General features: G+C 36.9%; 3 protein-coding genes and 1 pseudogene across 12 annotated transcripts; 2 read left to right on the top strand and 2 right to left on the bottom strand.

The window, feature by feature from the left end:
• Positions 1 to 18,550: 18,550 nt before the first annotated feature.
• LOC103448004 (uncharacterized) lies at positions 18,551 to 22,405 on the bottom strand. Of its 5 annotated transcripts, XM_070808220.1 has the most exons (4): positions 22,241 to 22,377; positions 20,965 to 21,394; positions 20,738 to 20,795; positions 18,551 to 20,639 (listed from the first exon to the last, which is right to left on the bottom strand). In XM_070808220.1, the coding sequence occupies exon 4, from the start codon at positions 20,603 to 20,605 to the stop codon at positions 18,701 to 18,703; it is 1,905 nt and encodes a 634-aa protein (XP_070664321.1). In that variant the 5' UTR covers positions 20,606 to 20,639; positions 20,738 to 20,795; positions 20,965 to 21,394; positions 22,241 to 22,377; the 3' UTR covers positions 18,551 to 18,700. The 5 variants fall into 5 exon arrangements, with proteins under 5 accessions (XP_070664321.1, XP_028944453.1, XP_028944455.1 ...); XM_029088620.2 differs by lacking the exon at positions 20,738 to 20,795 and having other exon boundaries at positions 20,962 to 21,394; positions 22,241 to 22,405; XM_029088622.2 differs by lacking the exon at positions 20,738 to 20,795 and having other exon boundaries at positions 18,551 to 20,628; positions 22,241 to 22,395.
• A 12,723-nt stretch (positions 22,406 to 35,128) lies between these two features.
• Positions 35,129 to 54,917, top strand: LOC103448005 (uncharacterized). 5 transcript variants are annotated; one of them, XM_070808886.1, is made up of 7 exons: positions 35,129 to 35,462; positions 37,381 to 37,611; positions 37,915 to 38,040; positions 48,557 to 48,623; positions 48,766 to 48,878; positions 54,407 to 54,473; positions 54,616 to 54,917. In XM_070808886.1, exons 1-7 carry the CDS (start codon positions 35,144 to 35,146, stop codon positions 54,749 to 54,751), a joined length of 1,059 nt encoding a protein of 352 aa, XP_070664987.1. In that variant the 5' UTR covers positions 35,129 to 35,143; the 3' UTR covers positions 54,752 to 54,917. The 5 variants fall into 5 exon arrangements, with proteins under 5 accessions (XP_070664987.1, XP_070664989.1, XP_070664988.1 ...); XM_070808888.1 differs by lacking the exon at positions 37,915 to 38,040; XM_070808887.1 differs by lacking the exons at positions 37,915 to 38,040; positions 48,766 to 48,878 and adding an exon at positions 47,815 to 47,876 and having other exon boundaries at positions 48,557 to 48,625.
• A 212-nt stretch (positions 54,918 to 55,129) lies between these two features.
• LOC103448081 (GABA transporter 1-like) lies at positions 55,130 to 56,600 on the top strand (annotated as a pseudogene).
• LOC103413087 (AT-hook motif nuclear-localized protein 13-like) lies at positions 56,498 to 63,477 on the bottom strand. 2 transcript variants are annotated; one of them, XM_070808889.1, is made up of 7 exons: positions 63,410 to 63,477; positions 58,973 to 59,269; positions 58,264 to 58,325; positions 58,051 to 58,176; positions 57,473 to 57,634; positions 56,963 to 57,219; positions 56,498 to 56,852 (listed from the first exon to the last, which is right to left on the bottom strand). In XM_070808889.1, the coding sequence occupies exons 2-6, from the start codon at positions 59,253 to 59,255 to the stop codon at positions 57,004 to 57,006; spliced, it is 849 nt and encodes a 282-aa protein (XP_070664990.1). In that variant the 5' UTR covers positions 59,256 to 59,269; positions 63,410 to 63,477; the 3' UTR covers positions 56,498 to 56,852; positions 56,963 to 57,003. The 2 variants fall into 2 exon arrangements, with proteins under 2 accessions (XP_070664990.1, XP_008349800.1); XM_008351578.4 differs by having other exon boundaries at positions 63,304 to 63,446.
• Between the last annotated feature and the right edge of the window lie 8,612 nt (positions 63,478 to 72,089).

Here is a 72,089-nt window from a genome sequence, read left to right as displayed (position 1 = left end):
TTATGTTGTTCCAAGACCTCTCCGGTTTTGTACATCAACATTTGGCACCGTCTGTGGGAAACGACATGAAAAGCTATGTCGTTTCTCTTTCATTTTTTTCATCTCACCACCGTGAATCTGCACAACCTAAGAACCCATAACATCCCTCCTTGGGCTTTTCCGAAAAACGTCCATACCCAGTCCAATGGCTTTTTGCTCCTCTTACCTGACATACCACCAAATATCCGTACCTTCTCAACAAAACCCAGGAATGCCGCCAATCCCATTCTCTCTCTCTCTCTAAACCTCAATCTTCATCTCCAATTGTTTTAGCAACAATTGAACCATGAAGAAGCTTCACCGAAAGGGCACGGATCACCACCTCACCCGCCAAATCACTCAGCACACCCACCAGATCCAATTCTGATGGACATCAAGTTCATTGCAGCAGAGAGGCGGAGGTGAGCTCAGAGCTTTAACAATGGCGGAGAAAGACCATGGCAATGGGAGAAATGAGTAGGTCGTTACCAGAGAATACACCATCAACCTCACTAAATGCGTTGCAAATGAGAGAGAGAGAGAGAGAGAGTTTAGGCGAAAAAGATGGGTCGCAACTCCACATTACACAAATGGGTCTTACCGACGTTGCTTTTCTCTCTCTCTCTGCATCTCGCTTTCAGATCTCCATTTCTGAGCTTCCAAACATTGGACGCTGCCTTCACTTTCACGCCCTCTCTCCGCCTTCCGAAGCTTCAGAGGCCGTCAGTGAGCTCGGTCGTGAAACCTAGATTCGATCCGATATGTGTTTCGGTCTCCTCGAAGCCGAGCAGTTTCAATGATGCGGTCTTCGCTTCTCTGCCACGCGGATCCTGGTCTCTCTCTCAGTTTTCCTCTGATTTCAAGCTCAGGTCATGGACTTCTGTGCTGTTAGTTGGTTCCGATGAAGGAACTCCAGCGACCCTGGCAAAAATGGGTACAATGATTACCTCATCGAGGAGGAAGAAGGCAGTAATGATCACCACAATGGTCAAAGTTGAAGAGACTAATTTACTGATGATTTGAAGGTGGATAGTATGGACGGTATGGATGTGTTTGCTATAAAGCAAGCATGCAAATCTGCAAAGGAGCATGCTCTGAAAAATGGACCCATTATTCTTGAAATGCACACTTACAGGTACCATGGTCACTTTATATCTGATCCTAGTTACACCAACTGCACACGTGATGAGATTTCTGCCATAAGGCAGCCACCCACGGTTTCATGTATGCAAGTGGAGTTACAACCAGCAATGCAGCAGAAAAAGAAAAAGGGAGGAAAAGAAAATAAAAAGAAAACGATAAGTAAGTACGTCATTGATCGAAGATCTTGGTAGGAACGTTTTGTTCTCAGCTTGATTAGCTATGGCCCATATGGATTTCCTTTTTGCTTGCTATCCTAATTTCAAATAAATATATCACAAGTAGGTGCAGTGAGCACCAACAACATGCAGACCACCAACGTGGAAAAAGATAAACACTTTATCTTTGGGCTGATTTGTTTAAAATTATCATTGTTTATTTAATATTTTATTATTTTTGTCATGATGACTAATTATAAAATAATAATTTTATTATTTTTATGTCATGATGACTTATGGTTAAATAATATAATTATTATTTCTGATATCACAAGATTACTACCACATTATTGATTTATACAACATGTGATTTACCACACAACTGAATAAATCATTTATTCATAGAAAGCACACATTACAATATTTTACCTTGACAAACTTTGTCAATTTGATTTATTCATTATACAGTCATATTTATGCTGCCATTTATTGTCAGGAATTATTAAGCAACTAGATCCACTAATCAACATTGTTGCTGATTAAAGAAGTCTATCAACTTATAGACTGATGAGCCACATGCTCATGGTGATCTCTTGTCTGACCGGACACCCACTCGCTCGGACATTCGCTTATTGGGACACCTATGTGACTGGACCTAACTCGATGACCCTATAGATAGCCCCAACTCGATGACCATACGTATGGCCCCGACTCAAAGACCTGACTTCGAAATTATTCAGCAGCCTGTTGTTATTATCACCAACCAGGTGATCAAAAGTATAACCGGTCCTCTAAAAATTCATACATGAGCATCACTCATGACAATCACTATCATACATGAGCATCACTCATGTCAATCATACATAAACATTTATGAGCACCACTCAACACATTCATGAGCATCACTTATGTCAACATCCATGAGCATCACTCATGTCAATCAGCTTCGAAAGCTTCATTTACAGAGCTCTAGCTTCGAACAGAGCTCCAGCTTCTAAAGCTTCATTTACAGAGCTCCAGCTTTGAAAGCTTCATTTACGAAAGCTCCAGCTTCGAAAGCTTCATTTACAAAGCTTCGACTTCAAAGCTTCATTTACAAAAGCTCCAGCTTTAAAGCTTCACTTTCAAAGCCTCACCTGTAAAACTTCACTTTCAAAGCCTCACGTACAAAGCTTCAATGCATGTTATACAAAGACCGCATCCGAACAATCGCCACTTCGGCCCATACATGGATCGAATTTGAAGTCTCCAGCCAATAAACTATATTGATTGAAGACTTGGGGGACTACACTATGTACCATATATTGGGCTTCCGCAACTGAGCGTCAAGAAAAATACTTGGTGGACTTAGCCCATTATTTATGTACTGAGGAGTGAACCCTTATTCTATAAAAGTGACTCCTTCACTTTCATTAGAGAGCACCCATTATTCATGTATTGAGGAGTGAATCCTTATTCTATAAAAGGGACTCCCTCACTTTCATTAGAGAGAGACTCTTAGCCTATCACTTATGTATTGAGGAGCGAACCCTTATTCTATAAAAGGGACTCCCTCACCTTCATTAGAGAGCATTGCCGCCAGCTGAGCAACCGCCTAGCCGCGAGCATCACTCCTAACTCATCACTTATGTATTGAAGAACGAGCCCTTATTCTATAAACATGACTCCCTCACCATCATTAGAGAGCATCACCGCCTATTGAGCAACCGCTTCGCTGCAAGCATCAACTCTAGTTGAGCATCAACTCTAGCCCATCATTTATGTATTGAGGAACAAGCCCTTATTCTATAAAAGGGACTCCCTCACCTTCAACGCCACAAGCCGAGCCAACCAAGGCAACATAAGCCACAAGCCGAGCAGCCTCGCAACATGTGCTACTTCTAGTTGAGCATCATTTCACATTGAGCACCACCTCATATCGAGTATCAGTTCTAGACGACATCTAGTTACTTCGGCCCACACATGGACTGAATTTCAAGTCTCCAGCCAAAAGACTCTCTTGACTGAAGACTTGGGGGACTACTGTTTGTACCATATTTAGGGCCTCCTTATTTAGACCTCGTATAAATACTCGGGGGACTCAAATGTAATTATGTAATAAATGAAGGGGCAAATATGTAATAAGTGAGGATCCCTTATTCTATAAAAGGACTCATCACTCTCCTCATTAGAGGAGGTCAAGGTTTAGGCCATGGGAAGAGAGAAAACATCTCAGAGAGGGCAAACACAGAAAATAGGCTAGAGAGCACACTACTTCTAGCCTTCTTGTATATTCACCATTCAAAGTGAAACAATATCAACATCAGTGTGGACGTAGCCCAAACATTGGGATGAACAACGATACATCTTGTGTTCTTTACTTTCTTGCAGATTCACGGTCGGATTTACGTTGTTCCAAGACCTTCCGGTTTTGTGCATCAACACAATGTCTACTGGTTGATGAACTGGTGAGAAAACCATTTTTTTCAATGTAATGTAGCTAAAACAGAGAGAGAGAGAGAGAGAGAGAGAGAGAGAGATGAGAGCGAAATCGCGCTGGCTCAATTGCGTACATGTAATTAGAAATCATCTGGCTTAACTATAAACACTGATTTAAACTTAATCACTATATCACTTGAATGGAAAACTAAACCTAATCGCTTTACTGTTGGGGTGATGATAATTATGTTGGTAAGATGACTACAATGATGACAAATCCTAATGATGCAAGCACCTGAAGTCATAGTTTATTATATGCTGACTTTGAGGTGATACGACACAAAAACTATGGTATAGTCTGTACAACCTCTTCATAAGCATACTTAATTATTTGGCGTGATGATAATTATGTTGGCAAGATGACTACAATGATGACAAATACTAATGATGAAAGCAGATGAAGTTGTGGTGCATGATTTGGGATTTATCACTTCCTAATTAGGATAGGAGCTACTTAGCTTTTGTGCTTAAAAGAAGGCTGGAGAGTAAAGAAAGGGATGTGTGTTTCCAATAGAGAACTATGTCCTATATAAGCATTACATAATATGGATTTGAGCCACATGCTAAGTTGGATAGAAGTAATTCATCAATAAATGATTGAGAGTTTTTGTGTTGTATTTGTGTGTTTGATGAATGATTGAGGAGTTGGAAATGGTTTATTGCTTATATTTTAGGGAACTTTAACGAAAAGCTTCCGGTACTGTTCATTTTAATGAAAAACCACATTTTTACACTAAAAAGTCAATCCTGGTACTATTCACTTTACCCTTTATTTTGTCTTTATCATTAAAACTCAAAGTTTTCAAGCCCTTTTCATTAGTTTTCCTTATATTTTACTTAGATGTGTACTAAATTGGATGTTGGTTTGATTATTTTCAAGCTTTCCACATGACTATGAAGAACCCAACTGTGGCTGTAAATGAAATCTGGCATAGTTAAATTATCAAAAAAGTTAAATATGGCATAGTGAATTTACCACAAAGTTGTCTTCATCTTTAGATAGGTATCATATGTCATTCAATTCATTAATGGAGTTATGGATTTGGATATCTTTAGTGGAACAAATATTCTTTATTTTTTGAACCTGTACAATTTTAGAAATAAAAGACTTCCGGGGATAGAACCATAGCTTTTGAAAAACAATCCGTGAGGATAGTGTACCAACATCCTCAATTTTTATCAAGTAATATATGAATGTAAATTGCACTCCCCTGTCTATGGCATACAAACATCCCCAATTTTGCCAGCTTCCTTTCCTTCCACATGATTGTAAGGATTACATGAGCACATGAATGTAATATATGTATATAACCACTACTCTTTGGCACATATATTTTCAAAACTTTCTACACCTTCAACAATTAATATTTTAAATCCCACAACAATGCACGAGTACACTTGCATGTGGTATTCTAAGCTTCAACATTTCGTGCACTAGCGACAATGGGAAAGTCATTAGCATCTATGTTGTGGGCAAAACTAATCTTTAGTAGATTTCATGTGATGACTCGGTCTGGGCATCAAATCCCACATCACTTAGGAGATATGCTTTATATGTGCATATCTCATATTTCCTAGCAAGACATGCTTTGGGTATGAAAACTCAAGAACAAAACATTGCGAGATGGACCTAAGGCGGACAATATCTTAGGCCATCTTAACTAAAAAGGTTAAATATACCTCCGTCTAAAATTATAGCCTTGCAAAAAAATATCTTTAAATGAACAGTGTCAGACCATACTCATATATCATCTCCAATCGAAGGCCCTTCAATAACTATTAGTTTTAAGTTTATACTTTAAATTTATTAGTTAATTTAATTAAACTACCTTTAGATGTTTTCATCTAACCGTTAGATTTGAATCAATTGCAACTGAGGAGCTAGGCCTTAAAAAAAGGGGTAAGAGGAGGGGGGGGGGGGCTACATTTGGCCAGCCTAATGCCCCCTTGAGCCAAATAATGGTTTGGTGGGCTTCATAAAATTATAGCTCAGCCATCGGTTTGAGATGAGTTTTTTGGCAAATCAGACCATTTTTTACTTTTGGACCTTTAGCACTCTCCATTTGAAATGACCTTACTAGAAGTGAGTTGTAGCATTTTATGTAGCGGGTTTTCACTTAAATGGATATATATTTTTTCTTAATGAACGAACGGATAATAATCTATTTTCATATGGATACATATTTCTAATAAAAGAGTCATAATCTAACCATTTGTGTATACATCAATTAATGGACAGCAATCTATCTTCTAATTTTCGTGTGTGTGTGTGTATATAATACTTTGCTTCCAAAATCCACATTTGCATCCATGTTATTTGGGAAATTTGAAAAAATAACTAAAATTTTGACTATGAATTGAATTTTAACCAACCTTTATTATTTTTATAATTCTAACCAAAATTTGACACGAAAGTACATCAATACCCTTCTTAAACTAAATTAAAAACAAAAATATATCATCTCCACCAATTCATGGTCCAAATTTTGACTATGTATCAAAACTCCCTTCTGTATTTTTTTTTTTTTTTTTCACAGGATTTATGAGGAGGAATATGTCAAAGCCATCAAGGAGGAAATTAACAAGGTTGTTAAACTTGAGGAAGAGCTCAACATTAATGTCCTTATTATATTACCTGTCAATTAAAAATTATGTTCTCCTTTTAAGTTGAGGGAGTCTCTTATGCAGAAAGAATACATTTTCCATTTAATTGAGTGTCGAAATATAAATGGGTTTTTGGAAATAATATGCCTACCTTAATCAGCTTCTGCTGAGATTGGAAAGAGAATAATTATCCAGTCCGTTAGGATTACAAGCGTTAATTCTATCAGACGAACGATATGGTTGAGTACTTTGGAGAGCAATTGTCTGGCTTTTCCTTTACTGCCAATGGGTAGGTGCAATCGCATGGATCTCAATGAGTAAAACCTCTAATCGTCTACGATGATGTGAGCCGCCCCAAGCCTATAACTGTGTTTTGGTCATCTGTTGCTCAGAGCATGACTGCTTGCCCTATGACTGTTCTGGACTAAAGCCAAGTATAGATAGAAAAGATATAGGTTTGCAAATATTTTAGTTAAGAAAGGGTATTGTAGTATTTTCATAATAATTTGTAATAGTTAGCTAGAATTCTATTTCTGATCTAATTTTTGGCTATTTTTCCAAATTTCCCACGTTATTTCCATATTATGCATCAAACAAATCCAATTTCTATTATTCTACACAAAAACATAACACATTAGTGTGGTAGTTTTGTAAGCAATGCACTAGTTTGTAATTTTTCCTAATGGGAATATAATGGATGACAAGAAATTAAGAATCAAACTTCGTTTTTTCGTGAATGTGTGTGATAAATGTTGTTACTACTAAAGTTATATGTGCATTTGTATTTAGCTAATGTATTACCAAGTTGACAAGTCATATTTCATGGTGGCTGGTAGCTTTAATTATACTATTGTTTTTCCATTTATAGAGGATTGTGCTTTCTAAATAATTTTTTCTTTGAGACTATTTTAATTCTCGTGTTTGTTATGTCCGTTGACATTTCGTGGCCCTCTCAAGTTGCAAACCCCCAGAAGAAATTTAATTAAAAAAAAAAGACTTGTCATATCTGTGTGTGTGTGTATGTATTCTACCGATGAAGCGTAGCCAAACATGATTAGTACTAGTTAACCGTAGTGTGTATGTATATAAATATATATATATATATATATATATATATATGTGTGTGTGTGTGTGTGTGTGTGTGTATTCTACAGATGATATGAAGTGTAACCAAACATGATTAGTACTAGTTAACCGACATGTAGACTTCAAATAATATTCTCCTAACTGGATGTTAGTTAGATAGAGATTGTATGTATATGCATGTATTTGTGTATATTGTGGTGGCCCATACTTTCTGTGAGAGTTACAAAATACAGACTTAAGCAAGTGGTCTTTTACCACAATAGTGGAAATGTGTTGAGCTCTTACATGATGGTGTGGGTTCGAATCCCGTCTGTGACTAATCTAATATCTAATTTAACAAAATATATTATCTGAAAAAAAAAATACGGACTAAGAACAATTCAATTGTTTTCTTTTTAATACCACAATGATTTTTTTTTTGTTAAAATTATATAACAATGATTTAGATTAATTAATTAATTAATTTTCTAGTGGATGCATGATCCACTCTCAAGGCCTGCAGTTGGTTGGCTTTCCATTGCAAGTGTCATTAGTTTTTTTTTTTTCGCTTGGCTTTCCCTTGCTTGTATCCATTTGTGTGCTCAGAACGATAATATATATGTGTATATGCACACATAATTAAATATATATTGTTAAACTATTTGCAAGGCAGAGTAAGAAATTTAAATGCGATAGTGCACCTTAAAGATTCAAGCCTTTATTATCTGAGAATTGATAAATCAAGCTAACTTGTTCAACTTGTTATAAAAACCCTATTTAATTTGTGACTTTTCTCTAATATTTTCTTAGTTGTTGTATTAACAATCTAACACTCATTCATACCAACAAAAAAAATGTAAGTTAACAGGATCTATACCATAAAGTGAGTGAAAGAAAACAAAATTGAGAGAAGTGATACTTAAGAAGTTTTGTAAATACAATTATTAATTAATGACGTAGACCATCAACCTAAATTACACATATTCAAATAATTAAATAAGACTCTAAAAATTAAATTGTCAATATAACGTGATTGAAAAGCCTCTGTGAATCTTTCCGGTTCCAAAATGGTGGACTGTCGTAACAAAACTACCAGTTGTTCCCTTTTTCAAAAGAAAAAAAAAGGAGAAAAATATAACGTGGCTAAAGTAACACTATGTTAATTACATCATACAATTCTACATCAAGTATATGCTAGGGTTGTATAATTAATTACGAAACTGTGTTATATATGGTAGAATTAATCTGCAATTTGCAAATGTTTTCTAGTTGTGAAAATCCAAGTTCTCATCAATGGAGACAAAGCATGGTAAAATAACTGATCGAGATCAGAACCCTTGATTCCCTAACCCCTAAACTTTCGAGGAATTATCACGGGGCAGGGACAACACACAGTACTTCTCAGAACAGAACAAATTTAGGCATTAGGATCTTTGAGGTGTTTGTGAATACTGTCGATACATACATCATCATCCCCCTCATCGTTATTATAATTAATATGACTGTGTTCTGTTTAAACATCACTTCGTTGTATCACACAGAATAATAATTAAGAGTATCACATCATATTTTGGAATTAAGTTTTTATTCTTTTGCTTTAGGTTTTTTTTTTATAATTATTATTTTTTATTTGTCGAAAGTGTTTATTCGTTTGTTGGTCCGATTAAAAAAAAAGGGGATATTTTGGATGCGGTCTCTAATCCTTAACATTCTTTGATTAAAACCTTAATAGTATTCAAAGTTTGATCAAGGTCCCTTGACTTTGTACACCTCATTATATTACTATTAATATTAATATTTTTATAGTTTTAACATTAATTGTTTAATATTTTATGAGATTTATAATCCTATAAATTTAAAATCCGTGGGAATTAATCCCTCATTATAATACTATTAGAAACGGTTACAATAAAAAAATTCAAACATTTTGATTGAATAAATGGATAAAAACTATGTAAAAATAATAAATAATAAATGGCAAAAGAATGTATCCATAGTGTTAAAAAAATTGGTACATTTCAAATATAACAAAGTGGTACATTAATAAATAAGAATGGGTACATTAAAAATAAATTAGGGTACAGATAAAAGATTAAAAATTATGAATACAAATGAATTTTTAAAAATATAGGTGCTAAAAGAAATTAATACATGGGTACAAAATAAAACTAAAAAAGAAAATACTAAAAAATTAAAAAAAAAATGTTGCAAATTAAAGGTGGGTACAAACTAAAAATATAAATATATGATACAAAGTTTAGGCATAAAACATAAATATACCATATGTAATTTTTCTATCATTGATTAAATATAAAATGTCACTTGACGGTATACACATGGGTACAAACACAAATAAAACTTTAAAAAATATGGGCACAAAAAGAAACTAATATATGGGTACAAATTAAAAATGAAAAGAAAATTGGTACACATTAAAAAATATTTGCAAATTAAAAATAGGTACAAACTAAAAATAAAAATATATGATAAAAAATTTAGCCATAAATATAAATATACTAATTGTAACATTTTTAACATTAAAGGAATATATTTTAAAAAAATTATTATTCAAATAATTAATGATGTTATTAATACCCAAGGACCTTAATCAAAAATTGAAAATGAATATAATTTTAATTAATGGAGTAACAAAAAGAAAGATGTGAACCTAATTTTTCCAAAAAAAAAAAAGAGTGATTATTGAACATGACACTTCAGTACTACAACAAGAGAGAGAATTAAACTAATTAATGAAAGATCGAGAACCTGCAATTTGTCGTATTGTAAACCATATATATATAGATATTATTAATTTATTTATTTTCTTGATGGTGAATATATGGGCGATGATTTTCTAATTATTTCGTGTAGGTGATACTTCAAGCAAAGCTCTAAATTAAAGAAGTTAGAAGCACCTCCAAGCTCTTTAAAGATTCCAATTATAGTTTCTTAATTTGTACTAAATGCTTAATTATTTTATGATTAACCTTGATAAACTTCAAACAGAAAAATCTTGATAAACTTAAAATGCATGGGTTGGGTGATGATCATTCCCTGCTGGGACCCATTATCGATGATATTCGAGTTTTTGTTCGTCGTTATGACTACGTCTCAATGAACTTAATCCGTCGTGAGGGGAATGCCGTTGCTCATCGATTGGCACTGGCTGGATTGCGTGGCACAGTTGTGAACGCATGGGTGGATCACCCTCCAGACTCGATTATTGATCTTTTGCTTGAGGAGGCTCCTCATCTCAATATTTGATATTGTTGCTATTTGATGTAATCTAAATTCTATTGGAGGATAGGAAACTTTTGTTAAGTTCTTTGTGCGGGACACTCTTTTTTCCTCGTCTGGTTGAAATCCCGATAAGATTTTTATTGAGGTCCTTTGATGCACACTATATGTAGTATCCCACATCGGTGGGTTGGGGGTCGGTCCCTGGTCTTATATGTACATACCCCTCTTTTCCTAGTATGACGCATTTTGGGTAGTAAGGTTCTCTTGCCCAGGAACAAATCCGTGAGGGTGTGGCCCAAAGTGGACAATATCGTGCTACGGCGAAGTCGGGATGTGACAATTTGGTATCAGAGCCAGACTCACCGTCCGTTCGGATGTGCCGACGAGGACATCAGTCTCCCTAAGGTGGATGGATTGTAGTATCCCACATCGGCGGGGTGGGGGTTGATCCCTGGCCTTATATGTACATGCCCCTCTCTTCCTAGCATGACGCGTTTTGGGTGTTCTCTTGCCCAAGAACAAATCCGTGAGGGCGTGGCTCAAAGCAGATAATATCGTGCTACGACGGAGTTAGGATATGACACTATCCTATTGTCTTGTACGTGTGTTCTATTCTTTAATAAATATCGTACTTTCTTTCAAAAACAAAAAGACTTACACCATTCAAATGTGAATCAATTTTCAGAACTCAAGGAGTTTTAATTTCTCATATTGCACCATTAGGTTTTAAATTTATACCAACTTATGTCTTTGAGCTATTAACCATCTAATTCTTCATTAAATTACCTTTGTGGCTGCTACTCCGTTTATGGGTTAACGGGTCATGCACACTTGCACTACATGCACGCACAGTAAAATCATCATTCAGCTTATACGTCAACCCATATCAAGTCTCCTATATAATACCACATCATTAGACATTTATAAAACAAACAAAAAATATAAATTGATACAATTTCAAAACTTCGTAGTACATTTAAAAAAATTAAAACGTAGCATCGTTATATAGAAACCGAATATCTTTCTTTCATTCAATACAATCAGATAATTACACAAAGTTTGATATATATATTGTGGGCATTCTAACAGATTACACTTATGCCCTTAACCAAACTAACAATTTACAAAACAACTAAAACAAACTATAAGCAATTCTTATCAACACTTTGATGACTCTTTACACCCCCTCAAGCTGAACTTGGAAGCATCAAAAGAACCAAGAGAAAGCTTGGATTGAAGATAGAGGAATCTTTGCCGAGACAGAGACTTAGTATGAATGTCGGCCAATTGGTCTTGACTACAAACATATTGGACCTTGATAAGATGAGCAAGAACCAGCTCACGGATGTAATGATAGTCAATTTCAACGTGTTTAGTCCGGGCATGAAAAACAGGATTAGAAGCTAAAGATATTGCAGAGATATTATCACACCAGAGATGAGGAATCTGAGGTAGTTGAAAACCAATATCTCAGAAAACTTTACAGATCCATGTTATTTCAGCCGAAGTGTGAGCCAAAGACCTGTACTCAGCTTCAGTAGAGGATCGGGCAACCGTTGGCTGTTTCTTGGCACTCCAACTAATCAAATTAGAACCAAGGAAGATGCAATAGCCACTGGTGGACCTTCTGTCAAAGGTGCACCCTGCCCAATCAGCATCAGAGTATGCTGTAAGGTGCAGATTTCCGGGTTTGAACCATAAGCCATGGGTGAGAGTACCTTTTAAAAATCTGAGAATTCTTTTAGCAGCTTGAAGATGGGAATCCCTCGGAGCATGCATGAATTGACATACTTGATTCACAGCAAAAGATATATCTGGCCGAGTCCAGGTAAGATATTGCAAGGCACCAACTAAGGATCGATACTCTGTGGGATTAGACAAGAGAGAACCGGTATGATCAAGTTTGGCCGTGCCTAAGGGAGTGGAACATGGTTTAGCTCCATCCATTTTAGTCTTCTGAAGAAGGTCAAGTAAATATTTGCCTTGGTGTAAGAATATGCCTTCAGAAGACTTGTGCACCTCAAGTCCCAAAAAATAATGCAATGAGCCTAGATCTTTGACAGGAAAAACAGTGCTCAGTTTGTTGATAAAATGCTGACAGAGTGTAGCATTAGGACCAGTTACCAAAATGTCATCAACATATACAAGGATGATCACCAAGGTTGGAGCTCGTAAGACAAACAAAGAGGCATCAGAAGAAGACTGCTGAAAACCAAAAGATCTCAACACCTGAAATAATTTGTCAAACCAAGCCCTTGGAGCCTGTTTAAGACCATAAAGGGACTTTTTAAGCTTGCAGACATGATGTGGAAAAAAGGGATCAGTAAAGCCAGGAGGCTGCTGCATAAAAACATCTTCTTGTAAATCCCCATGCAAGAGGGCATTACTAATGTCTAACTGATTTAAAAACCAGTGAAACTGAGCAGCAAAAGACAACAGGATACGAATGGTAACAGGCTTGGCTACAGGACTGAAAGTTTCTTTATAATCGATGCCTGCTTGTTGGTGAAAGCCTTTGGCAACAAGGCGAGCCTTGTAGCGATCAATAGAACCATCAGGATGTTTCTTAATCCGAAAGACCCATTTACAACCAACAACATTGTGAAGAGGAGAAGAGGGTACAAGAACCCATGTCCCTGTAGATTGCAATGCATTAAACTCCTCTTGCATAGCAGTTCTCCAGTGAGCATGCTTGGAAGCTTGCAAATAAGTAGATGGGACAAAATCAAGAGAAGATGGAAGAGGATGCTTGGTTGCCGAGAAGGCCTTGGGTTTGAATATCCCTGTTTTTGACCGAGTAAGCATAGGATGAGTATTGTGCACAGTAGAAGAGACAGAAGGAACCGAGATGGGAAGACCAATGGAATCAACAGTAGGATCATGTGAGTCAATAGGGGCAGCAAGTAGATCATGTGAAGTAACAGAATCAGCATGTGAAGCAACAGAATCAGCATGTGAAGCAACAGGAGCAGCATGTGAGTCAATAGGGGCAGTATGAGCAGTGGGGGCAGTAGGAGCATGTGAGGCAATAGAGGCAGTATGTGGGACAGTAAGGCAGGCACTAGTAGTGCAGGATCGGGAAGAATGAGGGACAGTGAACTGCAAGTCAACTGAAGACACAACTGGAGATGCAGTATTAAATCGGGAAGCACTCAGGGACAATGGGTGAGAGTGATGAAATGGGAATGTAGATTCATCAAAAATAACATGACGAGATATATAGACCCTCTGTGTCAATGGATCCAAGCACCGATATCCCTTATGTTGAAGACTGTACCCCAAGAACACGCAATACTTACTTTTGCTGTCCAGTTTGGAAGTTGTATAAGGCTTAAGCCATGGAAAACAGCTGCAACCAAAGACCTTCAGCCGACAATAATCAGGGAAAGTATGAAATAATAATTCCCATGGAGACTGCATCATGCCAGAAATTGGAAGTCGATTAATCAAGTATATAGCAGTGGAAAAGGCCTCTACCCAGAAACCATGAGGCACATTAGAAGCAACCAAAAGTGTGCGAGCAGTCTCGACCAGATGACGATGTTTTCTTTCTGCACAACCATTCTGTTCAGGTGTATGCGGACAACTGAATTGATGTATAATACCATGAGTTTTGAAAAAATTCTGTAGTGCAGTGCTAGTAAATTCACCCCCTGAATCTGAACGAAACACTTTGATTTTATTGCCAAGAAGGTTTTCTACATAACTCTTGAACTGAACCAATACAGAATACACTGCAGATTTGGATTGTAAAGGAAAGAACCAACTATATTTACTATAGTCATCTACAATCAACAGATAGTATCTAGATCCACTCACTGACATAACAGGAGCTGGACCCCAGAGATCACAATGTAAAAGTTCTAAACAAGAAGAAGAAGTAGAACTAACAGAACTGAACGGCTGCTTGTGACTTTTTGCAAGAGCACAGTGAGAACAAAAGAAATCCACTGAAGCCTTTCCTGTGAGAGCAAGCTTATTTGTTGAGAGAACACGCCTGAATATTGATGAAGACGGATGACCAAGTCGACTGTGCCAAACTGAAATCGGTGCTTTGACACTTAATTAAGGCAGTAGGTGAAGTAGCAGAACGATGAGATGATTGAGATGACTGAGATGTACATTGCAGGGGATAAAAACCATCTTTAACCGGTCCCCGCAAAAGCGTCTTCCCCGTAGAACGATCCTTTACAAAGGATCCATCAGAATTAAGAGTCAAAGAACAGTAATTATCTTTGAGAAACTGATATGCAGATAGTAAATTGTGCTGCATTTGTGGTACATGAAGAACATGTTGCAGTTTAAATGTAGCAGAAGGAGTATGTAAAAACGAAGAACCAACGTTGGTAATTGTCAAACCTTTACCATCACCAATGTAGACCTTGTCTTCACCACGGTAAGGAGTAGGAGATGAAATGTTAGAGATGTCATTGGTTATGTGAGAAGTTGCACCCGAATCAATAAGCCAAGAAGGAGTGGGCTTTGATGAAAAGTGTGCACACATAGCAGCAAGTTTAGCAGGAGGAACTTTGCCAAATATATCAGGGTTCATTCGATCAAAACAGTCAATAGCCTCATGACTGTTTGATCCACATATTTGACACTGGATACCACGAGAGCCTTGAGAGTTGCCACGAAAGCCTTGATAATTGCCACGAAAATTGGTACCTTTATAATTGCCACGATGTCCACGAGCATTGCCTCTATAGTTTCCACGATGACTGCCACAGTAATTGCCGCGAGAAGACTGAGGTTGAACAGCAAAAGCTTGGTGCGGTGGCGGTGTAGGCAAAAGAGGAGGCAGCGAGTGAGCAGTAAAGGCATGGAAAGGCTCTGTGGTGTTAGAGGAAGCAGCTTTCTTCCGTCTAGTCATTGATAATTCCTTGGTGAGCAGTAAGCCATGCAATTCATCCAGAGTTGTATGGGAAAGACGAAGAAGAAGGGAATCAGTAAAAGATTCAAACTCATCAGGTAAGCCAGCCAGTGTAGCCGCAATTAGGTCACGATCTGTGACAGGAGCACCAGCCGCCATCAAGGCATCAGAGATTTCCTTGATTTGTTGAAGATAATCAGAAATTGACTGTGAACCTTTCTGAATGGATTGGAGACGAGATCGTAACTGATGAATGTGAGCATCATAGACTCCTCCAAAGCGCTGCTCAAGCTTGATCCATAGATCCCGAGACGACGAGACACCAACAGTGAAAGGAATCACTTCTTCAGACAGAGTAGAATTCAACCAGATAAGAAGGTTCTGATCTTTCTCATTCCAAATGTCAAAGTCGGGATTGATAGAGCGATCAGAAAGAAGAGGTGATGGACAGACCTCAGTACCATCAATGATGCCAAGGAGCTTATACCTGCGCAGAATTGGAGCAAATAAAGCACGCCAGGGGAGATAATTGGAGCGTTTGAGTTTAATTGGCACCATACTTCCAATGTTTTGGATCGTCAGAGAAGCATATGAAGACGAAGACATGGCAGAATTTGACGAATTAGGGTTTGGAGCTTGCACCGACTCAAGAGGAGAAGACGAATTTGACGGAGTCGCCATGGCTGATTGCAGCGAGAAAGACACCAAACAACAAGATCAAAGCGACAATCGAAGAAGAACAATGAAGAATCACAGCAAAATTCAGAGAGAAAGATCAGAAATTGGGAGCGAAAGCGAAGAGGATCGAGAGAGAGAAGGCCATGAGGCGAGACGGTCGTGATACCATATAGAAACTGAATATCTTTCTTTCATTCAATACAATCAGATAATTACACAAAGTTTGATATATATATTGTGGGCATTCTAACAGATTACACTTATGCCCTTAACCAAACTAACAATTTACAAAACAACTAAAACAAACTATAAGCAATTCTTATCAACACTTTGATGACTCTTTACGTTATGCACCAGGGGAAGGGTTTAGGGTTTTTGGTTTCTGGACCTCTTTAGATAATTCTTTCCTGAGTTTTCTATGATGTGGAGATGGAGGCTAGAGGAAAAGGTAAACCAGAGATAATTCCATGACCTTTTCTATCTCTTCTTTTTTCTTTATTCCCCATCAACCATAAATGTAAGAATTAATAGTAGTGCTTTTTCTTTTACTTGATAAAGTTGTGGCAGGTTAGGTTTAAAATCTCCCACAAATTGTTCTGATATGGTGGCCACTAGGTAAACAAACAATACACCAGATTTTTTTGAGTCGTGTTTGACTGCCTTTGTCCCACTTATTAAATCTAATCCCACTTTTTCAAACTTTTAACTGCAAATTTGTCCGCTTACAACATAACCAGCCGGTTTTGCTTTTGTTTAATTTCCACGTAAAGAAGATACTTGAGCCCTTAATTTTGGCTATTGTGTATGTGCAATGATTTGTGCCATGATTTATGCTACACCTAGGTGCCTTGGTCTAATTAACCTTGGTCAGATGTACTTGACTTGAACCCAGAAAACAATGACAAATTGATATTTGATATGGACATATTTCCCAGGCTCCTTCATTTCATATATACTTCAATTCATGTGCTTATTTTACCAGTAATCCAAAAACGTTATTTTGCATTTTTTTTGGAATACCAATAACTGTTTCATATAGGTTTCTTATTACTTCAATACATGAACGTATACGAAAAACTCAGATCAAAAGTTTAGGGCTCAATTTCGTATGTGCTTCAATTCATGTGTTTATTGCTCATTTGCATAATTATTTTGTTATGTATTTTTTTTGTTTTTCCGTTTTGTGCTATATATAGAGAAAAAAGTATGTGGAATAAGGGAGGAATAAAGATGGATGGAGGATGATGGAACTCGAAGCAATGTCAAATGTACATGGCATGACACACAAATTGAAAATTAAAGTCGAAAAGTGAGACAACTTCACCTTTAACTTTTTGTTTTTATACGATCTCATTCATTTGTCCCCACTCCCTCCAAGACCCTCTCATCCTTCTTCATCCTCATTTCCCTCACATATATTTTTCTCCATCTCTACCATAAAAAATAAAAACTGAAACTTAAAAAAGAAATTGTGTCTCTTATTACTACAGTCTACTGCTATTCCCCTTGACTTGTAAGTGAGAAGTTTTAGGTTCAATTCTCGCAAAAGGCAAATTTGAACCACATTATTACTAGCCCATTGTACCAACTGAAGGCATACTTGATACACTAGCTCAATCAGTTCCTATTGTACCAACTGAAGGCATACTTTGAAAGCAGATGAGAATATAAAAGAGAACAATAGGAAATTGTCCGGATTTAAGGATTCTGGGAAATTGGACTTAACGGCCCACTAGCCAATCAAGAAATCATGGGCCCACTAGCCAATCAAGAAATCATGGCCCCACTAGAAATTGGTCCAGGCCTACATCAATACATTTCTTTTTGAGTTCTATAGCCAGAAATAAACAGAAAACAACTATTTTTGGTTTAATTAAATTAATTTCGCTTACCCTTTTTGCTTTCTGCACATTCATGTTTATTTTACCTTTAATTATTTTTTGATTTGTTCAAGAATAAGATATAGGTGTGCAAAGAGAGGACTTATATGGCACAAGTACACCGTCAATATAGCATCATGTGCCAATAATACAAGCGGACATGTGAAGAGATACTAACAAATGTCTTTTTATTATTGGCACCGAACATTCCCGGTGCACCCATTCCATACAAATTCTCCTCGTGCAAAGGGAGAAAGTGTGGAAATCTATTTCCTTTAAATAAATAAAAAACAAAGTGCATCCCAGATCAAAGAAAAGTTTAGTTTAGCTAAGCTTGTCACCGATATCAATACATTTGTTATATATAACACTTTTAGTTACTAAATAAAATAATTAAAAAAAAAACATATTAGGTCTTTGAGCAATTTCAAATATTGCATTATAACAGCTGAAGAACTCTTTGCAAAATGTCACCCTAATCACAAATTGCCCACAAAAGAAAAAACTCCGACCATAACTTTATGCAGTCCTTAGTTACAATATTTTGAGCATAAAAGTAACAAAGACTAACAGATTTCGTCATGAATACTTACAGTCACCTTTGTTTGATCAAGATGAGCACCATCCCATGTCTTCGCTCCAGACGACGCGCATAAACTTACATGTTTCTGGCCAGATAACGAGTTTGAGATATTTCTTTGGCTATCAAGTCTAAGATTGTTTCTCACAAAAACAAGATCCTCCACTCTATCCACTCCCCATCGGTTGGATATTTCGTGACCAGGAAACTCATATTCTTGCCATATCTTTTGACACATTGCAATGCTTGAAACCTGACTCAAAATTTTTACAGCTAGTGTCTGTAAGTTCGGTGTCTCAAATCCAAAGTTCTCCCACCATGCAACTGGGTCCATTTTATCCCTACAATCCACAGCATCTTCATCTCCGAAGGAGCCCTTCAGTCGCCAGTAAGAGCTGAGCTGCTCTCTTAGCACCAGCCTGTTTGCACTTTCCAGTTCATATCTTTCTAGGGTGGCTTTCCAACCTCTCATGACAATTTTATCTTTGGTTGGACCTTTCCCAAAATGTCTAGGGTTCAGTATGTAACCAGCAGCATGAAGTGGAGAAAATAATGCATCCCATCTGTTCTCTATCAGCTCTTCCAACTGATTCTGTATGCCATAATCAATATCCTTACATTTGACGGCTTCAACAGCCTGAAACCGCCAGTCACAAACATCACCCATGACAAGTTTATCAATATCCAGTGTAGGAAGCAATCTTACAAATGGCTCGTATACTTGCAACAACAGATGTGCGCTGCTCCAGAAGTCATCCCCTAAAATGGCAGCTTCAATACTTAAAATGTCATCTGATGCACTAATCTTCCATTGCTTCCAACCTTCGCTGACAACCAATTCTTGAAGTTGTTGCTTTAGCTCAAAAATCCTCTGAACAATGCAGAAAGAAGGTGCAAACTTCACAGAAAGTGGATCAACACTTCCCTTCAAATTTTGACTGAACCTACATGGAGAAAAGTGCTGATATGTGGTAATGCATTGCTCAATTTCCTTAGCACAGTAGACAACGGGTTTTAGGGAGTCCATTTCAGCTATTTCTCCCATCAACATGCATATAGAGTGTGAAGTACACGGAGACAAAAAAATCTGAGGAAACTTTGACAACACATCTGAATCAGATAATTTGCTAGCATTGCCTAGATGAGAGATTATCTGAAACACATTTCCGGGCCCGAATTCCATAACAGTATCATCAAGAACACCTGCAAATACATTCTCTGCCCCATCAACATCATCTATATCTACTGCTTTTAAAAACATAAGACCTCTTGGATTGGAGATGAATATATTAATGCGGAAGCAGCCAAGCATACTTTCTAAGCAACCAAAACACAATATTGAGGATCCAATGTGAGGCCAGGACTCCCTAACTAGAGCCAAAGATCTTTCTATCCTTCCCTTTTCTCTAGTTAGGAAAGAATCAGAAAGCTCATCAACTGACAGGGGTTTGTATCCAGGGCCAAAAGTAGAAATTGCTTTAGCCATGTCATGAAAGTAAGGAGAGTTGACAGCATTGAGATTCAATCCATGAACATAAAAGAATCTGGCTACTATTTCATCTATATCTTCTTTAGTGGCACAGGTAAGACTTGGCCGTGATGTCTGAATGCGCTTGCTAGGCTTTGTACATCCAGAAGATTTTTTCTTCTTGTGAGCTATGCGCTCTTCCTCTAAAGTCTGAAAGGATTCTCTTAAATACCTGTCTATTGCTGGGCAGCTTTTGACCCCAACACCGGAGAACCCAAGTAGGTGGGCTCTAACACGAGAATAAGATCCATTATAACGTATGTTACAGTGGTTGCATTTCCACCTTTTGGTACCACTTCCTTTGTCAAACCTGCCAAACACAGTAACATGCTTCCATCCCCACTTATCAGATTCTGATGGCATATTTCAAGCCTCATTAGTGATTACTGCATACAACCTGTGAGGGGAAACAAATGATTTAGTAAATAACCATGGAGAATATTATACATGAAGCCAAGACAAACAGAACAAGAACTCAAAGATTTTCTCAAGTACCCATTATTTATGAACGACGCCAAATTCCATAATGATAAAGGTCATGCCATTATCAAGGCTACAAGAAGAAATGAAAAGATAGAAAAAAAGTATTTAACACCCACATAAATATGTTAGCATGCGGTGAATCTCATTTTTATTCTTAAAAAACATTGTTGTATAAAAGTACAATTCCAGTACAAGTCGGAATTGACCCTAGTGACCATTTGAACAAAAGAACTAACCACCTTCGGAGCTTTCCAAGATGATGAGCCTTTCAAGATATTGAATCTGGTTGTATATCCTTCAACTGTTCAACCTTAAAGTTATAGGGCATGCACCAGATGTTGAGAGTAAACTCTCCAATATTTAGGGTTATCTCCTTGAACTTTAACGATCCACACTTCAACATTGAAACGAACCATTCTCTGTAACTCTTCTCGTAACTAGTCAATGTGACTGAGGCTAGTAAGCTTGTCCCAAGGTCAGCTTCATCTCTTCTCTCCTTAATCTACTGCCCATACTTGACCTTCTACTGCATCCAAGATAATTCTAAAGCACAGAAAGAAATGTGAATCCCCAAAACATGCTAGAGCTTGTAACAAGGCTCGCTAGAGAACAATGTCTGCAGTTCTCCCTCCCTTGTATATGGCATGAACAATATCAAGCAGATCCGACCTGAAGAAAAATAGACATTGGGTTCTGTAAGCAATTGCGAAAAACAAAAAACCCTTGAAGAACAAAGGTTTGATTCTCTTAAAGTATCCCATTCAATCTTTCTCCTAAGTATCAGTGTGCAAATCGTAGAGATACAAGAGCTACAAGTGCTGCAACGTGCCTGCTTATTCGAACATTCACCATCCCAATACGCGCTATCACATAGATAGACAACAACAAAATCCAGCAACTGAAGCAGGATAGGATGTCCATGATATGTCGATAAGTATTCTCATGATGCATAACCTCAATTGCTCCGACAACAAAAGTTGTTCAAACGCAATGCTACCTGTTCGTATACATAATCCTGACCCACCCATGAACTAAGTCTTGTAACATTCAAAGTTTTCTTCTCATTACTCAACAGAAAAAATAAAATAAAAATCATTTACGAGTACGAGCATCCAAATCATCAATTTATACTTTAACACTTCAGTTTTCCAATGATCTTTCAACTAAACAAAATCTAATTCTCACTTTACAAGTAAAACTGAATCCAATCCCATTCACTCTCCACTCTCCACTCTCCACTCTCCACTATGTTTTGTTGTGCTATAAAATCAGCTTAGGAAGCAATTAAATCATAAATTACAATTAACAGAACCAAAAAAATAAAAATTGAATCAAACATAAAATCTTTACAATAAATCACCAAAAAATAAAAAATAAAAAAAAATTGCTGGAATGAAATATGATATTTTTCCTTCTTCCAAAAAAAAAAAGAAAAAGAAAAATGGTATTTTTCAGTTCTAATTGAATTATCAGTTGATAAATAATGAGAAGTGAAAGGATTGTTGTTTACTTTACCTGAAATCGTAAAGTGGCTTTTTACATTTTTGGCGCGGGTGATTCGAATTTATCGAAACCTGGCGTTTCTTTCTTAGGGTTTCTGGGGAAAGTCGAAACCCGTTTAAGCGCAAACAAAATGCAATCCGTTTCTTAGTCTTTGCCGTTTCTTTTTCTCTTTTTTGTTGTTGCTAAATCTCACTTTTGGCACTCTATTTCACTCCGAATTCCACTTTAGTCCCTATCGTTTTGATTAAAAGAACCTTATAGTTTACCAAATATTACATTCACTACTCGATTTTTTTTTTAAAAACAATTCTTTGTAAACATTCAAGTGGATCATAAAAAATACACTTTTAAGTACTTCCTACGAGAAACACATATCTGGTATTTTTTTCAAAAAGCATTTAAAGTGCTTTTAGAACCCAAACTTATTTTCACTAAAAACACTTGCAGTCTTTTTAAAAGCATTTCTAAACCAGGCTTCACTCTTGAGATTTCTATTCAAGCGTCACCTTGATATTACCCACCATTCTAAGCTCACACTGCACTATAGTTCAAATTTTCATATTTTATAAGAACACCAGGTTTTTCTCCCAAAAATACCTCAACTTACAATCGCACCCACACACCACTAATGACATCTCTAAGGGGTGGTTTGGGAGTGAGGTGCTTAAAAAAAAGCACCCATGAAAAAAAGCTGTGAGGGTTTTAGGTGTTTGGTAAACTAAAAAAAAATGGCTAATTTTGGAAGCTGTTGTGAGAATAAGCTGAAATCAAAGGAAAAAGCTGAAGCTACTATTTGCAGCTTTGGAAAACTGGCTTTTTTTTCAAAGCACATGGATCTACAATGCTCCTTTAATGAAAAGACCCACTATGAGATTTTTTTTTTTCAAAAGCACTTTTACAAAGAAGTTTACCAAACACTCTGCTGATTTATTTCATAGCCGCTTATTTTCACAACAACTTTTTTTCAAAGCACAGCAATACCAAACCAGCCCTAAGTTTCCTCTGCCATCGCCAAGACAGCCTCGACGGGCACCCACCCCAACCGCCTTTCCATGGTCGCTCTCCTCTCTACCAACCAGTTACCAAACCAAGCCTCATTTCTCACATCATCTTTAGACCGAAGGAAGCTTAAACAATCACATTCCTTACAAAATTAGGACTACTACAGTTATATATTAAACAAATGAAAAGTCGACTCTTCTCTTCCGATAGACAATTCATACATTAAATACAAGCAAATTTAACATGTAAGAAACACAAATTAGGTTAACTAAGCCAACTTGCTATGACACCAGAAAGTATCTAAAGTTCCACAGTAAAGCTAATTGATAATATAATGAGTTGAGTCATATAAATGTTTTGAAATGGCTAGCAATAAAAAATGCATCTAACTGTGTTTTTGACAAAAATATGTTAAACAGATTCTAAGTCAGAGGTGTTTTTTTATTTTTTATTTTTTATTAGAAAAAAAGCACCTTAACTCCTACAACTTTTTCCAAATAACACTTTAAAAAATCATAATATATTTGTTATAAACATTTAGATAAACTAATTTTTGTTATACAATATATTTTGATATACTTTGTCTTCTTCATTTAGGTACATTAAAATCAATATAATACTTTTAGGTGCATATATTTAGGTACACACATTTTAGTAGATACATTTCGATTCAAACATTTCGATACATTAATTCTTTTTTTTTTCTATGGAATACGATAGCTTTTATTTCATAAACTCAAGGGGGTAACATATCTTGATTGAGTACGTCTCGAGTAGCATCTGGAGGTTCCTCAAACCAAACTGCATCAGAACGATTACTTAAACTTAACTTAGCGAGGCAATGTGCCACTCCATTACAAGAGCGAGGAAAATACAAAATTGAACACCCACGGAACTGGGATGCCAACTCTTTAACAGCAGCTATAATAAAGCCAATACTGGAGAAATCAACTAAATCTCCATTGCAAGCATTCACTGCTTCGAGCGAGTCAATCTCCACTTGCAGCTTGGTGTAACCCACCCTTCTAGCGAGCAACAAGCCTTCTCGAAGTGCCAAAAGCTCTACCTATATTGAAGAGGTGGCTCCTTGAAAGCACCTGTTGCCATAAAAACCCATGTCGCACCTTGAATCACCCCCCCCCCCCCCCCCCCCCCGGCTCTTTCAACGCAATCCTCCACCCTAATAGCTCCACCCATATTTAATTTAAACCAACCATCGCTAAGTGCTAACCAATGTTGTTGTTTAGGAAGCTTTGTATGAAGAGGTTGCAAATTGGCCAGATGGAATTCCTGCAGCCACTCAAGTGTTTGCTGCAACAAAATAGTAGGGTCAATAAGCTGCCTCTCCCATACCAAGCTATTCTGATCTGTCCACAACGTCTACGAAAGTATCAAAACAGCTTCAAACTTCACTTGGGTATCCTCCAGCATATGGGTCAACCATTCCTTAACTAGTTCGTGGTAATTTAGCCCTACTCCAACACCTAAGGAAGCAGGAGCCCATAGTGCTAGGGAAAATCTACAATCCCGCAGAACATGGTTGCCAGTTTCGTGTGCATTATCACAACGCAGACAAGACTCATCCACCCTCACACCTTAATTAAATTGGATATGGTTGGAAGAATATCACAGCAGATACGCCACTCACAAACCTTGACCTTTAGCGGAACACGAGCTCTCCAAATAACTTGCTAGAGTTCGCGGTAAGCACTCTCAGCCGTCGACAACGATGATGCCTGTAGTGCTAGTGGTGTGCAACACGATTATGCCACCTTGTAGGCATTTTTCACAAAAAAACTCCCTTATTATCATAGTGCCACATTAAACGATGAGGCTACCTACGATAACTAAGTGGAATAGAGCATAAATGTCGGACCTCTTCCTCGGTAAAAAAACTGGTGCAAAAGATCACTTTGGGAGGGAGAGGGGCATGTGTAAGGATCTGAAAGAATTTGGCCGAGGAATCCAACGGTCCTTCCATATCTAAATGGACTCGCCATCACCAATAGCCCAACGTGAACCACCTTCTAACATGAAACACGCCTTCACAATGCTTTTCTAAGACTATGATGCCGCAGAAGGTGCATCAACATTCCAAAACGAATCTTCAGGGAAGTACTTTGCCTTCAACACATGAGCAACAAGTGTGTTGGTTGCTGCATAGTGCGCCAGCCTTGTTTTGCCAGGAGCGCTAGATTAAACACATAGAGGTCGCGAAAACCTAGTTGCCCATCTTGCTTCGGTTTACACATTATTTCCTAAGACATCCAATGTATTTTTTTCGAGCTTCAATGTCACTACATCATCAAAAACGTGCCATTAATTGTTGAAGTTCTTCACAAAACGACTTTGGTAGCAAGAAACTTTTCATGGCATAAGCCAGTAAGGCTTGAGTAACAAACTTTATAAGCAACTCTCGTCCCGCACTACTTAGACGTTTGCATTTCCACCCATTAAGCCTCTTGGTAACTCTTCCTTTGATGAACGAGAATGTTTGCTTCTTGTTTCGCCCCACAAAGGTAGGAAGCCTCGATTAATCCCTAAGAACGAGAGTAGTAGTACTTGTAACTCTACCACCACATTAGCACTAAACGCAACACTGCTTTTTTTTAAATTAATAGCCTGACCCAATGCTTGAGAATAAATATTCAAAATGTGTTGGATCACCCTACATCCATCATGGCTTGCGAAAAAAAAGAAGCTATCATCCGCAAACAGCAAATGGTGCAGACTTGGGGTAGTTTTTGCAATACGAATCCCATTAAGCATCCCTTCCCTCTATTTCCGCATAATTAAAGCTAACAAACCTTACACACAAAGAAGGAATAGATATGGCGAGAGAGGGTCATCCTATCTCAACCCCCGTGAAGGCACAAGATATCTTTTCGCTTATCCGTTCACCATAAAAGAATAAGACACCAACGACATACATGTCATAATGAGTCGGACCCAAGCATTTCCAAATCCCAACTGTTTAAGTACGGCCTCCAAAAACCCCACTTCACTGGATTATACACCTTATTGAGGTCCAACTTAAGAGATAAAAAGCCTTCTGTACCACCTTTCTTATTATGTAAGAAATGCCCAACCTCGGCAGCCAAGAGAAAGTTATTTGAAATAAGCCTACCATAAACCTTTACAAGCAACTCTCGTCCCGCACTACTTAGACGCTTGCCTTTCCACCTATTAAGCCTCTTGGTAATTCTTCCTTTGATGAATGAGAATGTTTGCTTCTTGTTCCGCCCCACAGAGGTAGGAAGGCTGAAGTAACGATCATGTCTCTCAACTCGATTAACCCCTAAAAACGAGGCTAGTTGTACTTGTAACTCTATTGCTACATTACCATTGAACGCAATACTGCTTTTTTGAAAATTAATAGCCTGACTTGATGCTTGAGAATAAATATCCAGAATGTGTTGGATCACCCCATAGTCCTCCACCGTGGCTCATGAAAAAAAGAAGCTATCGTCCGCAAACAGCAAATGGTGCAGACATGGGACAGTTTCTGCAATACGAATAGCATGAAGCACTATTTCCTTCTCTTTTCTCATAATAAAAACGAGCAAACCTTCCACACAAAGACGAAATATATATGGTGAGAGAGGGTCGCCCTGTCTTAAACTCTGCGAATGCAAAAGATATCATTTCGCTTCTCCGTTCACCATACAAGAATACGTCACTGACGATACACATGTCATAATGAGCCGGACCTAAGCATTCGAAAATCCCAACCGTTTAAGTACGGCCTCCAAAAACCCCACTTCACTCAATCATATGCCTTACTGAGGCCCAATGTAAGAGTTAAGAAACCTACCCTACCACCTCTCTTCAATATAATACATTTTGATACATACGTTTTAGTACTAACATTTTGGTGCATACATTTTGGTACACACATTTAGTTACATTAATTCAATATATTACATTTCAATACAAACGTTTCAGTACAACATTTAGGTACATTAATTAAGTCTTTCAAGTTTAAAGAATGTTAAATAAAATTTATAAGTTAAGAAAACTTTTTTTGGTCAAAAAATAAATTAATATGTGTATATTAATAAGGGAGCTTTCATGAAAAGGGTTTAGGCTAAGTTTGCCATGCTATAACTTTATTTAATGAAAAAAAACTTAAATTTTAATGAAAAACCCTTAAATTTTAATAAAGAGGACAAAAGAACTTAATTTTTAATTAAAAGAACACAATTTTAATATATAAAAAATTAGAAATAAAACCTGACTCACGGACACTGTTTATGAAACTAAACAGTACTTTATGAATTTTTGGATTCAACTAAAACAGCTGGCCAGTCCTCGTGAGGGGGGTTTAGCATATGCATCAAGGTGTTAGGGTTAGGGTTTTCTACGTGTGACGGCGTTGGCTGTTGTGTGGTGATATGTAGGTTGGAGAGGCAGGTTGTGATTGGATTCATGGTGGCTGGTTGTGTAGTTTGTTTTGTAGGCGTTCTATGAGTGGCTAAACCTGTGATTTTAGGGCTTGCAATAGAGCGATCAAGCATGTAGAATATGGAGGTGTTAACAACAAAGTTTGGTACGGGTTTATCTTTATCAGAGAAGGAAAATATGAGGGATTAAGATTAGGAAGAAGGCAGTTGAGGGCGCTTTGCTGGGTTTTCAATATAGTGTAGTTGCAGAAGTTTTTACGTGGAATGATGTCAATAACAACATATTCATTGATCAATTTACTAATCTATAGAGATGAAGGGATGGGGTGTCAATTAGGGCATTGGGTGGGGCAAGATTTATGGCTTGCTTTGTCGGACGACGGGATATGAGTCATGTACTGGAGGCAAAGAAGCTGTGGCTGTTTAGGGATGATTTAGTGCTTGTTGTCGATGAGGCTCGCCATAGTCGTTGGGCTAAACCCCTCTACTTGGTCTCTATGTGGGTGCAATTGCATAACGTACCTTCTTTTAATATGACGGAGGTTGTTGCTTCGGCAATTGGAGGGTTTATTAGTACGGTGCTCAGGGTGGACAAAGATGATGGGCAAAACTGCATTGGAAGATTTTTGTGGGTGAAGATCTCTTTTGATGTCCGTGAACCAATTATGAAGGGTGCCAATGTCGACTTTCCAGATGATGGCAGTATATGGGTGGACTTTCGTTATTAGGGGTTGCCTAGTTATTGTCTTATTTGTGGTAAGATGGGGCATGTCACGAGATGATGTGGGGATGGCAATGTTGGAGAGGAAGCTTTGGAGGATACTATGGAAACGTTATATGCATTTAAAGGGCTAGATATAGAGTTTGACTTGAGAGGGAATGTGTTTTTTTAATAAAAGTGAAGTGTAAAGAGGAACAAGGGGGAGGACGGGCTCATCTTCTTCATCAAACTGGCGGAGACAAGGGGGTTCTGAAGAACGAAGGCATGTTCAGGAGGATGAAGAAAAGGAACGGAAATGGAGGGAAAGAGATAGAGCGTTTGATACGGGTCTTATTGGCCCGAGATGGCTTATTGATAAGGCTGCAAGGTTGATAGTGTTGAATAATCCGCCGGATAAAGATGTCGGGAATTGGGGAAGTAGTGAGGTTTTGCAACCAGGCAATACCTTTGATCTTAATATACCTATTGATGTGGAACAGGAGGATAATCATGGTGGAATCCCTAATGGGGATGTGATGGGTGGCAAGGTGAGAGGAGGACAGATGTCTCAAGATTTGGATCCCTTTAACCTAGTTCCCATAATTAAGGCTGTTTCAAAAGATGGGGTTAAACAAGGTCGTAAGGATGGCAATGAAGGCTTGGAAACATTTGACTGAGTTGCACCGTGTGACAAAGCACCAGAGTTTTGAGTTGGACTAAGCGAAGGCCACTTGCGAGGTCTCCGCGTTCATAAGGAAAATCATATGTTGGAACTGTCAGGGTATCGAAGGGACTTGACAGTTGACGATCTCATGGAGCAGAATAGGTTCTACTCCCCCAAGGTGGTGGCGTTATTGGAGACCAAAAACCATAGTAGAAGGTACTGTTATTTAAAGCGACGACTCAGAATGTCATGTATGCATGCAATCAAGCTAAGGGGAATTGTAGGTGGTATGTGTCGATTTTGGGGAGATGCTAAGGATGTTGTATTGGTTTAAGTATGGAGATTTTTTCATTGAGGTTTTAGTTGAGGATGGGATACGGCAATGTAGGTGGCGACTTATGGTTGTGTATGCAAATACCAATGATCATAAAAGAGCACAATAGTTTGGTGTGCTAATGGACCAAATAAATAGTTACTCGGAAACATGCATCATGATGGGGGACTTCAATGGCTTATTGTATGAGTTAGAGAAGGAAGGGGGCAATGTGCGTACAACTACTAGTATGCGGACCTTCAGGAATTTTGTTACACAAACACAGTTGTTAAATTTGGGTTTTGAAGGTTATCCGTATATATGGAGGAATAGGCGTGATGATGGTTTTATTCAAGAAAGGATTGATCGTGCTTTTGCAACAAATGAATGGATACAAAGTTATTAGCAAGCGGTAGTTAAACATGTGGTACTTGAAGCGTCTGACCATGCAATGCTTATACTGTCAACAGAGGTGGACCAACCTAAGCAGAATAAGAGATTCTTGTATAACCCATGATGGAACCAGGAGGATCAATATGCTGAAGTGGTACGTTTATATTGGGGTAGTGGGATTGGTGATGCCCCGGACCATAACCTGGTGGCTAACTTAAAACGTGTTAAACATGGATTAGTGATGTGGAGGAAAAAGGCGGATCGTAATGAGCAAAAGGAGATTTTTCGTTTGAAAGAGATCCTTCGTGAGAAGTACCAAAGGCAGGTGTTTGATGGCTAACGAATCCGTGAGTTAGAGGTAGAGCTTACATGAGCAGTTAGGATGGAAGAGGTTTATTGGCGTACAAAGTCAAGAATGCAATGGTTACAAGAGGGTGATAAAAATACTAGATTTTTTCATGCACAAACATTGAAACGAAAACGAAGGAATGATATTTGTAGGTTGGAGGAGGTAGATGGTACTTGGTGTACTGATGTGCAACGAATGCGTGGTATTGTTGTGGGGTATTTTCAGGTATTATTCACCACGGATCAACCTGCAAATGTTATAGAGATCATGCCATGGGTGCCAAATAAGGTTGGTCATCTGGAGAATAGGGTTTTGACTGCTTAGGTTACGGATGTGGAAATTGAAAATGCTCTTCATCAAATGCATCCAACGAAATCTCCGGATCCTGATGGATTTAATGCAGGGTTTTTCCATCATCATTAGGAAACAGTGGGAGGAGTGGTTATGGGTATGGTTAAATCCTTCTTTCAATCATGACTGATGCTAAAAGAGTTGAATCATACTAATATTGTGCTTATTCCCAAGGTGGATAATCCAAGGAAGATGTCTTAATAGGCCGATATCGTTATGTAATGTGGTGTATATGATTATTTCAAAGGTGCTAACGAACCGGCTAAAGTGAGTTCTTCCCAAGGTGATAAGCCAAAATCAATTGGCGTTTGTGGCGGGAAGGCAAATTTCTGATAACATTTTGGTGGTTCATGAGCTATTACATTCGATGAGACATGACAATGATGAAGGTACTAATTTTATGGCACTTAAATTGGACATGGCTAAAGCTTATGATAGAGTTGAATGGTCGTTTTTGAATGCGATGTTGCTGAAGTTGGGTTTTGATGATTTCTTTTATCAATGGGTGATAGAGTGTGTGCAAACAGTGTCGTATCGTGTGGTAATTAATGGTGAGGCCACAGGTTATATTACACCGAGTAGAGGTCTTTGACAAGGAGACCCAATGTCTCCGTTCTTGTTCCTTATTTGTGCCAAGGGTTTCTCATCCTTAATTCACAATGAGGAAATGCTTGATCGTATAAGAGGAATCACGGTAAACCCCTTTGTCGAGCCCATTTCCCATGTCTTCTTTGTGGATGACTCGGTTCTTTTTTGCTGGGTTATAGAGACAGAGGCTAGGAATGTCAAGGGGTTGTTGCATCAATATGCCGAAAGATCAGGCCAGTTCGTTAATATGGAGAAAAGATCGGTGCATTTTAGTGAGGGATGCTTTCAGACTATGAAAGACTTGTTATCACATGAGTTGGGTATTCGACACCAGGAAGGCTTTGGGAAGTATTTAGACATCCAAGCGGATTTTGGGGCGTGTTCAAAGATGTACGGAAAAGATTGGATGAAAGGATTATTAGGTGGGCAAAGCAGTTTTTGTCGGTCGTTGGGAATGAGATACTAATTAAAAGTGTAGCATATGCGTTACCTATTTATACAATGTCGTGCTTCCAACTCCCAATACAGTTGGTGAAGGAAATTGAGCAGGTTATTGCTCGATTTTGTTGGCATGATCAAAAGACTAATAAGGGTGTACACTGAGTGACTTGGAGTAAGGTTGCAAAGAAAAAGTTAGTAGGAGGGCTTGGGTTTAAGGAAATCATCGCATTTAATTTAGCCATGCTTGCTAAATTAGGGTGGCGGGTGATTTGCAATCCGAAGTCAATGCTGGCTAAACTGCTCCAGGCTAAATATGATCCTTCTTCATCATTTCTTGATGCGTCGGTGGGTAGGGGAACATCGTGGGGATGGAAAAGAATATTGCAGGGAAGGAAAGTATTGAAGGTAGGTATTCGATGGAGGGGGAGAGATGGTAGAAATGTTCGTATTTTATCGGATCTTTGGTTGCCTACACCAAGAACATTCAAACCTTCGTCGAGACACATTTATATGCCTATTTAGGTGTCTGACATTGTAACCCCTGATGCGAAATGGGATAGGGCAACAATATAAAGGTGTTTTTGTCCAGAGGAAGCTGGTATTATCCTTTTCATGTCGTTTAACCAACATGGTTGTCCTGATCGCCTTATTTGGCATTATACTTGTAATGGGATGTATTCAGTTTAAATCAGGGTATCTAGTTCTCAAGAGATGAATAGGAATGGAGAGTTGGGGCGGAAAGGTGTTGTGCAGTCAAGTATGGAAGATACCAAGGATTAGACGTGGCGGGAATTATGGCGTTTGGGGGTTCCTCCCAAGCTTTGCCACTTTATTTAGAGGCGGTGTAGAAACATCTTGGCAGTACGTACCAATTTACAAAGACGAGGTATTAGATTAGAGACTAGTTGCCCATTAGGTGATGAAGAGGTGGAAATATAGGTACACTTATTTTTCCGTTGTCCGTTTATGCGGGTATTTTGGTTAAATTCCCTGCTTTAATTAGATGTAATGAGGGTAGAGGGTGGAGATTTTTTGGAGTGCTGGAAGTGGATTTGTAAAAAATATGGTGAGGCGAAGGAAACGGAAAAACTCATGCGGTGGGTGATATGTGGATTGTGGCGGATTTGGAAGTGTCGAAATAGTGCAGTGTTTGAGAAAATGTTAATCACACCGACTGAAGCATTGGAGCTTCTAAGCCAGCAGGTGCAGGAGATTGCTGACAGTGGAGGGAAGGTTGTGTAGCAACACGGTGACAGGCAACGCCTTGAGGGTGAGTTTCAGGTCCGGTCGATGAAGCCACCTTTTCGTACTATCAAGGTGAATTGTGATAGGGCTTGGTGTAAGCAAACGAGTGTGGGGGGTTGTGGGCCAGGGACTTTGCCGGAATCCTACAAGTCGGCGGTGGTATGGGAGGTATAATTTGTGGTTCCAGTTTGATGGCGAAAGCAATGAGAGTGGCATTGATGGCTTGTGTGGAGTTAGGATTCGAGTTGGTTTAGTTAAAGACAGACTCGAAGGTTTTGGTGGAAATGCTTACTGGGGTTTTGGCCCCGGAGGCAGATCTGGAGGGTATCTTATGGGATATGAATTATATTTGACAACAATTGAGTTCAGTAGAGTTTTTGTTTACTCCTCGTGCCTGTAATGGGGCTGCGCATCAAGTGGCTTCGTATGCCATGCGTGTGGGGGGTTCTCATATGTGGGTTCATTTTGAACCAGAGTGGTTGTTTAACATTCTGGCGTCTGATGTAAACATTTCAATTCATCCTTAATAATATTTGAATTTCGAAAAAAAAAGACAGTACTTTATGAAACTAAACTATTTATGAAATTGAACACTATTTACGAAACTGAACAATACTATACTATTTATGAAACTGAACGGTACTACACTATTTATTGGTCCAAATTCATAAATAATATCTAGTTTTTGGTTCACTTTCATAAATAGTGCCTAGCTTATTTCATAAATAATGTATAGTAATCGGTACAGTTCATAAATAATGTCTCATTCTTGGTCAAATTTCATAAATAGTACCTAGTTCTTGATCCATTTTCATATATAGTGCCTAGGTCTTGGTCATGTTTCATAAATAGTATCTAGTTCTTGGTCCAGTTTTATAAATAGTGTATAGTAATTGGTACAATTTCATAAATAGTGTATCTTTCTTGGTCTAGTTTCATAAATAATGTTTCTTTCTTGGTCTAGTTTCATAAAAGTGTCTCTTAGTCCAGTTTTTTTGTTTATTTTAAGAAATAATGCCTTCTCCAGCTTTGTTGCATCCTCTGAGCAACAACCACATTCATGATGGTGATGATGGTGGTGGATAGGATCCTCGTCACCTCTACCAAATGGTTCTCAGTGAACCCTATCACCCACCACCCTATGCAACCCAACCTCCCCTGACTCTTCCTCCGCGATCCTATCCACCACCTCTCAATCACCTCCGATTCCCACACACCCTATCCTCCACGACCCATCTCTACCGATGACAGACATGAATCAGAGAGAGAAAAGCAGCGTTGCTTGTGTTTGTTAGGGTTTCATGGGTTTCATGGCAGTTTCAATCTTCCTAATACTTTTTTTTTATTTTTTTTCATAAACAAATGTTGGAAAAAGCAAAAGAGTAATTACAGGGATCCTATCTCCTGTCAAGGATCTGGAAAAATCATTTTTCAGAATTTTGATTAAAATACTTGGTGTTTACATTCAGAATCGAGCATCCAATTTGTAGGAATTGGGAGAAACAAAAAAAAGTACATGTAAGCAAAAAAAGCATCCAATTTGATCATATATCCTCACAAATATATTTTTCTTTCTAAATATATAAAGTTTAGAGTGCCAAATGAGAATTTTGAAGTGCCTATAACAATTCCTTTAAGAAATTCAAATATTTAATGGGAGACATTGAATACAATACACATTAATTAATTTGAATTGAGGACATATCAATGGACTATAATCAATATGTAATCTAATACCAGATTTTTATTAAATTTCAATCTCTTTTAAGGATTAAAGGTAAAAATTAAAAAAATTAAAAAAAATAAAGTTCAAAAAAATAAAAAAAATTAAAATAAAAAAACCATTACAAAAAAATCCAACTTGTAGTAATAAAAACACTTAAAGGCAAAATAGCTAGAAGTGTTTCTGAGCACCGGCCTCTTCTCCGAGAGCTCAATATAAATGTGTGGTTGTTATCATGGCATGCAGGGCATTATGGACCTGGCTTCTCTGTCCTCTCACTTCTCATACACTTTCATTTCTTTCTATTTGTGCGATCACGGTTAAGTCACGTTAATATTTTATATTACTATTGTTTTTTGTCTTATCATCTCTAGAAAAAAAAATTAATATAAAATGCTGACGTGGCTTAACCGTGACCGCATAAAATAGGAGAGGATGAGAGTGTATGGGAAGTGGGAGGGTAGAGAAGCTGGATCCGGGCATTATCCCTTCATTCTCTCTCTCTCGCACCGACATGATTTATGTCGCAAGAGGGCTTGACAGCTAAGTGGAGAGGACATATAGCCACTTCGACAACCTCGAGCTTTCTATCACTCATTTTTATCTTATATTGAAAAAGCAAAACAATAATAGTGAGTAACTGTTATTAACACTTCAAAAATTTTGTTATAGAATAATTCTAATTATAGAAAGTTTGGAATACAAAATTAGATTTTTGAAGTGTAAATAACAATTCCGTAATAATGACGATGAAAAGAGAAGTTGCTGATCATCAAAGGGACCGTGTGGACTGTATGCACTGTGCAGGGTCGGCTTTATATACACACACTATGTGTACACACACCCCACATATTTCTGCGTTTGATTCTGCTCCCATCCCACTTCTTTCTTTGCTCTTGGTTTTTGTTGAGAGAGAGAGAGAGATGGGGACGCTGCCGCCAAGGTCGGTAGCAGTAGATGATGCTCGAGTAGAGGATGCAAAAGTTGGCCAAGAAGAAGCTGATCGTGATCGCCAACAGAAGCAACTCGATGCTGGCGCTCTTTTTGTTCTCAAATCCAAAGGTACATATACAAATGATCTCTTGACAAATTCTATATATAATGTGCATACACATGTTGATGAGATTATGAATCTAAGAGAAGTCTCATCTAATAGTTTAAATAATTTTGAGATCTCCCTTTTATAAAAAAATGATTTTAAAATCGATGATCACGGTCTCTTAATTATAATATTAGACCATTCACATATTCATTCTCACAAATTACCAATTTTAGATGTAACATAGAAGTTCCGTTTGTATTTTTTGTTTCTTTAATGCTGTGATGGTCTCTTTAACCGTGGTCGTTTTGGTCCTCTCATACCATAGACATCATAAAAATGAGTGCTACTAGATCCACCATATTGTCCTATTTCTACACCCCACTTTATAATCTCACCTACCATAAAAAATTAAAAATTTAAAATCCTATTAATCCACCCCAATTATTCCTAAAATAACCTCAAATATCTAAATCCATTTTTTTTTTTCACCCCAACTGCATCATCAATCGAACGGCCTCGATTTGAAGCTAGTTGACGTTGGCCCAAATGCCAAATTGCTTGAATTTCCAATAAACAGATTATAATTATAAAAGCATGGTGAAGTTATGAATCAAATTTGAAAGAGATAACATTACTTGGTGAAGGAGGTGATAGGTGATGTTGGTAGAGAGGACTTGGGCTGTGCAGTCTCCATTGGACATAAGAGCCTCTCTCCTTGAAATTCCATCTACATCTACAGCATGCAAATCGAATGATGATAGGTTTATAGAACCCCTAATACCAACTTTATGACAAATCTGAACAGAACAATAAACAACCATGGAACGATCTCGAGATGCGGCCACTGCGCGCGAGACTCAACCTGGAATAACTAGACCATCAGTCATCGTCGTCAATATTGTGGAGGCAGATGGTGGGTCCGAGAACTCAATTTTCTTGGAGCAGTTTGAGATTGACGAAGGGACCCGACGAGGTGTTGGGGTTGTTGGTGACCGAGAGCGTATGTGTTTGACGGTGGTGGTAGTTGAATGGTGGTGGTGGTGGTGGTGGTGGTCTGCAATCTTTCTCTCTTTCCCTCTCTGGGGGTTGGACATTCGGGCGACGCCACCCTGGGATCGGATGTCAGCGGGGAAGCACTTGAGAGCCATGACGGCGTAGGCCTCCTCGGCGTTGCGAGCGTGGGTGGGGAGATTTTTCCAAGTCCTTTGATGTAATTTTACAAAAGGGTAAAAATGGTAGTAAATTTTTTATAAACTAGTGGGGTGGGAAGATAAGACAATGGGTGGGCTTATCAGCACTCTAAAAAATTCTAATTCATTCATTTTTTTTCTTCTTCATTTTTCTCGTCAAATATGGATTAGTTTAATGCATATACCTATACTAATGAAGTTTTACTATTTCACAATTCATATGGGAATTGTTATTAGAACTCTAAAAATCTCATTTTGCACTCCAAACTTTTTATAATTAAAAAAAAAATACACTTGTGAAGGGTGTAGAATGAGATTTTGGAGTGCAAATAACAATTCTCATTCATATATATGGCCCAAAATTCTCATTGTTATATTGTTTCTTCACACAACTGGTACACGTTGGTTGTTGACCGTGTAACTTATTTGCAGTGTACATACATATGTGCTCTCGATATACTTTAGGGCCGGGAAGTTTTAGCCGTTTAGGTTTTTTTATATATGTTTGTTGGGCATACTGTTTTGGTACTACTAAAATCAAAAGACAAGATGAGATACTATAACCATATATATGTAGTGACAGAATCAAAATTCTAACCCGAGGTGGGATTAACTAATTTATTATTCTGTCTCATGGACAACCAACTACACATGCATACATATTATTTCTTCGTAAAAGATGATACAAATATTCCCATTTTTATTTTTCTTGTTAGAAAGATTTGAAGTAGTAGTATTGTTGATGTAGGATCGTGGGTGCACTGCGGTTATCACTTGACAACATCAATTGTTGCTCCACCACTTCTAAGTTTGCCGTACGCTTTCACCTTCCTCGGATGTATGGCCGGAATTTTGTGTTTGGTCATCGAAGCACTAGTTACTTTCTACTCATACAATTTAATCTCTTTGGTTTTTGAAAACTATGCTCAATTGGGTCGTCGCCATCTCCGATTGAGAGACATGGCTCTTGACATTCTAGGTATGTACAATTTGAAAACCCTTTTTTGGCATCTCATTTCTTAATTATGTCCATTTGTCGTTAATTAAGTTTTTAATGTTATTACTAACGATGATACTACTGGAATAAAAAAAAAAAAAGGAGAAAGGAAAAACCTATGCATTATGACAATCCACTACTTGCTCGTTAATATGGTTAAAGTGTTATTATATTGATATGTTACTTTACACATAGAGATGGTGTTTTCTAAGTCTTGAGTTCACCATTTACGATTTAGGGTTCTGTGTTTCAATTTGAATAATACATGTGCTATAAATTTAGCAGGTTTTAGTCGACATATCGACATATGCCACATTGCTTCACATGGGTCGTTGCAGCCAACTTTAAGAGTCAAGAAATGCCTGCCACTGTTTGTGGCCCAAGCTAGTGGTCTCCCTCATCTCATTAGAGGCATGATTGATAAGTATTAAATATCGTTGTCAAAATATAACATATACGCTCAGTACTACAGTATTGTGGTACTTCACTTCACTTGAAAATGAGAAGTTTTAGGTTCAAATCTCGTGGATGACAAATTTGATACCAAATTAGGTTGCCCATTTGGTGGTTTAGCCTAACTCCCCCTCTCCCTAGTGTAAAAATATCGATATACTAAAAAAAATAATATAACATATGATAAGCTTACCTTTTTTTTTAATGTAGATAATATCGTTTGTTCATAAATAAATAACATATGATATCAATACATAGAGCAATTAATAAGTGTTTAATTGCCTTGATAGTTAGAGTTTTTTTTCTTCAACTTATTGCATTATGGCTTGAAACCTTTCATCTTTTCCTTAGTGTAGAACAATATATAATATCTTGGGCAAAAGACTGTTTACTACCCTTATGTTTCGTGATTTTCAACATTTAGTACATCAAGTTTTTTTCGTCCCAGAGTCATACCTAAAGTGTAAATTTTGGAACAGTCTCATACATCCGTTAGTCAAATTGTTAAGTCTGCCGTTAACAGTGATGTGGCGTCTATGTGGACAATGACTGGACGTCACGTGTCATTCACGTGAAAATTTAAAAAATATATATATATATATATATAGATTATAAAATAATAAATAAATAAATTAAAAAAAAACGTTTTTTTTTTCTTCTTCCTTCTTCTTCCTCTGAATCTGGGTAGCAGATTCGTTTTTTTTTTTTTTCTTTCTTCTTCCTCCTTCCTCCTCCTTCTTCTTCTTCCTTCTTCCTTCTCCTTCTTCCGAATCTGCCCTTTTTTTTTTCTTCTTCCTCTTTCTTCTTCTTCCTTCTTCTTCCTCATTCTTCTCCTTCTTCTTCCTTCTTCTTCTTCTTCTTCTTCTTCTTCTTCGAATCTGCCCAGTTTTTTTTTTTTTTCTTCTTCCTCCTTCATTCTCCTTCTTCTTCTTCTTCCTTCTTCTTCCTCCTTCGAATCTGCCCAATTTTTTTTTTCTCCTTCTTCCTCCTTCCTTCTCCTTCTTCTTCATCTTCCTTCTTCTTCCTCTTCTTCGAATCTGCCCAGTTTTTTTTTTTTTTTTTTTTTGCTTCTTCTTCCTCCTTCCTTCTCCTTCTTCTTCTTCTTCCTTCTTCTTCATCTTCTTCGAATCTGCCCAGTTTTTTTTTTCTTCTTCTTCCTCCTTCTTCCTTCTCCTTCTTCTTCTTCTTCTTCTTCGAATCTGCCCAGTTTTTTTTTTCTTCTTCCTCTTTCTTCCTCCTTCCTTCTCCTTCTTCTTCTTCCTTCTTCTTCCTCCTTCTTCCTTCTCCTTCTTCTTCTTTCGAATCTGCCCAGATTCGGTTTTTTTCTTCTTCCTCCTTCCTTCTTCTTCCTCCTTCTTCCTTCTTCTTCTTCTTCTTCTTCTTCTTCTTCTTCTTCTTCTTCTTCTTCTTCTTCTTCTTCGAATCTGCCCAGTTTTTTTCCTTTTTTTTTTCTTCTTCCTCCTTCTTCTTCCTCCTTCCTTCTCCTTCTTCTTCTTCTTCTTCTTCTTCCTTCTTCTTCCTCCTTCTTCCTTCTCCTTCTTCTTCTTCTTCTTCTTCCGAATCTGCCCAAATTCGGGTTTTTTTTATATTTTATTTTATAATTTTATAATATATATATATATTATTTTATATTTTTTTTTAAATTTCCACGTGAATGATACGTGGCGCCCAGTCATTGGCCACATGGGCGCCACGTCACAGTTAATGGCAGACTTAACAGTTTGACTAACGGATGTATGAGACTGTCCCAAAATTTACACTTTAGGTATGACTCTGGGACGAAAAAAAATTGATGTACTAAATGTTGAAAACCACGAAACATGAGGGTAGTAAACAGTCTTTTACCCTAATATCTTTTGTAATAAAAGAAATATAGAGCAATTAGAAGTGTTTGTAGATGCATTAGTGACAACAATGTTCACCACCATTACTAGTATTTAGTTAACCAGTGCCATCACCAGATTCGAACCAAAGACATATCGTTTACAGGTGGAAAGAAATATCATTAGACCGTATTACTAAGTGACTGCTTTTTTCTACATAATGAAGAAAAATTGAGAACGATTCACTCTCTAATCAGGTAGAAGACTTTTGTTAGTACGAAAAACTTTAGATACATATAATCACCTGCAAAATAATAATGTGCATCAAGTAAACCGAGTGTTTTTAAGCCTTCCACCTATATTATGTTTCTTCTCAGTTTGGGGTCTTCATTATTTTATCTTTTCCTTTATTGGAAAATACTTTTTTTTTTGTGATCTTTAGTAATATCTTTTACTTTATCTCTGTTTATTTCAATTTATAATTATTGAGTTGTTATCTTTATATATACTAGCATTTGCCTACACATTTTGTGTGTATGAACACATTTTTTTAGAAAATGAGGAGAGAGGGAGAGAGACAGAACGTGGGGGGAGTGAGAGGTTTTTGTTTTCAGTTTTTTATTTTTATTTTTAATATTGGAGGTATTTTAACATTACATGTAGGTGAGGCTTCAATAAAAAAAAGTAAAATTTGGACCTGTGAAATTATATTATTGCCCATCATTTTTTTTTTTGTGATAGAAGACTAAGTAGTCTATTTTCACCCTCTTTTGGTTGACAAAAAGGGTTTCGTATATATATATATATATATATATATATATATTTGCTTAAGGGGAGGGATTCCCATTTTTCTAAAAAAATGGGGACACGCTCCCCACCGTTGGATTTAACTATAATGAAATTATGTGGTTGAGATTGTGTAACCTATGCTTTAATCTCAACTACACAATTTCATTGATTTAGAAAATTGGAATATCCCCAAAGTTCCAACTTCTGATATTTATTAGAAGGGAACATTTGAATTTAAATAAGACTATTTAATAAAAACGGTTGAAAAATCATTTCCGTCACTAATGCTAATATAGACGTCCAACTACTCTCTCAACATCAAATAGATCAGCATATGAAAAAGGGTTACAACTATTTGCACATAGGTCTAGTACACGTTGCAATGAAACCGTTAACTAGAACAGGGTTAAATACCTCAATTCTACTTTGTCTAAGGGATAAATGTCACATAAACTTTATTAATTCCATGTTGGGATTAGTAAAGTCTTCTTTAAGTGAGGGGCCAATTTACTTTAATTGTTACCCGAACTTTTCAATGTCATTATCCGACCCCGGAATCTTAAAGACCCTTACTTAAGTGTGGATACACAAGGGTATGATATGGACCCTGGATCACTAAACCTAGCTGTGATTTATCAAATTGCATATAAGGTTATGAATACCATTGTACCCCGAGCCAAAGTCATGGATAGTAAGGGACAAACCGTTTTATTCCAAGCTAATTTAGGAAAAGCACATACAACGGTACCCAAAATGATTTGGTGGATTGAAGTTACTCTACCTGAAAGATGGAGATTGCAGGATGCAATTCCTCCTCAACATATCCAAAACCGATAACCTAGCCGTATTAACCAATATGATGATGGAGATTTAGAAATACATTTTAACAATGATAGGTTAACCATGCTAAGTTTAGGATCCCGAAGAAGTGTTGATTCCCTTAGGCAAAACCTTTGCAAAACAAATTCCGTTAGGAATACAACACCTGAAAAAAGCTCGTATGTGCAAGACGATGAAAGGACTATCCTAGAAGGCCTTAGAAAGACCCAAGAATAAGTGCATTACCCCTTCTATAAGGTCGAGAATACTAGAGCCACAACTCCTTCTAGGAACTCTAGGAATCTACCCCTACAACTAGAATTTACATGGGACGATGTTGAATCCAACATCTATGGAATAACAAAATTTGAACTAGATAGAGACTTCATTGAGAAAGATTATCTCAGTGAAGAGAATGGCTAGAAAAAGCCTATAGCTTATAAAGAAGAGCTTTCTTAAAGAAAATTCACTATACTTTCATGATAGAAAAGGGGATTAATGCAATATTTTTCCCTTGATATGAATTGTGTGCTAAGAAATACAATTTTCCTGAATACACTCAATGTATAAGCACTCTAGAAAATCCATTTAAGACTTATACAACAAGAGAAAGAAATGAAGAAAAAGAAATATGTCCACTAGAAAAATCCATCCAGATCAATTATAAGGGAACAATTGCCTTTCCTTATAGAGAAGCTCCTGATGAAGGACAATAAGCCTCTATAAAAAATGGAGTTGCTGTTGTGATACAATAGATCAATTATACTAACCTGTTTCTTCAATTTTTAGGATGACAAGCCTCTAGAATAGAATAGAGAACTCATTGAAGACAAATGATTCTCTCAAGTCTAGATTTCGAAACCCTAAAGAACCAAAAACATCGTCAAATTCTTCTGAATGAAAGAAAAAGACAGACCAACCAATGTTTAAACCAACTCTTGAACTTAAAGACAACAAGCTAGGAAACGATGATAATTTTATTGATGCTCTGGCAAAGATGTTAAGTTCAATAAAATTATCAGAACCAAATGTCTCAGTCATTACTGAAATTCAAATTGCTAATTTGCAAGAGGAATTTGACGAATCAACCCTAGACTCACAAAGGAATAGGATAAGACAAGGACACAAGGTTACGAGAACACATATCCTAAAGAACTATTATCATAGGCCAACCCCTGTAGATCTTTAATTTGAAGATAATGATATGGGTGAAAATGTTCAGTATGATGAAAGATCAATTGTTGAATGGAACATTGATGGACAAACAGATTACCAAGTAATCAATATTATGAGACATATGATGATGTTCTCATCTGCTATTAAATTACAAGTAAACTCTAATAGTGCCATTGCACAGGCTATAATAGCAGGATTTATAGGTCAATTGCATGGATGGTGGGATTTTTACCTAAGCGAAGAAGCAAAGAGACAAATCCTTGCTACCACGAAGGTAGGAGAAATCAATGGACAAATAGTAGCTCAAGAAAATGCGGTGAATACTCTAATCTACACCATTACCCTACACTTTGTTGGATCTACTGAGCTACAACAAGATAGGTCTAGAGAATTCTTAATGAATTTAAAATGCCGACTTTGTCTCATTTTAGGTGGTATAAATATGTTTTCTATGCCAAGGTTTATCTTAGATCCGATTGTAATGCTGATTTCTGGAAAGAAAAATTTCTTTCTGGATTACATCCTCTGTTCGCTGAAAAAGTGCGAAATTGGATAAAAGACAAATTTGGAAGAGTTATACCTTATGATAGTTATACCTATGGAGAACTTACCTATGAAATATGTGCTGAATGACTAGCACTTTGTAATGATATAAAGCTAAAAAGACAAGTTGATAAGCAAAGAACCTTAGGATCTAAAGAAATGGGAGATTTCTGCGAACAATTTGGCTTTAAACCTAAAGGACGATCTTCTTCCAAGAAACCCTTTTGGAAAACCAAAAAATTTCCTAGAAAATACTTGGAAGAAAATCCCCATAAATCATCAAAACCTTTGAGGTCATTTTGCAAGCGAAAATTTCAATCTCACAAACAAAAAAGGGAGGGAGAAAAGGATCAGATAAAAAGCCTCTTGTTTGCTACAAGTGGAAAAGTTGAACATATGAGACCTCAATGCCAAATGAAAAAGAAAATCAATAATCTCAATCTAGATGAAGGTTTAAAAAAGTAAAGGATAAGTAAAGACAACAATGAAAAATGATAAAATAGGCATAAAGTAGGGAAGCAAACTCATATTAATTTATTAAACTTCAACTTCAATGTTACAGGATAGCACCGAAATTGCAAGAGAAACAATAAACAAACATTCAAACACTCAATAATATAGTTTAAAATGTGAAAGTTTTTCGTCGTGATTACAACTGAGCTCGAAGGCTCTATATATAGAAAACTAAAAGCAAACCCAAACGCCAGGTGTCACACAGGTAGCGAAGCATCAAAAAGCAGCCTACAATAATGAGTGGCATCTTCACTTTTTGCAATGACACTGATAGAGCTTCACATGGAGCAACAGAAAGATTCTTGAAAAAAACACATACCAACAAGCAGCTACAAGAACTATAGGACAATTATTCAAAAAGGAATAAAAACTAACGTCTAGATTTCAAACAAACAGCATCTTATCTTCTATTTTTTTAGAGAAAAAGCATTTCATGCTTTATTTCTTTGGACGGATATGAGGACATATTCCATAGCAGTCATCCTTATTATCATTTCCATAGTCTTCGTCATCTAGGTCGTCCAACTCAAGGATTTTGAGAACCTTTTCTCTTAGATCTTTCGTCGAACAAGATGGGCTGGACTCAATTAAAGACTTAAGTCTTTCAGTCTTTGGTGATGATGATGATTTAGGGGATGAATGGGAAGGTTCAATAGTGCACTGCCTATCAGGCAAGATTTTTCTAGCCTTGAAAACATCTGGCTTAAGCTGATCCAGGTAAAACTTGTCCCACAAACGGATAAGAGCTGTCTTTCAAGCTAGGGAACGAAATCCCAAGCACCATTATCATCATCAACAAAACCATAGTCTCATTTCAGGATCCACGGGGGTTCATAAAATATCATGAACCAGAGAAACATCTTCATTTTTTCAGGATAATCAGCATTTTCTTTACTAAAATTAATCATGTTCCTTGGACTGAGGAACAAACCCGAGCTGTACAGCTTTTGAAGAAAAAGGTCAAAGAACTCCCGTGCTTAGCATTGGCAAATCCAGAAGCATTCAAAATAGTGGAAACTGACGTTTCTGAGGAAGGCTGCGAAGGAGTTTTGAAACAAAAAACTGAAGACGGCAAAGAAGCCTTAGTTCTCTTCACTTCTGGTGTCTAGAAAATAGCCTAGAAAAACTATTCAACTGTTTAGAAAGAACTTTTATCTATAGTCCATGCAACTACTAAATTTGAAAGCAATCTTCTTAACAAGCAGTTCCTGATAAGGGTAGACAGTAAGGCTGCTAAAGATATATTGTTGAAAGATGTTAAAAATTTAGCATTAAAACAAATATTTTCCAGATGGCAAGGGATATTGTTAGCATTTAATTTTAATATTGAACATGTTAAAGGTGAATGCAACTCTTTGCCTTTTAACTCGTGAATTTTTGCAGGGCACGTCAAAGAAAGAAGGAGCATAATCTAGCCCTCACTAAAAGAGGCTCTACCTTAATCCAGAGAGGTTCTCCTTCATCCTTCCAAAATCCAAACCCAATCTCATATGCTCTCCCTTATAACAAAGGCAGGGAGAATGGTGTAGCTGACAATCTTTTCAGATGCACCATTGTGATTCCTCTTATGAAAATAGATTCCGATTTACTGTTATCTCCAAGATAGGTTGGTGAAAAATACCACCAAGATCATATTCGTCCGTTTCTCAAGCCAAAATATTGGTACGAAAGACTTCTGATAGAGACCGAATCAGTCGATGTTATTCATAGATATAGGAGTGAAACGAACAACATGATTGCGTTTTAAAAAATTACGATACTGAAAGTTATCTCTCTAGAAGAATGGGGAAATAACCCCTATCATTTGCATCTACACTCCAGCCCTGATATGAGTCCAAGAAGGTATAATTTATGGGATTACTAGAAAGCTTGGGATGTAGTGTTATGTTTCCAAAACCTTCGTTATTCCCACATCTGGTTCATCTAGTTTCATCTTAGAACTCTGAAAGAGATTCCTAATTGGTTTAGAACATGGTTCATTGTTTGGGGTCCAAATTTGGATTATTTGCCCCAAGTAATTGATGATTCTTTACTAGATAATATTAGTAAAGAAAATACTGATTATCTTGAAAAAAAAAATTGTTTCTCTGGTTCATGATATTTTATGAACTCCCTTGGATTCTGAAATGGGACTATGGTTTTGTTGACAACGATGATGGTGCCTGGGATTTCGTTCCCTAGCTTGAAACACAGCTCTTTATCCGTTGGTGGGACAAGTTTCACCTGGATCATCTTAGGCTAGATGTTTTCAAGGCCAGAAGAATCTTGCCTGATAGGCAGTGCGCTATTGAACCTTCCCGTTCATCCCTTGAATCATCATCATCATCAAAGACTGAAAGACTTAAATCTTTAATTGAGTCCAGCCCATCTTGTTTGAAGAAAGATCTAAAAGAAAAGGTTCTGAAAATCCTTGAGTTAGACGACCTAGATGACGAAGAGATAAGATCTGAAGACGTGCCATCTTAGCATAACATGGATGAAGACTATGGAAATGATAATGAGGATGATTGCTATGGAATATGTCCTCCTATCCGTCCAAAGAAATAAAGCATGAAGTGCTTTTTCTCTGAAAAAATAAATGATAAGATGTCTGTTTGAAATCTAGATGCCAGTTTTTATTCCTTTTTGAATAATTGTCATATGGTTCCTGTAGCTATTTGTTGGTATGTGCTTTTTTCAAGAATATTTTTGTTGCTCCACGTGAAGCTCTGTCAGTGTCATTGTAAAAAGTGAAGATGCCGCTCATTATTGTAGGCTGCTTTTTGATGCTCTGCTGTGTTACACCCACCCCCAATTTAAATCGTATTTTCACTAAGTTTGAGTTTATCTTGCTTTTAAAATTGTTTTTGGGTCTTAATGTGTGTGCCCGTGGGGCCCTCTTTCCTTTTTGGTCTCCCCTACCCGTCCTCCTTTCTTCTCTTTTCCCTTTGGCCACGTGAGTCTCCCTCTCCCCTTTTCTTTTATTTTTTCTGAAAAGTCTCTCTCTCTCTTCTCTCTCTTTCTCTCCCATATTCTCTCTTCCTCTGCAACACCATGAACGAACATCAAAGCTTGTAGATCGAGCTTGAAACCAACCCCATTTTACTCCTCTCATACTCGTGAACACAACCATACCAACCAAACCAAGAATGGACGAGTTTTGACTCGCCAACTCGGAAGGTCCGAACTCGGACGAGTTGAGTTCGACATGTTTTCAACCGAGTCGTGATGTTTTAGGACTCGACAAAGCCTCTACGCAACCCCCTAGGGTCCCTAGTCAAGGTTTGAGGAAGATTTGACGTGAAACAACTCGGTTTCGAGAAGTTCAAGTTTGACCCGTGCCTTTTGAGCCAATTTCCGGCCAAACCATGGCGAGTTGGCTGGGGTGAAAGGTATCAATCTCTTCGTCTAGCTAAGTACTATAACTTTCCTTTTTGTTTCACCCAATTTCGTTCAGTATTGAAGAAGTTATACTCATTTGAATCTTACCGAGTTTCCGGCGAGTCCGACGGCTTTCGAGGCGTTTTCCGGCCAAACCACGGCGAGTTAGACGTCGTGCAAGGTATAATTATCTTTGTCTCTTCGAGAACTACAACTTTTGTTTTTGTTTCACTCGATTTCGTTGAGTAACGAGAACGTTATTAATGTTTAAAGGTTGTTCAGTTTTCTGGCCGAATCCGGCCTTCCCTTCCATTTAACTCCGGCGAGCAACAACCCAAACCCAGGCCCTTTGGGCCTTTCCTACTGAGCCCAAACCAAAACCCTTTACTTTTAAGTTGTTTTTATTTTTATTTACTAAACTAAAGGCCTTTAGGCCATTTTCCTTTAGGGCCTTAGGCCCGTGCATCCAAAGCCTAAACCCTTTAACCTTTCCAACCCTAAACCTTAGCCGACTCAACCCTTTATGGGAAATATTCCATTAGGGAATATTCTGTCAGGGAATATTCTAGGATTATTCTATCGACTTTTACGAAAATTTAACCGGAATCCTTCTTAGGGTAATTCGACGTCCTGAATCCGTTTCCGACGTCTGTTTTCCCATTCAATTTCTATTATATAGTTTTATTAATTGGACCATTTATGTGCTTAGGGGCAATTATCTGTGGCGTTCCTTCTTCGATAGGTTGCGTGGCTCTTCGGCGGCGAAGTATTGTGAGTGGACCCCTTCTAAAAATGCATGTTTTGATAGTAGAAATGCATACAGGAAAAGCATGATTTAATGATTATGTTCTATGAAACATTTTGAGATAACATGCTTACTAAGGCTAGTTTGAATTATTACTATTTTTCCTATAACCCATGTTCTTATAGAATATCCGATGAATGACGATATGATATTTAGAACATGTTTTGAACACCTCTTTATAGTATAGATGATGGATGACTTTATACTATAAAGTTACTTTTCAATATATATATGTTCAATGGTTTTATATTTACCTAGTGGTCCTTTCCGCTACGGGACGTAGGGATAGATTCTGATCCGTCCCGGGCGACGGTTTGGTGTTGGCATAGGGCCTGGAGTATGTTTCCTCTGGCTAGTTAGCACAGGGACGGGGAGCCGGCATGGAGCCTGGAGTATATTTTCCTCTGACTGTCTGCTCAGAGACGGGGAGCCGGCATGGGGCCTGGGGGTTATCAGACATTCACTAGTGATTATTACATATGAGTTATGATTTGAGACATTGCACGACATGCTAGGTTTCGGAAAACCTATGTTTAACATTATATATGTGTTTTGATAAAACCTGGGGGTTAGTACGTTGATAACTGTTTTACTATATATATATATATCAACTTGGTCCACTCATGTTTGTTTTGCGCCCCTTCAGGACTTAGAATCGAGGCATACAATCCCGACATCCAGGCACTTCGCATCGGCATCTTCGAATCATTTCGGTGTAGGACCTATTCTTTTATTCATTCCATTTTATATTATTTCTTTTAGTATTCTAGTTAGTTGTGTGCTCTGAACACGTTCCTTAAATGCATATTCTTGATTCTTTTATATTTATAAGTCTTATATATTCCTTATTCTCAGCATTTGCACTCAACAAATGGCTTTCGTCACCCTCGGGTGTTGGCCAGCACGTGCCTATCTTGGTATTCGGGGAATATCGGGATCGGGGCGTGTCAGATTGGTATCAGAGCAAGGTTTGTTCAGAGCATACTTAGAATCTTCTCTTACTAAAGTAGTGTGTTGGTTTTGACATCATTTGGATGTTAGGCTTTCTGGATTTTGTGCCATTTGGCGCAGTTGTGCAAATCTTGCTATGTTTGAATTGTCACATTCTGGTTGAAATACAAGAATTCGTGTCGGGATTGTGCCTCATTGGTGACGTGTTTGAATTGTTGGACGACTTTCAACTTCGGATCGATACTCTGCAACATGCATTCCCTGGGAATGACAGGCAAAGTTGGTGTTACTTAGAAACGACAGGTTTTAGAAATCTCAGTTTGAGGAAGTCTGGTCAAGACCAACTGTAGATCCGAAATGGCGATGCCACTCTGCAACACGTGTTCCCTAGGAATTGCGGGCGGAGTCGGCTCTACATCGAAATCTTGGGAAACGGAAAAATCTTGGTGGTACGAATTGGTTAAGACCAACTGGAGACCTGAAATGGTGATATCACTATACGACATATGTTCCCTAGAAATGGCGGGCAAAGTCATATCTCTTGGAAATTGTTCGAAACATTCGAAGTGCGTGTTGGAAAATGCGAGTAAGCGTTAGCTGTTATGAAGTTAGTCGTAGTTGGTGGGAGCAAATCAATGTTCTCAGACTCGTTTCCATTGAGGACATTCGTGTGAATCTTTAGAATGAATCTTCGGGGATTGTTCTATCGATAACCTTCTTGTTTATTTAACGACGAAGTCAAGCTTCCTAACCTTTGACTGTCAGCTTCACACTAAATTCTTCGAGCGTTGACTTCGTTTAGTTTATATACTTTTCTTGGGAAACTCCTCGGTTGTAGACACTATTCTCATCAATTTCCCAAAATGGAGTTGCGATTCTTGTTGTTGTGGTAGTTAGACTTGAATGATGAAGACCTAAACTTTTTGGGATAAACAGACCCCTTGAATTTCACCTGGGTTTGGTACTCGGTGGTAAACCTTAGCTCCTTGTTCACGTACCTTTCGGTAGAGGTGAACTTAGCCTCTTGCTTGTGGCCCAACTGATCAGTGCTCTTGTCCGTTAACTGTCCAGCCTTGTAATTTTCAGTGTAATGGCATGAGGTTCTACCATATTCATCATTGTACGAAGATCGAGCTTTACTCTGAACTTCTCTGGACTCATTGAGCTTTGGTTTGCTCAGAGGCATCACTTTAAGGTAGCCAATTGTGTCACTGCATACATTCGCATGTTGCTTTGTATCTTCCTTCTTCGTTCATTCTGTTGATTCAGAGGTTTTATGTTTAAATTTTGAGCTTTGAAACAACTCTCACTAAGTATCGTGAATTGCGAAATGTCTTTGACCTCGTCAAATCTTATAAGCAGTTCTTAACTATTCTTGAGATCAGACCTGTTCCTTTTGGCTAAGAAGCCAGTCGACCTTATTGTGATGATTACCCAAATAATCATAAACAGTGGCTTCTATTTCTACAACTTAACCTTCCTTTGCTGGTTTGTTTCTTTATGTGAACTGGATCATGTCGGAACAATACACCGAGGGTGGAAAAAAAAAATGTTTGTTCTCGGCGTGGTTTCTCGTTCAAATCCCAATATCTTGTACTCCAGTTTTAATGGACTTGTTTTGACCCTCAAATTCTTAAGTGTTCTTTTAGCCTTCTCGACATGGTTTCTCACTCAATCAGTGAGGAATTCACGATCGATCATTTCGGCGAAAGTGTGCACCCAGTTCATGTCGATTCGGACATGAACGATAGGAGCATAACCTTTTCACAAGCTTACCAGACTTACCAGAAAGAATTCTAAGTGGGTGTGAAGTTTAAGCCGTCTTTTGGTAAGAGACTGGTGAAGATTGTAGTGCAGGTGATCAGCAGATTGCATCATTATCTTCATGCTGAACTGAATAGTCACGGCTCTTTATCTTGCTACAATTCATAACCATCATATCATGCTTTGGTAGACCTTTTCGATGATGTGATGTGTTCGCCTCAACGCAGTTTTCCACTACCTCTCACCAAGATCCTTCGATTCGAGAGCACGTGGGCGTGAGGTTTGAGCGGTCTTTTAGTAAGAGTTGGTTGAAGGTTTTAGTACAGAAGGTCAGCATATTGTATCACCATCTTACTATAATTCATGGGCATCACATCGGTTATTTTCCAACGATATGTGTTCATCTTAACGCATATTTCCACTGCTTCACTTCCGAACCTTATTGTTGTGAGTACGTGGTTGTCGAAACACTTCTAGCAGATCTGTTTGGTACATTCTAGGATGGCATTACAACACGGTCGAGGCGAGAATTGGATAATCTTTACACTTCTCTTGAAATGTGTGTACTCTCTTTTATTTTTAGGTTGACCATTTGCGTGTCGTACTTCTTTCCACCAACTTTGGCCTTGTTTGACTAGAAATCTGCAACTAAGCAAAAATGGAGAGGTGGTTTGAGCACTACAATAGCTCCAAAGAAGTACTGCTTATCGAAGAAGATGACTTATCATTTTCTGCTTGCTTGGCTCGAGCTTTTGGGTATGCTACTAACATGGTAGCCGTTTTTCTTGAATCTCAAGTTACAGTTTTAAAATGGGTTCTTCGTTGGCAAAATTTTGAAGTAGTTGGTCACATTTGGAAGAACTGAGGAAGATGGTGTGCTTGGTGCTAGATGGAATCATTACGACGACAGTTTTTGTTTTATTTGGTTTGGGTATGGCACTATTGCAACATGGTATGAGAGTTTCTACAGGTAACACTGGTTGGCAGAGGAGTATTGCAAACTTGTATTCGAAGGATCGAATTTTCGACGTGTGAGATTGTGCACCCTCAGGAAATCACTATTTGCTTAACGAGACAACAAATGGGTGGTCAATATCGCAGGCGGCCGACTGTGATATCAATGGCTTATTCGTTGGGTTCGTCAAGCAAATGGGCAGAAAGACCCGTCTTCAGCAGTGGTTACGGATTTGTTATTGTTGGGAGTCGATCCAAAGACACATCTATTCTTGGAGTACGTGAGGTTACAAATTCTTCGGCGAGACCCTCTCTCATTCTTTTTCAGTTTTGATTTTCAATATAAGTATTTTAACTTCCTTTACTTTAGTTAATTGTTTTTGTCATTTCAAATGTTTTGAGGAAAGTGTTTTCCGTTTTCAGTTTTAAGTTCAGCACAAGTTTTTGACCTATATGTTAGTACATATCTATTTTTGACGCTATAGTATTTTGTGTACTTATTTTTGACCTTCCGTCAATATATGTTTTCGATTTTATATTTTTATAAAGTATGTTTTTCTACTTTTACACTGATGGGGAAGAAAGTAAGACTTTGGAGGCATGATAGAGGATTTTGCAACCCGCTCGCGACGGTGTGGCATAGTCTTTTTTATGCATCCACTCTGACTTGATTTCGCTTTATACATATATTATTCTTCCTATTTTCGAGTCTTTAATTATAGTAAGTTATTTTAAATTTCAGGGACGAAATTCTTTTAAGGGGGGTAGATTGTTACACCCACTCCCAATTTAAATCGTATTTTCACTAAGTTTGAGTTTATCTTGCTTTTAAAATTGTTTTTTGGTCTTAATGTGTGTGCCCGTGAGGCCCTCTTTCCTTTTTGGTCTCCCCTACCCGTCCTCCTTTCTTCTCTTTTCCCTTTGTGCCCGTGAGTCTCCCTCTCCCCTTTTCTTTTATTTTTTCTAAAAAGTCTATCTCTCTCTCTCTTCTCTCTCTTTCTCTCCCGTATTCTCTCTTCCTCTGCAACACCATGAACGAACATCAAAGCTCATAAATCGAGCTTGAAACCAACCCCATTTTACTCCTCTCATACTCGCGAACACAACCATACCAACCAAACCAAGAATGGACGAGTTTTGACTCACCAACTCGGAAGGTCCGAACTCGGACGAGTTGAGTTCGACGTGTTTTCAACCGAGTCATGATGTTTTAGGACTCGGGAAAGCCTCTACGCAACCCCCTAGGGTCCCTAGTCAAGGTTTGAGAGATTTGACGTGAAACAACTTGGTTTCAAGAAGTTCAAGTTTGACCCGTGCCTTTCGAGCTAATTTCCGGCCAAACCATGGCGAGTTGGCTGGCGTTAAAGGTATCAATCTCTTCCTCTCGCTAAGTACTATAACTTTCCTTTTTGTTTCACCCAATTTCGTTGAGTATTGAAGAAGTTATACTCATTTGAATCTTACCCAGTTTCCAGCGAGTCCGACGGCTTTCGAGGTGTTTTCCGGCCAAAACATGGTTATTTAGATGTCGTCCGAGGTATCATTATCTTCGTCTCTTCGAGAACTACAACTTTAGTTTTTGTTTCACTCGATTTCGTTGAGTAACGAGAAAGTTATTAATGTTTAAAGGTTGTTCAGTTTTCTGGCCGAATCCGGCCTTCCCTTCCGTTTAACTCCGGCGAGCAACAACCCAAACCCAGGCCCTTTGGGCCTTTCCTACTGAGCCCAACCCAAAACCCTTTACTTTTAAGTTGTTTTTATTTTTATTTACTAAACTAAAGGCCTTTAGGCCATTTTCCTTTAGGGCCTTAGGCCCGTGTATCCTAAGCCTAAACCCTTTAACCTTTCCAACCCTAAAGCTTAGACGACTCAACCCTTTATGGGAAATATTCCGTTAGGGAATATTCCATTAGGGAATATTCCGTCAGGGAATATTCTAGGATTATTCTATCGACTTTTACGAAAATTTAACCGGAACCCTTCTTAGGGTAATTCGACATCCGTTTTCCCAAATTCAATTTCTATTATATAGTTTTATTAATTGGACCATTTATGTGCTTATGGGCAATTATCTGTGGCGTTCCTTCTTCGATAGGTTGCGCGGCTCTTCGGCGGCGAAGTATTGTGAGTGGACCCCTTCTAAAAATGCATGTTTTGATAGTAGAAATGCATACATGAAAAGCATGATTTAATGATTATGTTCTATGAAACGTTTTGAGATAACATGCTTACTGAGACTAGTTTGAATTATTACTATTTTTCCTATAACCCATGTTCTTATAGAATACCCGATGGATGACGATATGATATTTAGAACACGTTTCGAACACCTCTTTATAGTATAGATGATGGATGACTTTATACTATAAAGTTGCTTTTCAATATATATATGTGCAATGGTTTTGTATTTACCTAGTGGTCCTTTCCGCTACGGGACGTAGGGATAGATTCTGGTCTGTCCCGGGCGACGGTTTGGTGTTGGCATAGGGCCTGGAGTGTGTTTTCTCTGGCTATTTAGCACAGGGACGGGGAGCCGGCATAGGGCCTGAAGTATATTTTCCTCTGACTGTCTGCTCAGAGACGGGGAGCCGGCATGGGGCCTGGGGGTTATCAGACATTCACTAGTGATTATTACATATGAGTTATGATTTGAGACATTGCACGGCATGCTAGGTTTCGGAAAACCTATGTTTAACATTATATATGTGTTTTGATAAAACCTGGGGGTTAGTACGTTGATAACTGTTTTACTATATATATATATATATATATATATATATATATATATCAACTTGGTCCACTCATGTTTGTTTTGGGCCCCCTTCAGGACTTAGAATCGAGGCATACAATCCCGACATCCAGGCACTTCGCATCGGCATCTTCGAGTCATTTCGGTGCAGGACCTATTCTTTTATTCATTCCATTTTATATTATTTCTTTTAGTATTCTAGTTAGTTGTGTGCTCTGAACACGTTCCTTAAATGCATATTCTTGATTCTTTTATATTTATAAGTCTTATCTATTCCTTATTCTCAGCATTTGCACTCAACAAATGGCTTTCATCACCCTCGGGTGTCGGCCAGCACGTGCCTATCTTGGTATTCGGGGAATATTGGGATCGGGGCATGTCACTGCTGCCTGTGCGACACCTGGCATTTGGGTTTGCTTTTAGTTTTCAATTTATAGAGCCTCTGAGCTCAGTTGTAATCACAACGAAGAACTTTCACTTTGTAAACTATATTATTGAGTGTTTGAGTATTGTCTCTCTTTGCAACTTTGGTGCTATCTTGTAACATTGAAGTTGAAGATTAATAAATTAATGTGAGTTTGCTTCCCTACTTTATGCCTATTTTATTATTTTTCATTGCCGTCTTTATTTATCCTTTACTTTATCTCTACTTATTTCAATTTATAATTATTGTGTTGTTATCGTTACATATATATTCGTTGCCTGTTTATAAACTTAATAATAAATTAAAACAAGAATATATATATATATATATACACACACGCGCAGGCAGTTTACTTGCTTTCCAACCCAAGTGGCACTATGAAGCTATACGAGTTTGTGATCATATTTGGGTGCTTGATGCTGGTTTTGGCTCAAATCCCATCTTTTCACTCACTCAGGCACATCAACTTGGTGTCTGTCCTTATTCTTTGCCTGGCATATAGTGCTTGTACCACTGCTGCCTGCATCTACATTGGTAATAATATCTTAGCTCTGTTGAGAAACAGGAGACACAGTCACTTAAGTTAAATGCATTCAATTGACATATCTAGGCCTACACTAAGTTGGCTTGAGAAGTGTGCTACCCGTAGATACTCAAATTCAAATTACTCATTTTGAATTTATAATATATTAGAATTTAAGCACTATAGGCTTGTTCGGAAGTGCTGCTCTGAAACAAAGTTTCGTAGTATTTTGTTAGAATCACATAAGTTATTTTATAAAAATTCAAGTGCTTCTTACATATATTTTACCTAAAACCGCTTCTTAGAAAAGTGTTTTCAGGTCCCAAAAATAAAACCGAAAAAACATTTATGTCTATATTTCAGCCAATAACTGCCAAAAAGCACTACTAAACGCGCCCTAACGGACTAAAGCTAGATTAGGAAGTAATAATTGTATGACCTTTTTGTAATAGGCAACAATAGCACCACCAATGAAGGGAAAAATGTTCAAGGGACTATGTGTTTGTTATGCAGTAGTGACAATGATTTTCTTCAGTGTTGCCATCTCTGGCTATTGGGCATTTGGCAACCAAGCTGAAGGCCTCATCCTTAGCAACTTCTTGGATGATGGGAAACCTTTGGTGCCAAAGTGGTTCATCTTGATGATCAACCTTTTCACCATACTCCAACTATCAACCGTTGGCGTGGTAAGAAATAATCAAACGCTACACCAGAAATCTCTTTTCGTCTTCAAACATGGAGCCAAACACTAATCCACATCGCTTGGCTTGCAGGTTTATTTGCATCCCACGAATTAAGTTATTGAGCGAGAATTCGCTGATCCAATAAACAAAGAGTTCTCTGCTCGCAATGTGATCCCAAGGGTAATCACTCGCTCAATGTCTGTCATCTTAGCAACCATCATAGCAGCAATGCTTCCATTTTTCGGGGACATCAATTCGGTTATTGGGGCTTTTGGTTTCATGCCCCTCGACTCCATCTTGCCTGTTGTGTTCTATAACTTGACCTTCAAGCCATCTAAAAGAAGCCCCATTTTTTTGTTAAACACCACTATTGCTGTGGTTTTCTCAATCTTGGGGGTTCTAGCTGCAATTGCTGCTGTAAGACAAATAAGCCTCGATGCCAAAACTTATCGGTTATTTGCTAATGTATGAACACCATTAAGCGAATATTGCTCACTTTTGCCAGCGAGCTTTCGCTCAAGTGCTATAGACAGCATGGATGAAGTGTAAATCCTATAGGTTGGATTTTCCTTGTCACTAATGTATTTGCTCGCCATTCCAGTGTGCATAAAGTTATGCACCTGCGACTTGCAGCAATTCATATTTTTACTTGCAACAGTAGATGCATGACAATCTTCAATCTAACAAAAGGTTGAAATCTACACAATATAATGTTGTACCGTCTTTGCAAAAGTAGCTGCAAATAATATCTCTACTGCAGGAAGTTCCAAATACCGATCCTTAAACCAAAGAGCAAAATCCATTTACGGGTATATCAAACACCGGTGGAAACCTTGCACTGTGGCCTTGCAAACTGAATAACACACTTCTTCAGGTCAGAAGCTCAGCATAGACCTAAACAAGTTAGAAATAAAAGATATCAGTATACCCTAGTCAGTGATTTTGTAAGTATGTGCGCGTTGTCAGAGAGAGAGAGAGAGAGAGAGAGATAAAAGTTGAGCTACCTCTATGTCTAAGGAACAAAAGGGATGACGTCAAGAGATGTTCATGGACCCAGCATTGGCTGCGGGACATTGTGACCAAAATCCGGTGAAGAAGCAGGATTGACACTCTGACCAAAACTCGGTGGAGAAGCAGGATTGTCATTCTGACGAAAACCCGGTATGGAAGCAGGATTACCATTCTGACAAAAACTCGGCGGAGAAGCAGGATTACCATTCTTTTCTTTGCTGGTGTCTGGCTCAAAACAAGCAACAACGATCTGATACATCAAAACAACCCAAAGAAATTAATTGAAAAAGTTCTGATTAAAATGTAATTGAACTTCAGACTGATTGTGCAGAGTACTAATTAATTCTTGAAATCCAATCAAACTGCCATACCAAGCCAATAGTAGCACTTTTTAACTTACTATAGTTCCAAGGAAAACATTAGATTTCTAGAATAGTACTACGGGGACTGTAAAACTAAATTCTGTAATTCCATTTCCACAATCACTCAAAGATATAACTTACTTGAACAGGCGCAGCAGCTATCATAAAACCGACTACAGAACCACCAAAAGACGTCCCTTCAGGATTAGCCAGCCAAGCAGTTACCATCCTATTTTCTCCAAGTGGATTACACATTGAACTATTTATAAATGTTCCAGATAGAGAGATAATCCGAAATGAACCCTGCATGGAGGAAGAAAGTAAGGATTAAAGAGTTACTCTAGCTATGGCATCATTTTATCTCACCAGTTTTCCTAGTTACCAATCATAGAATGCGTCACTGAACAAGGTTCAATCGATAATTTTCTTCATAAAATACCAGTTAAAAATGTTAGTCATGTCAAGATCAAGTTATTTGAGGTTTAACACTAACATGACGTTATGTTCATTGTTTGAGTTGGAAATTAGTTTTACGAATTATCTGACGGTCTTCCTTAACCCACTAGTGTCGTGTTGAGTTCGAGTTGTGTTTGGAAATTGTAACCTACTAACCCCAAATAAAAGTCTAGCAATCCATATAAAAAAAAAAACTAACAAAAGGTGAAAAAGGAACTCAAGGTAAAGGAATTGGTGAAAAAAATTCCGTGTAGGAGTCATGCCTTGAATCTCAGATAAGCACCAGTAGGTTTGCGGATACAAACGGTGGAAACCACACCGACAGCAGAAAGAACATTCATTGTTGCATTAGTTGATTGAGATAATAAAAGTAATTCACGAAGAATGTTCTGCAAAATGAGAGAGAAAACAACATATGAATTAAGAATAACTAATCAAAATGGCCTTGAGACACTCACGGATGGATCTAACATTACCTGACCAGGCGCAACAATCAGTATATGATACTCTACCCGAGCGGGGTACACAGGAAACCTACCTACAGAAACAGAAGCAGTGGATGTCAGAACGAAAATATGCTTATATGGCTGCTGAAGTTTAAATATTTGGGAAATAGCATGCTAAGCTAATAATGTTACAACTTATGTGTGTTAAGTGCAACAATAACAAGCAGGATAGCCATAGAATGAGGAAGAGAAGAACAAGGAATCTCGAACTATTTAGGAAGTGTTATAAGCCAAAACAATACTCCAAGTGTAGTATCATACTTCCCGTTATGATCCTTGTAGCTAGATTAGTTTCTGTTGATCATCAGAAATAGGAAAAGTCCATACTGGGAAGAATTCACTTGAATCATCGCTATAATTGGTGATCGTTTCAAACCAAAAGACACCCAATTTCCCTAAAGTTATATTCTCTATCCAATATAACGGCACAAAATTGATCTTCGATGTAACAGCTTGCAAGAGATGAAATGTTTTTTCTATATCTATTATAAACCATGCACCAAAAAGCTTTCGATAGGACAATAATTAAGCTTTTGACAAATTACTCAACCAAATAGATACAAGAATCTTATTTCACGAAAAGAAACCATAGAAGCGAAGAACATCCCAAGTCATACGATTTATCATCATCACCACCATGTAACTAGAGACAAAATATTATTTTTATTATCATCATCACCTGTTTCCTTTAGTCCTTCTTTGGCGGCCCCCGATCCATTTTCTTCATACTCCAACTTCACTCCATGTTCATCTCCATCGGATTCCAACTTTACTCCACTTTCATCACCGTCAAACTCCAACTTCACTCCAATTCCATCAGCAGACTCCAACTTCACTCCATTCACTACATTGGAATCTAAGGTCATGGTTGAGGATTCCATTAAAGTGTCCGTTGCATTGGTGGGCTCCCTATCAGTGAGCGGAGTCTGAGGAAAAGAGTCGGTGATCTTTTGCTCTTCCATGGGATTGGTAGGTTCTGCGCACAAAAGGGAAACATAATAAAATTAGCAAGGATAGGAGGGAGGCTGTGTGTATATGTATGAACAGAGAATTGTTCAACAATAGTTCTGTTTGTAAGTTAAAGGCGCCAAGAGGGTGTCCTTTCTTCTTCTTTTTCCTCTTAACTTTTTTTTTTTAAATTTTTTTTCAGTTGGTTTGGATTTTTCTGAGCGTATATAGAATTTTGATGCAAGGGTGGAAAGCTCCCTATTCTCTATTGCTGTTGCTTTCTTTATAATCTTCTTCAAATGAAACCCTTAATTACTTTCGTTCTAAAATCATAAAGAATAAAAACCCTAATTTCACAAAAAGTTGAGTTGGGAGGAATTCATTATCCAAGATCCTCATTCAACATATCTGTGAATTATTTTACTAAAGACAAATCCTAAACAACTATTGAGACTTCAAAGTCTAAGATTTTGATCTAATTCTTGTGGACATTCATGGACTCATTCAAAATATATTCTATCAAAATTTTGCATAAAATTAAAACTTTAATGAGGAGACAAACATAGAAATTAAGAGAAATACTCAAATCTTGATAAAATAACAGTTAAATAAAAATTATTCCCCCACCACACACAAATATATTTTCTTTTAAGTTCATCTAATTCTAAACCGATATTGTATTGTTTTTTTGTCAAACTTATTTACTCATTAATCACAAAATATGTGCTTCACAAAATCAAACCTATATCCCATCCGTGAAATAATAAGTGTGGAGCCAAAAATAATCACAAGGTGACACGTGGATTTTTGACAAAAAAAGACAAAACTACCCTTGAGGTATACCGGGATTCCTACGCGCAAGCAGCAGACAATTATCCTTCAACCAAGTCAAAAGTGCCCAAAATAGGTATCAACTTAAAACCTAATTTATTCATATATTTCCCATTTCATTATTTAGCTAATCAATTAGCTAAATAATATACTTATTCCTTTCATATTTCCTAAAATTGACTAATTAAGGGATTAATTACCTAATCAATCCCTTAATTATCAACTAAACCTCCAAATTATAACCAAAAACCCACTAGGGCCGGCCATGCCCTTTATTTTCTGTTTGTTGCTGCCATTTTCTCCCCCTTTTTATGACATTCAAATAGCTAGTTAATTAGGTTATTACTATTTGCTAATTAACTAGCCAATTATTTCCATAACTCCCCAAAATAACTAGCCCATTATCTCCATAACCCCCCAAAATAAATCACCCTTTCCTCTCCTATAAATTGGGTCCCATTTTCACAAAACACTAGTTCCAATTCTCTTACAAAAAATCCCAAATATTCTAAACACTATTTCTCTCTAAAATTCTAACTTTGGCATCGGAGGTTCTTCGACCAAAGCCCCCCCCATTCATCGTGGGCGCGTGAGGCTCTTGGTCTTAACCTAAGGTGCTAGTTGTTTTGTAGGTGCAAAATCGTCCAAGATCGAAGCGGAGAAAATTTGCATCCACAATAAGGATATATATATACTCACCCATCCTCTCCACCTAAGTACTGAAATCATCCAAAGGCCCAGATTGATCTTCTTCCCTACTCTTATACTTATAAATACCATGCACAAGCAAAATGGAATGTTTGGCCGTCTCTCGTGAGCAAGGTAAGCAATTTCGGGGTAATTTTTCTTCATTTTTATATACCTTTTTTGCATGTGCATGCGGTTACTCAAGCCTTGCTTGGTATCCTTATATCTTCCCAGCGTATTATAGATCGATGTCAGATCCATGCATATATGGATAGAACAATCTCTTCTCATTCATAACCTGGTGTTCCCAGTACAGGAGAATCACACATACACTAATTAATGGATGAGCAACCATTAACCTACCTACAGATCCACGCTATCGTATGCAGTCATCATATGTAGTCATTGGATCCCAGATAGGAGTGTGCACATATGTCACATCCTGACCCAGGCTCCACCACATCCCAGACTCCACTCCATCGTAGTACGATATTGTCCGCTTTGGACCCCGACCACGCCCTCACGGTTTTATTTCTAGGAACTCACGCGAGCAGAACTTCCCAGGGAGTCACTCATCCTGAGAATGCTATGGCCCATTCTCACTTAACTTCGGAGTTCCTATAGAATCCGAAGCCAGTGAACTCCCAAAAAGCCTCGTGCTATATGGAAGTGGACATGTACATATAAGGCATACAAGATCCAATCCCCTAGGTAATGTGGGATCTAACAATCCACCCCCCTTAGGGGCCCGACGTTCTCGTCGGCACACTTCTGGCCAGGGATTGGCTCTGATACCAAATTGTCACATCCTAACCCGGGCTCCACCACATCCCGGGCTCGACTCCGCCGTAGCACGATATTGTCCGCTTTGGGCCCCAACCACACCCTCACGGTTTTGTTTATGGGAACTCACGCGAGCAGAACTTCCCAATGGGTCACCCATCATGGGAATGTTCTAGCCCATTCTCGCTTAACTTTGGAGTTCCAATGGAACACGAAGCCAGTGAGCTCCCAAAAGACCTCGTGCTATATGGAGGTGGGCATGTACATATAAGGTATAGAGGATCCACTCCCCTGGATGATGTCGAAATCTAACAACATTTATCATTTGTGATGACCAAAACCTAATTCAAAGGTGTTAGATCAATTTGACTTCTGTGATTCCTAAGGTTTTGTTATGTATCATAGAGTTTAGATCTAATGGGAGAAAAAGTTTTTTTTTGTTCTTCTGATATCTAATAGGAGTGGAAAGGGTAAAAAGATATGAAGAGTTACATTCACTACAAGAAGAAATTTTTTAGTGTGATCGGAACAAAGCGTGGTACACCACGCTTGTTTTAAAAAAAAATAACTTAAAAAATAAAATTTCGCGTCACTTATATAAAAACACGTGGTATACCACTCATATTCCGATCACAATGAAATCTTTCTCCACTACATGAAACTAGCAGTAGCATTAGTAGTACACGATCAGTTGACCAAAAGAGTTATTAGTGCTTAATAATTAACAGGCTTCCAATATTAACTTATCAAGGTTGGTTTCACTTAGTACTATAATCTAATGGTATCCATTTCCACTTGTAAATGGGAGACCTTAGGTTCAACTCTTGTAACATAATAAAATTACCATAATAGACTATGACTAAGGATTTTATTATTGTACTTTGTTAATTTTTGTGTACATTTATTATAGAAAACGTATTATGGATAATTTGATCACTATATTTTATGTGTAATTTTATTTTAAATATGTCAATTTAAATTAAAGTAATTAACAAATTAAAACCATACAATTAAATTAAAAAAATAAAAATTCAAAAAATATTGCGATACCAAATATTTCATCGTGCAAAATATTTAAAATAAAATACAAAAAGTCAAAAAGCTTGCACGACAAAATATTTCATTGCGCAAACAATTAATTTCATAGCGCAAAAATTAATAAAATAAAAATATTTAAAAATCGAAAAAACCTTGCACGACAAAATATTTCATTGTGCAAATTATTAACTTCGTCGTGCAAAATATTAATTTAATTTAATTAAATAAAAAAGTTAAAAATAAAAAACTTTGTGCGACTTTGCGTGACAAACCTTGCGCGACAAAATTTTCGTAGCGCAAAGTTTTGATTTTTTTTATTTTTTGAGCTATGAAATCATACTTTGTGCAAAGTTTTAAACTAAATAATCATATTTTGCACTACAAATCTTATTTCATTGCGAAAATTGATTTTTGTAGTAGTGTGATATGCAAAAAGAGTTGGAACACATCATCTGAGTTTGGATCTTTAAACCCCGAACATTCCATTTCGTTCGATTTTAAGAACCGAATTGCCAAACAAGGTTTAATGTTAAACACAAATCAAGCCTAAAAACAAAAAACAAAAAATCCTAAAATAAAAAGAAAATCAAACATTGACATTAGAATAGATTTTCTAAACACCAAGTTATGTTTTAGAGTAATAACTAAAGAACAAAATAACAAAGATAAATAGAACATGCAATTAAATTCAATAAATAAGATAGATGTATATTGTAAACATACCTTCTAATCGACGATGAGTGAGATTGTGTATGAAATATTAATGTAGATACTAGATAAATAGTAGAATGACTTTAAGATCTGAAGAGAACAAATGGTTAGGACTTACAAGAGAAAGAAGAGTTGGAGGAAGAGAGATTGATGTTGGGTTCTTAGGAAGTGGGAATAGCGTATGGTTGGTGGGTATTTAAACTAGTGAATCAAGGGTATTTTGGGAATAACGGAGACTATGAAGATAAGATTGATACTTTGTTTTTAAAATTTTGGAGAGCAAAAAAATAGGGGTTGGTGATGGTCGATAGGGGATGTATCTATGTGGGTGCCAGTAACGTTATTCTTAACAATTAAGAAATTTCTTTTTAATATTAAATTTTATTACGATTTCGGTTTTAATTTTAATTATTTCTATTTCTAATACTATTAATTTGTAAAAACAAAAATAAATTTGGGGTTTACGATTGTGTTATTCTCACCCATTCGGAATTGATATTGTAAAAAGGCCCATGTGATGTGAATGGTAATGTATTATCGTCCATTCTCCTAAAAATATCATTTATTATTAGGAAAACTAACCAAAAGGGCTTGAAAAGTTTAACTTTTAACCAAAAACCACATTGAAAGTTTATTTAATGGTTAGTACAAAGCCCATTATTATATCAGCCCAAATACAATAGTCCAGACTAAATAATATTGTGGTTTGTCAATTTTACCCCTAACGGATGTGGTTAACCTAATTTACCTATTCTGTTAGATTACTCGGTTTGGGGTTAACCTAATTTACCTATTCTGTTAGATTACTCAGTGGGATTTTCAATTTTTTATGAATCTGGTTGAGTGGTTTGAGTAATGCTTGCCGACGAATGTTGAGAGCGCATTTTGAAATCGTGATCGCCGTTGTTCTATTTTTCCGGAATAAACATTTGTTTCAGAACAGATTCGCAGTAGTTTCATATTTTGAGATTCTATTGAATCGTTGTCATCGGTGTTGTTCGTTGTGCTTGAATATTTTAACTGGAGTGATCGTCTTTCATATTTGGTTAGATTTTCGTTTGGAGGTAATCGACATTGTTTTTGCAGTTTTGTATTCGATTTTGAATTCGATTTTTTGTTTAATTCGAATTCGATTTTGAATTCGTTTTTGTATGTAATATGCTTCGCTTTTATTTGACTTTATATATTGTTGTTGATTTGTTTTCAGATTAGCAGATTGATTCGGTTTGTGAACTTTTCAGTTAGGAGTTTCGAAGAATCTCAGGTAAGTTTTGATTTGTTTGTTTGTTTTTTTTTTTTTTTTTTTTGAATTGGAATTCGATTTTGAATTCTTTTTTGCATGAATTATGCTTAGCTTTTTATTTGACTTATATATTGTTGTTGATTTGTTTTCAGATTAGTAAATTGATTCCGGTTTGTGAAATTTTCAGTTAGGAGTTTCTTATTTCGAAGAATCTCAGGTAAGTTTTGATTTTTATTTTTTTGTTTTTTTTGTTTTTTTTTTGTTTTGTTTATATTGTATGTTGGTCATCTTGATTTTGTTTTCTTTTTCAGAAATTTATTATGAATTAATTCGTGTTATACACATTTGATGTTGTTAACATTTTTTCAGAAAATAGTGTTCTTTTTTTTATGAAACAGTGTATATTTCAGTTTATTTTCTGTTTTTGTGATTCTTGTGTTTTATAACTAGTGTAATTTTGTTCACTTTATATGTATATTGTTTAACTAATAGGTGTTCATTAAACTGAACTATTTATCAAAGTGAACTAGAAAACCACACTTTTTTACCAAAGCAAACTGAACTATTTATCAAACTGAAACATTTAGCAAACTGAACTATTTAGCAAACTGAAGTACAAAACCACACTATTTTACCAAAATAAACTGAACTATTTATCAAAGTGACTAGAAAACCACACTTTTTTACCAAAGCAAACTGAACTATTTAGCAAACTGAACTATTTATCAAAGTGACTAGGAATCATGTTTTCTCGCCCACTTATTGTCTCCACCAGATTGGTGTGAAGACAAATCCAATACTGCATGAAATAAGAACTTTGAATTACTTTCTTGTGTAATTTATAAGACATAATTCATGTTTTTTTAAATATAGTTCTTATTTCTTACCAAAATAAGGGCAGTGCATCCGCTTGTTGTTGCTGATTCTTCTCCATTTTTCCTCTTTTTCTTCGATTTGTTAATCCTCTTGAACAAGTAGTCCCTCACTCCTTTTGCCCAGTTGTATTTGCTGATTTGGTCCAAAGCTCCACAAATTGTTATGAAGCTCCACGCTATGTAAGTTCCAGATGTTGCAAATAACAGTGATTGTAGCAGATGCACACATATAATTGAAGCAGTAGCTTTTGCCCCTTCAGGAGTTTTGTCTTGGACTGATTTTTGGTATGCTTCAACAATGTCCTTTTTTTTCACTATTTTTTGCTTTGCAAAGTATGCTTTGACAAAGCTGTCCTTCATGTTCTTTGTGGATTTGTCTGTATTTGGTAGTTCAACCCCTTGGTTGTTCAATCCAAATATTTCAACGACGTCTTCACTTGTTATTGCTTTTGGCTCATGATCTCCGAATTTGAACTGTTGTTGCTTGGAATCATAGCATTGTATGATCTTGATCAGATCCATATCAGACTTCTTTTTTCTGTCCGTTGCAACAATTTCATCATCCATGTAGAACTTGATTAGACTCCAAAATGGTGTCTCGGCCAAATGATTGATGACATCTTGGCGTTGTTGAAGCATTGGTCTGTACAATTGCATTGCATTTGCAAACCCGAAAACGTTGCATCTATATTGAACATAAGAAGTTGCAGGTCTTTTATTCTCTTTCTTACGTGGACTCTTTACAGCGAAAGTCTTTATTCTTAGTTTCTTTGTTCCGTCCATCTGTAAGAATAAACATAGTTTAAGTATTACAACTATTTTTTACCAAAGCAAACTGAACTATTTATTAAACTGAAGTAGAAAACCACACTTTTTTACCAAAACAAACTGAACTATTTATCAAAGTGACCTAGAAAACCACACTTTTTTTACCAAAGCAAACTGAACTATTTATCAAACTGAACTATTTATCAAACTAAACCATTTAGCAAACTGAACTATTTATCAAACTAAACTATTTATCAAACTGAAGTAGAAAACGACACTTTTTAACCAAAACAAACTGAACTATTTATCAAAGTGAACTAAAAAACCACACTTTTTTTACTAAAATAAACTGAACTATTTATCAAGGTACACTAGAAAACCACATTTTTTTACCAGAGCAAACTGAACTATTTAGCAAACTGAACCATTTAGCAAACTGAACTATTTATCAAAAATGAAGTAGAAAACCACACCTTTTTACCAAAACAAACTGAACTATTTATCAAAGTGAACTAAAAAACCACACTTTTTTACCAAAGCAAACTGAACTTTTATCAAACTAAACTATTTAGCAAACTGAACTATTTATCAAACTGAACCATTTAGCAAACTGAACTATTTATCAAACTGAACTATATATCAAACTGAATCACTTAGCAAACTGAACTATTTATTAAACTGAAGTAGAAAACCGCACTTCTTTACCAAAACAAACTGAACTATTTATCAAACTGAACTAGAAAACCACACTTTTTTACAAAACAAACTGAACTATTTATTAAACTGAACTATTTAGCAAACTCAACTATTTATCAAACTGAACCATTTAGCAAACTGAACTATTTATCAAACTGAAGTAGAAAACCACACTCGTTCGTGAATGCATCCCAGATTTTACTATTTCCTTACATTTTAATTCTATTTACAAATGAAGCAAATTGTAAACTATTTCGTAAACACTGTTTATTAAACTTAAAAATCGTGAACTGTTTTGTAAACACTATATATTAAACTAAAACACCACCGGAATAGAATGTTGATTATATTTAAGTTATTTAAGCAAAGAAAACAACATATGAGGGCAAGAAAATATTATTTAAAGGTTATAAGAAAACGAGCAGTTATCAAAGTGAAGTAAAAATATACCATTTTGCAGAAACATTGCTATTCGAAGCATGCAAACTTACATATTACTGTAAAATCACCAAAAATATCAGAAATTTTGTGGTACGTACCTCTGTTTCTTCTCTGTTGCTTTTATTTCCCAAATTTTTTGTGTGTTTTCGTCTGGATGCAAATCAGAACTGTGAACTGGAAACATAATTCATTTTTTAGAATCTCAAACATGCAAATGCACATATTTAGTAAATTAAAGTAAGAAATCATCAAGAATATCAGAAATTATAGGTTCGTACCTGTGTTTGTCCGATTTCGACTCTGCAAACATACAGTTCGAATGTTTTCAGTTTTTCGTCTTCAAATGTAGTTTTTGGGTTGAGAAATTCCGGATTTGATGTGTAGATTATTGCTTGAAAACTTGAATCGAACTTGAAAACGCTTTGAGATCTTGACGTTTGGAGTAATGGAGGTTTCGATTTTTTGGTACGGTGTGAAGGGGCTGGTGAACATTAATGGCGTTGGGAGGGATGATGAATTTTAGTAACTTCGGCTAACGGGCCTGGGTTAGGCTCCGTTAGGGGCAATTTTGGAATATTAATTGTTATGCGGTTTGGGCTTTTTGGTGAGCCCATGTGTTTTAGTTTTGTAGGGCCTAAGATAAAAGTTTTGTGTCCTTATGATTAAAATTTAAGCCTTTTTCATTAAATAATAGTTTAGGGTGGTTTTTCATTAAATAAAAGTTAATTCAATCCCTTTTTATTAAAGCTCCCTTTATTATTTGATCCTGCTTGTAATACTCAATATTGATGGCAATGCATCACTAATTGTATAAGGATTTGGAATTAATGTTCTGTTATATATGAATACACTTTTTAGTTATTCTTAAAGCCACAATGATACACACAGCTTGAACGGTGCAATTATGCATCTGTAAATAATAGTGTGATCCGGATTCTGGAATATAATGTTTCATCTAAATTCTTACGCTATTATTAATTGGAATTCATATAGGATTAAATAATGGACTAATCCCAAATGTGAACTCGAAGTTCTAGCTTAGTCGATCTCGAGCTTGAAGCTTAAAGTGCATATCATCTTGGTCTAAAGTTTAGAAAAGAAAATTTTGTTTAGAACCTAAAGTTGTAACGATGTATTAAATAGGGGTGGAAAAAAAATGATGAACTAACAAGTCGAACCAAATCGAGGCAAAAACACCGAAGAAACCTGAGTGACAAAAAAAAAAGGTACCGAATTGAGAGTAGCCCGTTCTAGTATCTTATTGATAGGATTTTTACCACCTGTAAAAGTAAGAATAAAAACACTTAAAAATAATTGCAAGAGATCAAGGTAGTTGTAGTATAAATGGCTCAATTAAAATTGTTTTCATAGGAATTATTTAAAACAATTTATGCAAAACCAAAATCTTAGTTAATTATTTGAAAACAAAGATTGGAAAGGATTGTTTTTGAATTTAAATATAATAAAAACGAATTTAATAAAATTAATCTAGGAAAAACAACTATAACCAATTAAGAAGAAATCAGAAAAAAAATAAAATGTTTTGAGAAATAAATTTGAAAAAGCACTAGAGTTCCGATGTCCCCTTAATAATCTTATGTAGATTTACTAATTATTTATGAATTACCCATGCAACTTTGAAGGTTAGATTTTCCTAATGTATATTCTATTTGTGGCATTCAAGCTAGAACGTATATCAAACATGCAATCCGTCTGTGGCATTCAGATCAAATATAAACATGCATGACTCATAACGCTTTGTGAAAACCCTTTGAAAAACCATAACCCTTAAGGCGTGGCATTCGCCCTAAGTTAAATTACAACTATCAATCACAAGAAGTAATACTCAATCCTCCGGTGGTATTCCGACCGAATTTCATCCGATTACTTATCTAAACATCCTAATGGTAGCTAAGCATTAAGATATAGAGACAGTTTAAACATAGTGATTAATAACTCAAAGTATGCATACATAATATCTTAAGCAATTAAATAAAAACTACATATTCATGCTAAGGCTCAAGGCATCGCCCCTAGCAAACGGAAATTAGTTATGAACAACCATAAAACAAAATATTACTATGAACATGAATAGAAAACACCTTGCAAGTAAAAAGTATGAAATTCTCCAAAATAGTGAGTGCGTTTTTCCCCTAATGGCTAAAAAGCCTTATTTATACCACTACAAAATAAAATCCTACCTAGAAAAGGTCTTGTAAAAACTAGGCAACATAATAGAATAATATAACTAGGAAATAAAAGGTTTCCTATTTGAACTGAAATTAGGACTTTTCAGAAAATCAGACTTTTGACCGACCAAATTGGTCTCAAAAGGTCTCTTTTTAAAGCTTGAGATGTCCCTAACGAATCCTCAGAAAGAATCTTCCTCAAAATATGTCATTTTGACCTTGAAAATATCCAAAACATCCAGAAACGTCAATCTAGGAAAGTTGCGCTCTGGGCCTTCTTTTCTTCGTCACGGTTAAACGGCTTGGTAGAAAAATCTGAAACTTTGTACAATCATCTTGAAAGGCTCACGAACATCCTCCAATTGGAATCACTCTAAAATTTTTCCATTTGAATATTTTTTGCTCAAGAGAAAATTGAATGTCCTACATTGAAAATACATAACAAAGTATCAAAATTCTACCAAAGCAACCAATAAACTATAACTAAGAATAGGGTAAAATATATGGTATAATATGGACTCATCACTTATCTCTCTCATTTCTCGTTCCCCCATTTCATGAAGCAAAGTGTCGTTCTGTTTCTCTCCCTCTCTCTCTCCATCTCTCTCTCCATCCGTCCATCGTTGTCGTCTTTCGTCAGTTTCTCTTAGTCTTCCATCTTTCTCTTCCACCACCCCTCCCATTGGGCTGGTGTCTCTTGCATCATTCGCAATCTCCAACTCTCTCTATCAATCTTTAGTCCTCTGCTCCATACATTATAGGGAAATTGACATAAATGGGTAATTTTGTTAATCTTAGGACCAAAATAGGTTTTTTTTTTTTAATATGCACATAACATGCACGAGAATATGAAAGAAATTTGATTTTTTTGAAACGTGAAAAGACTATATTGCCCTCCTATATAAATGGGTTATTTCATCCAACCTCAGTCAGCATTTGCAGCTTCTTCAAAAATCTATGTCGCCCAACCTCCAGCTCAAAGAACCCTAACCACCCAACGGCATGACCGTTTTCCTCTCCAATCTCCAACCGATTTCCAATCCCTTTTATAAGTTTCGCGGTCAAGGCGAGTTTGTTATCCATTGATTCAAACAATTGCAATGGGAAAATAAAAATAAAAGGTACGGTTTGAATTGAAATTTCATTATTTCAACTTAGGTATTGTAAATTTGGGAATTTAGGGTTTTGGGTGCGATTTAGTGTTTTGTACTATTAATTTGGGGAAATTAATAGATTATGGTTTAGGGTTGTGTAATTGCATGTATTTTGAAGTTAATTTTAATCATTGTTTGTTCGATATTCATTTGTGCATACTATGTACATATTTTGTGCATGTGCCTTTGATGTTGCTAGAAATTAATTGACTGATGAAACTGGTTCATCAATTGGTACATATAGTGTATATATTCCGTGCATGTGTACATGTTGGGCATACTTTGTTGAATTTGGTTCATGAATTGTAACATATATGTGCTTATTCTGTGCATGTGTAGATGTTGGGCTTGCTTGAATTTGGTTCATGAATTGATTGAATTTGTGCAAACTGTATACATATTTTGTGCATATTCTTTTGATATAACTGGAAATAATTGATTGAATTTGGTTCATGAATTGGTACATAGATGTTAGGCATACTTGGTTGTATTTGGTTGCTGAATTGGTTGAAGTTGCGCAAACAATATGCATATCCTGTGTGCATGTTTATGTTATTAATTTGATGTGCGTATAAAACCTAATGTTGAAAATCTTGCAATTCAAAAGTCAAATCTTCAGCTCTGTCGGAACTTGTGTGTTCGCTAGATGAGGTGTTTCCTGCCACCATCTCATGTCTATCATGCACCTCGAGGTGTGTAGGTAATATTAGAAGTCGATTTTCAAAGGATCAGCTGAAGAAATTCAAGGGTTCTTGTTTCAATCATTTGGTTGACGTGGACTGCAATGACTGGTTTGTCCAGCTCAACCATTATGTTATCCTTAAGGTTAATAAGGGTAGAATGATTGACAATTCCATCTCCTTTTGTTTTTGGAAGACCTCGCGACTTTTAGGAGTCGCAGATTATGTTTGATAAGCGGACTAATGTTCGGAGAATTCCTTCTATCCTCCCTTCCAAACAGAAGGAAGATGAATGTTGTATTAAAGAGACTTATTTCATAGGAAGAAGAAGATAACCTTGAAACAATTGGAGGACCAATTCAACTTATGCCAAAACAAAGATGATCTCTACAAGTTGGCCTACTGTACTTCTTCCACTTTGTTGTTTTGGGCAAGGAGAATGACGCATCCATAGACTACCATCTACTTGAGTTGGTAGATAATGAAGATAAATGGGAAACATATCCCTATGGTTTTGCGTCCTTCAAGTTGTTGCTACCAACCATATCTACGCCCGCTTTGACCCGTTACAAGGTTATAAAAGAAAAAAATGTAGACAAATCAGGGGCTGTAATCTGAGACTCCTATAACTTGATGGGGTTTTCATATGCTTTCCAGGTAATTTTTCTTCTTCTTTTTTTATAAGTTTAACGTACTTTTGCATTCTTTTTCGCTGCAATTTATTTACGTTGCCACTTCCAATTATTGCCTCG

The sequence above is a fragment of the Malus domestica genome, chromosome 11 (assembly GCF_042453785.1).
Source record: "Malus domestica chromosome 11, GDT2T_hap1".
Classification (NCBI taxonomy): domain Eukaryota; kingdom Viridiplantae; phylum Streptophyta; class Magnoliopsida; order Rosales; family Rosaceae; genus Malus; species Malus domestica.
Note: the sequence above shows the minus strand (reverse complement) of the source record. Positions and strands in the feature narration are given on the sequence as shown.

What these genes read in the sequence shown, in the direction of transcription:
- LOC103448004 (XM_029088620.2), bottom strand. Translation starts at nt 20,605, where the DNA reads ATGCCATCAGAATCTGATAAGTGGGGATGGAAGCATGTTACTGTGTTT.
- LOC103448005 (XM_070808886.1), top strand. Translation starts at nt 35,144, where the DNA reads ATGACGATGAAAAGAGAAGTTGCTGATCATCAAAGGGACCGTGTGGAC. An exon ending in CAGATTGGTATCAGAGCAAG is followed by an intron (nt 48,879 to 54,406) that starts GTTTGTTCAGAG and finishes GGCCCCCTTCAG; the next exon opens with GACTTAGAATCGAGGCATAC. An exon ending in GGCATCTTCGAGTCATTTCG is followed by an intron (nt 54,474 to 54,615) that starts GTGCAGGACCTA and finishes CCTTATTCTCAG; the next exon opens with CATTTGCACTCAACAAATGG.
- LOC103413087 (XM_070808889.1), bottom strand. Translation starts at nt 59,255, where the DNA reads ATGGAAGAGCAAAAGATCACCGACTCTTTTCCTCAGACTCCGCTCACT. An exon ending in AGAAGGACTAAAGGAAACAG is followed by an intron (nt 58,326 to 58,972) that starts GTGATGATGATA and finishes CTGTTTCTGTAG; the next exon opens with GTAGGTTTCCTGTGTACCCC. An exon ending in GTGCTTATCTGAGATTCAAG is followed by an intron (nt 57,635 to 58,050) that starts GCATGACTCCTA and finishes TCCTCCATGCAG; the next exon opens with GGTTCATTTCGGATTATCTC.